We start from the raw sequence: 72089 nt of genomic DNA on the forward strand, positions 1-72089 counted from the left end.
GGAAAAGGGCTCATATAGAAACGCCAGTGCTATCTTAGCGTGTGATCTCAACACCAGCATCACAGCCTGCAGCTCGTGCCCTGGTGCTCCGGGTGCACACGTACAACCTACGCTTGACCTGCACCAGCCAACACTCGAGTTTCTAACACAGGGTGTCAGGTGTGGGTGCAGCTGAACACTGAAAAAATCCTGCCGAGAAACAATTACAGCAAAGGCCTTGGAATCAGGAAATGACAGTACCTTGCTATTCCATGAGGCATCCTGGGGCCAGAACAGGAGGGACATCAAGCATTCTTTTTTGGTCCCTAACAGAGCACCCAGCATAAAACCAGCTGTTCCATCACATTATCAATGGACATTATCAAATAACAATAATGACAAGGCTTTCCCAGAGACCAGAGCAGCGGGGATGGGGAAGTCCCAGACAGAGGGGTATGTGGGATAGAACAGTCTACCACTGACATTTAATGTCAAACTTTATTCCCATGCAAGAACCTTTCAAATGAATGAAACTTGCAAACCCCAGTACCTGGATATTACCTCCAACACAACCAGAAGAGCAAGAGTTCTCAATGGGGCCACCTCAGCTGCCAGAAGGAGGGTTTCACAGTGAATACCCCATTGAGATGAATGGGCCAGTTTTCACATCTCTGCTAGAAACTGATCCAAAGCCCTTTGAAGTCCATAATGGCTCCTTTTGACATCAGTGGACTCAAGCCTCTCCTTTGTCTGCAAAGTCAGTTAGGTTTGTCCATTGCCCTGCATTGGGTCACAGACTGAAGGCTCTGTTTACAGCCAATTGGGCTAGAAAATTAATATAAAATGTGTTTCAGTTGCACATAAAAACGTAAGAACGGCCATACTGGGTCAGATCAAAGGTACATCTAGCCCAGTATCCTGTCTTCTGACAGTAGCTGATGCCAGGTGCCCCAGAAAGAATGATCAGAACAGGTGATCATCAAATAATCCATCCCATCAACCATTCCCAGCTTTGGCAAACAGAGGCTAGGGACACCATCCTTGCCCATCCTGGCTAATAGCCATTAGTGGACCTATCCTCCACAAACTTATGTAATTCTTTTTTGAACCCTCTACCTTCTGTAGAGAACACCAGGGAGACCAGGAAATACAATCGCATTTCCCCCCTAAAAGATGTTTTTCTCCCTCTCAGAACAACAGGGGAACAGGTTGCTGCTGTCCACAGAGTCCTGTCCAGTAAAGAAGTAACTCACAGTTCAGAGGAAATAGTGAAAATGATGGACAAAGTGTCAGCCAATGAACACAGCAAAGAGTCCTGTGGAACCTTATAGACTAACAGACGTATTGGAGCATGAGCTTTCCAATACGTCTGTTAGTCTATAAGGTGCCGCAGGACTCTTTGCTGCTTTTACAGATCCAGACTAACACGGCTACCCCTCTGATAATGAACACAGTAAACAACTGAGCAAGCAGAGGTTTCATCGGGATATCTTGCCATCCTGGTGACCTTAGTTGTGACTGGGAGTAGTAAGAAAAGTGGGTTTTCAGACACAAGTGTTTTTTTAGTGTGGAAAACCCCAACAAATCTGAAACCTCTGACTATATCAGCCTAAAGCAGCCTTTATTCCTTAAAGCCATTTTGTCTCCCCTCCTGAGAGAGCCCAGGGGAGAGGGGAAAATCAGTTGGACACTTATCAGCGTCTATTTGTTTAGCACCAGCAATGTGCACAGAGCTGTGCAAGGCACGAAAGTAAAAACTAACCCTGTCCAAAGGGCTTGCAGCCCAAGGGCCCGGCTTGCCGCCAAAGGGCCCATCTTGCAGCTAGCTATCCTGGTGGTGTGGAGTCCTGTCAATAAGATTCTCCACGTGTGCAGTCCTGCAGGAAGAGCAGCTAGTACATACCCCTGAAGACTAAAGACTAAAAGCTTGAAGAGGTTGATATCCAGGGGTGGGTGTGGGCGATGGCCTTGTGGGGCAAGGTTTAAGCCCAGGGACGGCTCTAGGGATTTTGCCACCCCAAGCATGGCAGGCAGGCAGCCTCCGGCAGTTTGCCTGTGGAGGGTCCGCTGGTCCTGCTGCTTCGGCGGACCTCCCGCAGGCAAACCGCCGGAGGCTGCCTGCCTGCCGCCCTCGCGGTGCCGGCAGAGTGCCCCCCGCGGCTTGCTGCCCCAAGCATGCGCTTGGCGTGCTGGGGCCTGGAGCCACCCCTGCTTAAGCCTTAGGGTTTAGGAATTGTCATTTCTGGTTGGCATCATGGAGGGCAGTGTTTATTTTGTTTCTTGGCCTTGGAGCACAGAGATGGGAAGGACATTGCACACACACGGGCCGTGGTAGTGGGGATGTCACAGGGCCAATGAAATATGGAGAGACGGAGACCAACTTGTAATCTGGCCACCTGTCCCTGAGGCTGTGGAATCAGGAGAGACTCCGTCCTCCGCTATGGAAATGTTCCTGCTCAATAGCCTTCCCACAGGCTGTAGCCTTTGTAATGAGGCCCTGTGAGGCTGAAAAGATCAAATGTAAGTAGAGGAGAGGGTAAAGGGTTAACTCCTTGACCCTGCTACAGCTCCTAGAAAGCTGACCACTGACAGCTTCTCTGCAAAAATCTTGGCCTGTTCCCAACAGCTTCCTGCTTGTGTGTTTGCATCTCAGGCCCACCACTGATCCCGCTGCCCTGTCATGGACAAGGACACAGCTGGGGTTCCTGGGTAAGCCCTCTCCAGTCACTGAGGGATGGCAGCTGAGGGATGCCTGCAGCACAAAAGGGCCGTGGAGACCCTTGCCAGTTAGTTTTACGCCAAAATATTCTCATAGGGACATTGCAGTCTCTGTTAAACCTCAGACATTAAATAAATCCAGCCTTGACCCATTACTGATAGGGACTGAGTAAAATATGAATAGTTTTAAGGTCCTAATATAAACAATCTGAGTAACAAAGATGTTTGTATTTTCCTCAGCTGGAACAATAGAAGTAGACTGGTCAGTTTCAGTATTTTTTAGATCAACTAGGTCTGTATGATATTGATGTGAAATTAACTTCTTGATTCTAACAATAATAGGGGGTACCTCTTTAAAATTTAATTTAAAAATAACAGGACAGTTAATCTCATTCAGTTATATTAATTGAAAACATTTCTATTTATGGCAAGGGTTTCTAAACTAAAAGTTGATGTAGGCTTTCTTTTTAAAAAATTGTATGTACAGGCAGGGTTTAACTAAAGATAAGCCTATAATGTTTGTTGAGGAGGGGTGGGGTTCTTCCCAGATGATTTAAATAGTCATTCCCTTGCAGTGTTTACAACTCAAACATTGCAGCATTTTGCTAGTGCATGAGACCCAGGAAAGAAACTGTCGACTGGGTTTTCACTGGCCAAACTGAAAGGCAAAAAGGAAACCCTGACCTAGTTCTTAAATCAATTTAAATGCTCTGTACTTTAGGGTTTGGCTACACTTGCAGCTTTACAGCACTGTGAGTTAAACCTGCCTTCGTACAGCTGAGTTGGAAAAGCGCTGCAGTCTGTCCACACTGACAGCTGCCAGTGCACTGTCATGGCCGCATTTGCAGCTGCAATGGGAATGGTGCATTATGGGCAGCTATCTCAGCATTCATGTGGCTGCAGCGTGCTTTTCAAAAGGGGTGGGGTGGAGTGTGACAGGGAATGTGTGTGTGGTGGAGGAGAGTGTGTCAGCCGGCTGCCTTGTAAGTTCAGACGCCCCTGTTTCTCTCTCTCTCTCTCTCTCACTCAAAGCAAACAGCAAAATGTTTTGCTTTTTCTCTTTGAAACGGCACTTCTGCATTCCTGCAACAGATCACAACAATGAGAAGAGTGGCCACTTGATACGGGGATTATCACAGCGCAGTAAGTTACCCGGGTAGCCAAGGCGCAGCAAATGTTATTCCTCTCAGGGAGGTGGAGTACCAGCACCGCTGTAGCCATGGGGACACAGTGCTGTACATGCCTTGCCAGTGTGGATGGGGAGTGAGATACAGCATTCTGGGAGGCTTTATTGCACTGTAACTCACAAGTGTAGCCAAGGCCTTAGCAACACAGGTTAAGATGAATGGGTAACATTTGCTGCAGTATGTCTATGTAAAAGAAAAGTGCATGTTGAAAATACTGATAATATTGGAGTAATAAAACTGTGTGGGAGTCACCCCCAGGATTCAAATCCAGCCAGTGCTGACTTGATTGCATCAGGATGGGCTCTTCGAGAAAACAAAGCCTGGTCCTGTATAAAGCTCAGCTACCTTGGTCAGTTCCTCTACGGCCTCCAAAGACTTTATTTCTGTTGCTGCCTTCTTTGCTGGTGCTGTCCCTCCTGTTCTGGCTGCAGGATGCCTGGTAAGAATAAGGTACAGTCATTTCCTGATTCCAAGGCCCTTGCTGGTGTATGTCTTTCTGCAGGATTGTTTACCCCAAAGTGAGTTTGGTTTGGGGAGAGGGAGAACTGGTCTCCTTCCTGACATGAATGGCTGAGGTGAAGCACAAATCTTCTGTTCTGTTTTTAATCAGTTTAACTTTGTTTCCTAATGGTGCAGGGTTGGGGTTGTCATAGCAACTGATTTCACTGGCATTTTGAAATCAAGCAGGGCAAATCTGACATGTCCTTTTTAAAAAGCAAATTATAGATGAATTCTAAACTAAATCAGAATCAGCTCTGTAATTTAACACTCGAGGGACTGAGAAAACTCAGTTTCCTAATGCTCTGGGGGAAAAGACTGTTCTTTATTATGGAATTGTACAGCCCTGAGCACAATGGGGCCCAAATTGGTTATGGCCTTTGGTCAATACTGCAGTAATAGTGATCTGCTGTGGTCTTTGCTGCACATTAAAATGTTTCCTTTTCAAAACCTTCGACTGCATTGCTTTCTTCTTAACTGAACGGGCCCTGGGAAGCGGCTAGTTCATTGAGCCACCCCCAACAAGATCTTCTGCTTGATAATGCAAAGATGGGATTAGAAATTACAGTGCCTCTTTGAATGCATAGAAATGCAGGAGGTCTGTGGTTAGAAAGCAGGACTTTGAACTGTTGTAAGAGCAAGGTGTGTTTTTGTTATTGTTTTTGTTTTTAAAAAAAGCTTTGAAAAGTGTCTGTCTCTCTCTCTCTTTTTGTTTAATGCTTTCAAAGAGGAACTGCATTTCCCTACAAATGAGTGCATTTGTTATTGCAGACACTGTCAGTGATTCAGTGATTAGTCAAGGCTGCTTCTTGCTTGCATATATATACCTGCCCCTGGAAATTTCCACTACATGCATCTGACGAAATGGATACTCACCCACTAAAGCTCATGCTCCAAAACATCTGTTAGTCTATAAGGTGCCGCAAGTCTCTTTGCTCTTTCAGTGATTAATGGTGTTGTATAAATATTTTCGCTGTGCACTTTTAAATAGACAATGTTTGTAGTACATGTTACACACTAATCTTATGTTGGGAATAATAGAGTATTTGAACAAAATTTAAAAATGAGTTGACTCTTCTGCTATTTTCTTTTTTGTTTTTCTCTCTGCTTGCCCAGTAGCTTGTTTCTCCCCTGGTTGTCATGTACTTAAAACTTTGCATTATTTGGCCCTATTGTTGGAATCAACAAGTGAACTTGGTGTATATGATGTTGATATGAAATTGGCTTTAGCACCCTGCTCCCTAAAACTGACCCCTCTACTTTCGTTATTCAAGCTGAGTTATATGCAGACATATATAATTTTTTACCCTGATCATTTACATCTAAATCTTTAAACTATTGAATTCCGACCACGGCTGGAGACAACTTATCTGCAAGTGCAGACAAGGACAGTGTTCAGCTGCATCCATAGCTGACAACCATAGCAGGCTAGGCTAGGCCAGGCCAAGCTTAGGTTGTTCTTGGTGTATCTGGAGTGCCAGAGAGTGAGCTGTAGGCAGCGATGCTGGTATTGAAATTATAAGGTAAGACTTCCTTGCCTCATCCGTATGGTCCTTGTTCAAACAAGTAATGCAGGGGCAGCCTGCCTCCTATGACCTGGGGCCCAATCCTGAATAGTGCTTACAATGGGACTGCTCACATGTGTTAAGCGAAGCATGAGTGTTAGTGGATTAATAGGTGCTGTGTGTTCCCATTGTCCACCCCACCTGTATTAGGAATCTGTGCTCAGTGAACAGAGTGGAAGGTCGACAGTACTTCACACAGACTGCACGCTATTCTGACACTTTACTCTGTGCGTTTCAGGTGCAAGTGCAAAGCTTCCCAGCTGAGCGGAGAACTGAGAATAAGAATCTACAGAGTAACCCATCCCTACCGGAGCAAACATCCCTTCCAAGTGTCATCTTGAAAACAACACTACACTCCTGGGATGCAGCTATCTGGACACTGTGCCAGAAGCTGCAGCAAGCGGGGAGAGAGAATCAGAGTCTCAGGGAGTGTGTTGAGGACTTGACAAAGAGAGTGTCTGCTATGGAGTCCAGACTGGCTGCTCTCAAGCAAGCCCCAGCTGTTCCTGGCCACCCCACAGGCACTCTCTTGATTCCCAAGGTAAAGGAGATCCAGATACCCCTGGCAGAGATGGATGAAATTAGGGCAGTGGATTGTGGGAGAACTGGAACTGACTTGTCAGCTGGACACCCTGAGGCTGTGGAATCAGGAGAGGTTCCATCCACTCCTGAGGGACAGTCCCTGCCCCATAACCCTCCTGCAGCAGCCAGCATCCCTGACAGCTCCCTCCTGCACATCCCCCCCGAGGAGGAGAGGAGACTGTTTGAGGAGGCCAAAGGCGACATTGCCAAGTATGCCCTGGCAGTGTTCAGACACACGATGCCGCAGGATTATTACCAGCAGTGGCGGGGAAAGGCCAGTGTGGCTGGCACACACCAGAAAGCCTCCCTGTCACCCAATCTGGTGAACGCAGTGTTCAAAGAGGCAAAGAGATGGAAACCAAAGCCGGCAGGCAAAGACTATAGTAACATCAAAATCCAGATCAACAACTTCATGCGATCCCGGAAGAGCAGAAGCCTGGTTGAATCTACAGGGTAGATGTAACAGCACAGCTCCTCCTAGTACCTGGACTTTGGATCCTTCCTATAGAAGAGTTAAGAAAACCCTGGAAAACCAATCACCTCTGGGAATCTCTCCAAGGGGAACTGTGCCTGAGGTACCAGTCACTCAGAGTTGTGCAGCTCTCATGGGTTTGCTCTTGGGCAGGCCACAATTTTATCCCACTTACAACATGGACGGGACAAGCAGTGCTGCCAAAAGACATTTACCACATGTTAGTGAGACCTTCACTCTGCATGGTGATGAGCACAGTATGGGTGCCTTAAATAGATTAGATAGCTGAAGGGGTTTTTGCACATTTTAATAGGATGTAAGAACGATTTTTAAAAAAAGTCTCCTATTATTGTTACTGATGTGTGTGGAGAAATGGAATCATAGCATGGCAATAAGCACACAGAAGAACAGGCCTTAAAGACATCAAAATTAGTAAAGTGAATGTGTGCAGAGCAACTGCAGTTCAGCTCACTGTGTCACTGTCTTATTCCTGCTGGTTTGCTGCTTTATGATAAACGTCTCATCAGAGGCACTGGAACAACTTGTATACTGGGGGTGGTGCTGAGAGCCATTGAAGTACACTGTAAAGCCTGTATATAATGGAATCCACTTCAAGTCAGAGGTGGGGCAGCACCCCTAGTTCCAGTATCTAGGCATCTTATCAAAACTGTTCTTGTTCAATGAAGTTCTGTCAAACTGCTCTCCAGCATTCAGAAATGCTTTAAGATTTGTTATTTGGCACACCTCTAGCTCCAATGATCCTAACTTACATGTGTACAGGGTGGTTTTTTTGTCTTTTATCAGTATGGTGTTTTTTTTTTTAAGAAAAGTAATGTTAGGAGCAAAGTACTATTTTGTCATTGGTGCATCACTGAAATGAATTCCCTTGAATTGTATAAAAGCTTGTCATTGTGGTGCATAGCTCTAATAAAATACCTTCTCAATTTTTTGTGGGGAAATTTTGGGAACCCGTGTTAATCCTGAGACATTTATCCCACCCCCTCCCCTAACCTCCTGCCCAGATGTCAATATCATCCCCACTTCACACTGCAAAAACCTTTCAAATTAATGAAACCCCAGTGGAAAAAATTCAGCAGCAGCCTGGATATTGCCACCAAAGCAAACAGCAGTGAAAAAGTTATCAATGAGGCCACCTCAGCTGCTTGGAGATTTGACAGTTAACACTCCATTGAGATGAATTGGGCAGTTGACACCTCTGCTAGAAGTTGATCCAACACCCTCTGAAGTCCATAACAAGATTCCTTTTAACTTCAGTACGGACTCAGACCCCTCAGCTGTTTAAGGCTGATTGTCTTGTAGAGGCAGTTAGTTATTTTTGCCCTGCTTTGGGTCACAGATGAAGGATTTATTTATGAACAGATGGGCTAGAAAATTTATTATAAAATGTGTCCCCAGCAGTCCCTGGGGAAAGCAGGAAATAAGAACTCTTCACATCCACAGCAGGGCCAGGGGCATTAATTGATTCAACAGAAACTTGGATGAGGTGGATTTCAGAAGATATTTTTCAATACAACAGCCAACACTAGGATTCTATCAGTTAACATGACACTTCCAAAGTGAAATTGACCAAAGTAAAATAAGTATTTAAAAGGAATTGCAGGGACTCATCTTGCTCCTCACCCTCCCTGATAATTTTTGTGGTTTTATAAAAAATAAAGTTTTTCTCCCCTTTTTCTGTGACAGACTCACAGGAACAACAGGTTTCAAAGTAGCAGCCATGTTAGTCTGTATCTGCAAAAAGAACAGGAGTACTTGTGGCACCTTAGAGACTAACAAATGTATTTGAGCATAAGCTTTCATGGGCTACAGTCCACTTCACAACAGGGAAACTGTTCGTTGATATCCTTCCTAACAATGGAGAGAGACTGAGTGAAAGTAACTACAGACAAAGTGCCATTGTATTGATGGAGTAAAGACACCAACCAAGCAGAGATTTCATTTTGATTTCTTATCCTAGTGAGCTGAGGTGTGACTGGGAGTAGTAAGGAAAGTGTGTTTTCAGACAGAAGTGTATTTCTTGTGAAAATCGCGCCATCCCTGAGATTCAAAACCTCTGCCTGAATTGGCAGATGACAGCCATCATTCCTCAGAGCCATGTTGTCTCCACTCCTGAGAGAGCCCAGGGGAGAGGGAAAAGTCAGCTGGAAACTTTGCAGCATCTATTATTTGTTTAGCACCAGCAGTGTGCACAGAGCTGTATGAGGCAGGGAAGTAAAAGCCAAGCCTGCCCAAAGAGCTTACAGCCCATGGGCCCATCTTGCAACTAGATTTAGTGGTGTGGAGCCATGTTAATGAGATTCTTCACAGGCTCCAAATCTGCACTAGAGCTCCTCATGCATGACTGAAGCCTAATAGGCAGACCTAGGTGGATTAGGAAGCAGAGACGGGGGATGGTTTTGCTGGCAGATGGGTAGGGGACTGTTTGTGCCATTCTCGCTGCTGGTCAGCCTCATGGGAGAAGTGTGTTTTTTGTTAAGACTGGCCTTGATGGCAGACAGGGCCTAGGTCCCAGGACTGGGGAGGGCTTTGAAGATGGTAATGGTGAAGGGGACTAACAGGGACTGGCATTCTGCATTTCAGGGAAGAGGTCAGAGGGGACACTTCTGGGCATGGGGCAGGGTTTCTCCACTGATCCCTCTGCAGTAGTAGGGCCTGTAGCCTGGAAACCTCGCGGTACCACTGAGATCTTGACACATCTCTGCAAAGAGCCAATCCCTCCAGGATTTTCCCCAGCTTCTATCCTGCCCCACTTCTACAGCTGCCCATTTCTGGACTCCTCATCATTCCCCTCTCCTCAAAGCAGGCCAGCAGGCCTGGAGAGGAGTCACTGCTGCTCCTAGCAGTCTTATCTCCAGAATAGCTTTGCACTGAGATGCCCAATGTCTTAGGAGGGGAGAAAGCCATGGAAACTGCCTTCTCCCAGCCTGCCCCCACCTGGCCTGAAAAGCCCCAACCTGTCCCTCACCCACATCCATGCCTCCCATCCCAACTCTGGCTCCCCTGCCATCCCATAAAGAGAAGTGAGCCCCAGGCTCTTCATCCACAACTTCCAATTCACTGACTCAGCAAGACAGCCTGGTTCAAGCCAGGCCGCAGTACCAGGGCCTGCCAATCACTGTCAGATTGAACTACCATCCCCAGATAGCAACCTCCACTCTCAGATTTGGGCTGCTTCTCTCACTCCCTTGGGTCACCAACAGTTCATTCACTCCCATAAGAAAATATTGGACTCTGGGGCTTGTTCCCATGTCAACTGTGTTCTCAGAATGCAAAATTTCAGGCTCAGCAAAACCAGCCCTTGTTTAATGTTCCTCAAAGGAGCCCTGACAAAGCAATATCCTGGCTGCCAAAACTCTTGCTCCATATCCTTGCTCCAAGGACTTAACAAAGCTCAGACAAAGGATCTCCACTGCTTGTTTATCTTCGGGGCTGAATACAGTTTGGGAATGTCCAGGTCTCTTGCAGGGGTAACAGATACAGTGATTAACAAATTCTGTGGCTAATGGGACGGTCACTTTGTGCAAGGATTGCAAAGCAGAGAGAACATGATCTTGCTGGAGGTTTGTAAATAGAGTGGCACATTGAGGAAACAAGGATGGGTTGAAGGAGTCACAAAGTGTCCAAGTAAAAATAACTGTCTTGAGCTCTTACATTAGAGACATAAGTGCAAGTGGCTTTTCCAAGCCACTCAGGCCGCAAACTTATTGTCCAAGAAAGCCAAATCTACTGTCAATGGCAGTTTGTCTTAGTAAGCACCTCAGAACTGAGATCAAAGGGTAAAAGCTCTAGCTTCCGGCATGTTGGTTACTTTCTGGAAGCCCTGCCCCCAGGATTCAGATCCAGCCAATGGTGACATGATTGCATCAGAATGGGAGCATAGAATGCCTGGTCCTGTATAAAGCACAACTACCTCGGTCATTTCCTCTGTGGCTCAGAGCACTTGAGTCCTGTTGCTAGTCTTGCTGCTGTGGCTGTCCCTCCTGTTCTGGGTTAGCAAGGTATGAGCTATTTCTTTATTCCAATATCTGTACTGTAATCGTCTCTCTGCAGTATTGTTTACCCCACTGGGAGTTTGGTTTGGGCAAGGGACGGGGGGAAACTGGCTGCCTTCGCAGTTTAGCTGTCTGAGATGAAAGAAGTGCAAAGGCCTCTCACTTCTGTTTCTATTTAGTTTAACTTTGTTTCCCAATGGTACAGGTTTGGGGTTGTCATAGCAATACATTTCACTGGCGTTTTGAAACCAAGCAGGACAAATTTGAAGTGTCCTCTGTTTAAAAATGAAAATGGCAGATGAATCCTAAACTAAATTGGAATATACAGCATAACTTAAGCAGCCACTAGGGCACTAAGAAAAGTCTGTTTCTTATTGCCTTTGGGGCAGAGACTGCTCTTTTGTATGAATTTATACAGCCCCTTGCACAATGAGGTTATGGCCTTTGGGCAGTATTGCAGTATAAATGATCTTAGGTAGGTTTCACTGCATGTTAAAATGATTCCTTCTCAAAACGCTTTACTGTGTTACCTTCTCCATAACTGAATGGTCTCAGAGACACAAGGTGGGTGAGGTAATAAATATCTTTTATTGGACCAACTTCTGTTGGTGAAAGAAACAAGCTTTCAAGCTACACAGAGCTCTCCTTCAGGTCTTTCAGAAGCAGCCGATTTATTGATTCCTCCCTAACAGGACCTTTTTCCTGATAATGTAGAGCAGGAGTAGGCAACTTATGGCACGCATGCCAAAGGTGGCACACCAACTGATTTTCAGTGGCACTCACACTGCCCGGGTCCTGGCCACTGGTCCGGGGGGCTCTGCATTTTAATTTAATTTTAAATGAAGCTTTAACATTTTAAACATCTAATTTACTTTACATACAACAATAGTTTAGTTATATATTATAGACTTATAGAAAGAGACCTTCTAAAAACATTAAAATGTATTACTGGCACATGAAACTTTAAATTAGAGTGAATAAATGAAGACTCGGCACACCACTGCTGAAAGGTTTCTGACCCCTGATGTAGAGTAAGGGATCAGAAATTGCTGTGTCTATTTGATTGCAAAGAAATGCAGGAGATATTTGCAGCTAACAGGACTTTCAGAGTTGTAAACTAAATTATTTTAAAACAGTTGTGAAAGTTCTGTTTTCTAACGCATTCAGTTTGGAGCTTCATTTCCTTAAGTCCTACTCTACCAGACTATCTGCTTCCTATGTGATATTGCAGGCATTCTGTCAACGACTCCCTCCTGTCTGTAATCAGATGTATCTATTGGTGTATTTATAAATATTTTCTTAATGCACTTTTCTTTGAAGTAAACGTTATACATGAATCTTATGCTGTTCATTACAGAGCAGTTAAACAACTTAAAAACTAGTTTCCTTTTAGCTGTTTATGCTGTTTCCTGTATGCCTTTCTCTTAGCTTGCCCAGAGAAAAAACAGTAGTGAGTTTTCCTCCTGGTTCTCTCACACCAGCTAAATGTTGCAATGTTGTAAACACTGCAGAGGAATGATTCTTTAAATCATCATGGAATATTTTCACTTTTAGGGGGAGATAGACGTGCCTCACTCTACCTTCCTTTTTTTAGGGTTATCTTTAATTTGGCCCCACATGTGGTAGGTTTTTTAATTTTTTTAAAGAAGCTTGTATCAATTTCTGGGTAAAAATCCCTGATATAAATAGAAATGTTTTCATGACATTAAGTGAATGAATGCAGTTTATTTTCTTTTCTTTTTTTAAATTTAAATATTCTTCTTATTTGAAAGGATCATTGTTAGAATGGAGAAGTTAATTGGGGCTGTATGCTATTGATATGAAATTGACTTAAAAATACTGAAATTGACTAGCCTACCGTCACTGTTCAGATAAGCGAAAATTCAACCATGTTAATTTACCCAGATTGTTTAAATTAGGGTCATAAAAAGATTTAATTCTAGCCCTATCATTTTTGTTTGGTTTTTTTGTTTATTTTTACATCTGATGTGTAATTCGGGGTGACTGAAACGTTCCTTTGAGGAAATTATGTTCCAAAACTAAAACCCAAACCAACCAGCGGGGATTCCCACTGGACTTTTTGTGCTGCAGACACCCCTGAGCAACCCTCCACAACAGGAGAGTGGAGGCGGTGGAGTGCACATACACAGGACTCCCTGCACTCCTGGCCGTGCCATGATGGTGGATCTGTGCTGGTGCACACACGTGTTGGGGATGGGCCAGGATTTCTGCAGAGAGGCTGTGGTTGCTATTCTTAGAACTATAAAGAGGCAGAGCACCTGTCCCTTTACCCTCCCACCTACTTATACTTGATCTCTCCACTTTACAGGGCTGCTCTACTCCACAAATTATACCTGTGTCTGCAGCCAGACCAGTGCTGGATGCAGGTTAACTGCAAGCATAGCCGTAGACAGACAGCGTTCAGCTGTTCCCTCTATTGCACCCCCCCTCCCCATGCTAGAAACTGGGGCTTTGGCTAGTACAGGCAAAGCTTAAGTAGTACTTGTGCTACCAGGGAGTGAGCGGTAGCCAGTGATGCTGGTGTTGAAATCACAGACTAAGACAGCACTGGCTCCTCGTGTGGCCCTTTGCAAACCAATTAATGCAATGGGAGCCTGTCCTCTATCAGCTTGTGGCCCAATCCTACAAGCATATACAATGGAACTGCACGTGTGCATCAGGTGAAGAACAGGTGTAACTGCTTGCAGGACGCTGGCCTGGGTGAATAGATGTTGTGTGTTCCTGTCACCCACCCCACCCCTATTAGGACCCTAAACACACCAAACACAGGGTGTATGGACTATAGCGCTTCACGCGGGCTGCACGCTAATCTGATACATTATTTATGTGCATTTCAGTTGCAAAGAATTATTGCTGAGAGTGGAGCCCCCAAGAAGGATTTGCCCATGATGGAGGAATCACCACCTGCAGGTATCTTTTTCAAACTGTCGCTGCCACGTGGGAACACAACCATCTGCTTACTGACCCAGGCGCTGCAGGAAGTGATAAGAGAGAATCAGAGTCTAGGTGAGCGTGTCCAGGATTTGACAAAGAAAGTGTCCACAATGGAGTCCAGACTGGTTGGTCTCGTGCAAGCCTCATTCCTAGATGTGACTGGCCACTCCGCAGGCACTCTCCTGCTTCCCAAAGTGGGAGAGATCCAGATATCCTTGGCAGAGATGGATGAAATGAGTGTAATGGATTGTGGGAGAACTGGAACTGACTTGTCAGCTGGACACTCTGAGGCTGTGGAATCAGGAGAGGTTCCATCTACCCCTGAGGGACAGTCCCTGCCCCATAACCCTCCTGCAGGAACCAGCATACCTGACAGCTCCCTCCTGAGCATTTCCCCCAAGGAGGACAGGAGACTGTTTGAAGAGGCCGAAGGTGACATTGCCAAGTATGCCCTGGCAGTGTTCAGACACATGATGCCGCAGGATTATTACCAGCAGTGGCGGGGAAAGGCCAATGTGTCCGGCACACACCAGAAAGCTGCCCTGTCGCCCAATCTGGTGAATGCAGCCTTCAAAGCGGCAAAGAGGTGGAAGCCAAAGCTGGCAGGCAAAGACTATAGTAACATCAAAATCCAGATCAATAACTTCATGCGATCCCAGGAGAGCAGAAGCCTAGCTGTGTCTACAGGGCAGAGGTAACAGCACAGCTCCCCTCAGTACCCAGGCTTTGGATTCTTCCTATAGAAGAGTAAAGGAAATCCCAGGAAACCAGTCAGCACTGGGAATCTCCCCATGGCTTCAATGGGAACAGTGCCTGAGTTATGACATCAGAAACAGGCAGTCAGTGTGGTACAAATCCCATGTGTTTGGTCTTCGGGAGGCCACAGATTTATCCCAGTTACAACATGGAGGGGTCAATTGTAAGAGTGCTGCCAAAAGATATTTTCCAAATATTGGTAAGAACTTCATGCCAGCGGTGGTGAGCATTACATACATGTCTCAATAGATTAGATGGTTGAAGGGTTTTTTTGCATGTTAATGTCGGATACCTTCTTGGTGCAGGTAAAAATTACTAGGAATCAGGTCTACAGAGCTCATAGTACTGTTATTGGTGTGCTGAGAGAAATATAATCGTACTTTTGGTAATAAGAGCACGAAACAAAAAACAATGTTCCTAACAAAAGGCCGGAGAGACCTCAAAATGAGTCCAATGAATGTGACTAGAGCAAGTTCTGCAGGTGAGATCACTGTGCCACTGTCTCATTCCTTCTGGCTTTATGATAAAGTCCTTATTGAAACTATTCTTGTTCAATGAAAGTGCAAACTGCTCTCAGGCATTCAGACTAGTTTTATTACCAGTGAAATGTGTTCACCTGAATTGTATAAAAGCTTGTCATTGTAAATGCCCATATGTGTAGTGTTTAATAACATTAGTTCTCAGATTTTTGTGCAAATTCATTTTGATTGGATTTGACCTAAACTTTTGGGAACCATTGTTAGGCCTCAGACTCTTTCTTCTTGCAAATCTCATCCTCAAAGCATCCAAAATCAGTCCCATTTTTTATTGATGAGTCACATAATCTGTTTTGCTAGTGCATTAAATAGATCTTACACTGGCCCTCTGTACAGTCTGATGCCAGATAGTTTGCTGATCTTATGGGGTGAATTTGTCACTTGCCAAAGTGTGTGCCATGTATGCACACAACCCTCCATCAGACTTGCTAAAGCCCCATGTACTGATCCAGGGGCTTATTAGACCTGGGGAGTTTGTGCAGTACCTCTGAAGGACCATAGCCTACATGGCAGAGAAATGGGAAATGCAAAGATGCTGGAGCGATTGGAAGTGCTTAAGGAGATTTTTATAAAATTTGCTTCTGCTTCCTTAGGTTGTAAATTACACCCATTTACAGCCACATTCCATTTTCTGACCTGTCACCTTCACCAGTGCTTTTATTGCCTCTGATTTTGGCTGTGTCCATCCACACTAGACATTTCCCACCATAGCTAGCACTTAGGTAGACTGGGCACTCCTCACTTTTTAACCAGCATGCACCTAACCCTACTCAAGGGAGGATCTAGAGAGATGACATAGTGCTTAGAATGGCAGCACTTTGTCTCTACTAGGGCTCCCAATAGGGTTACTAGTGGAGCTGCTCCAGAGAGGAATTTGAAGAGGAAAAGCCTACGTTAGGCCAGGGCTGTGTCTATTCAAGGGAGGGTTTTAGTGGAGCAGGTATTTCTGTACCAGTGATACAGAACATACCAAAAGCCTGGTCTTACCAGCATCAGCCTACACATGCATCAGCCTACACATGCATGTAGTTTGGGATATTACTCTTGCTCTGAGAGCAGATTTTACAGACTGCTTAGCTGTGTCTTTTATATGACCTGGCTTAGCTACAGTAACTGTTTCCTCTTGCAGTAATACAGAGTATCTGGGGCTGTTCTAGCATTCAGGGCCAGCACCCAAGGATTTGGCCTTTTCTATACAGGAGTAGCCCTTTAGCAGCCAGCAGGAGCCAGCAATCCATGGTGCTTAATCAGTGCTGACCCTTCTGTGAAGATAAAGGCATGCAAGGGTTGCACCAACTGAGCTCATCAGGGTTGGGTGTGATCAAGGCAGACCATGTTTGCTCTTGTCTAGATGCTGTAGGACTGGGGCAAGTAGCCCAATTGCTGGCAACTGATAGCTAGCCAGGGCTGTTCCTGAGCACACAGTCTTTTCTCACTGTGCAGCCTGCATCTGGGCTGTGCATGTGCCAGGTAACCAGGGGCTTCTTAGGCTGGAGAACTGAAGTCATAGCATTGCCCGCTCTCATCATTTTACTGTGAGTTTTGCAATATTTTATGTTATACTTGAATCCCCAGTTCCTGGAATCAAGTGATCATGTTACAGTCTCAGCTTCCATTAAAAAAAAAGCTTTTCCAGCCCTCATGGTAGCCTAGTAATGCATGAAAATGTGATCCAATGCTCCCAAAAAACAAAGAACTGAACCCTACACATAATTATTGTTATTTATCTAATTAGTTTATAAATCTCATGGCATTTTGGGGACTGAACTCATTATTTTTTCAATATTTGAGCTTGGCGATACTGGAATTTTGCTTAACATTTTAAGGTTGGTTCCTCTGGGGCTTCCTGGACATCCAACCACAGCGGAAGTCTCTACTGTGATGAGCTGTGACAGTTAACAGTACTGGCATTTGAATTTGTTACAATTCAGTCTCAAGTTCCAGAGATGAATGCATTGGTTGGCACCTTTCAGCAGTATTGTCTGAGTGTATTTGTTTGAAGCTCAGGAGCAGCTGTCTCAGCTCAAACAACCTCACGTTCACAAAGAGGAGGGCTGGAAATTTAATTTTGGCTTTAAATGAAAGACCCCTCCCTCCCTCCCTTTCTCCTCCCCACCCCCCAAAAAAATCCATGACAGATACTAAACCCTCAGCAGCCATGGAAATTCCACGTATGACCCTGGTCATTAGATAGCGGAAATTGGTGAATTTTGTATTTTTGCATAATTACATTCATGGTATTAGTCAAATTTTCTGTTCAACTGAAACCTAGACAAGGGGAATATATTAGTGACACAGGGTAGGGTAAAAATATCAGATGTTGGAAAGGATCAATGTGTAATTTTAGCGCACATATGTGAAACAGGCTCTAATAAGATGTCATAGGCATTACCCCATTGGCTTTGCTAACACACCCAACGTCACAGTAATTAGTGCAGTTGCATATTGCAAAGTAAATTGCAGCACATAAGCTAAAAATAGAAACTCCACACCACTATTAAACAATTATTCTTAGCTTTAACTTGCCACTATCTGACGGTTTCAGAAAGCATATTAAGATTGCAGCACTAATGTAGAGCATTTGCTAGATTTATGTTCTATTTATTCTTCTGTGTGTAGTGATTATAATAATGATACATGGTATTGTGGCAGGTTTGTCAGTAATGTATTAGAAAAATGCAGCTGCACTAATGCACTTCTTCTTTTCACGTAATCAGATTTAAAGCTTTTGTAAAATACTGCAATTTAACTGAAAGTTGAGTGGGCAGTCTTCAATGGCAGGAATTTTTCATTTCCAGAACAGACATTTTTGTTTCTTCCATTATTTAATGTAATTTCAGTTTCTGATATAAGGGAGTTACTTTTATGGTGTGTGTTTTTTAGAACGGATTTGTTTAATATAAGCTTGAAGTTGGGGACATTTTTCATTACATTAAAAGAGGCTGCTTAATTGATAGCTAAATCGCTAAATTAAACAAAATTTGGTAGAAGCTACTTTACAACAATTTTGATCTGTATACATTGAGTGGGAGCTTTATTCCCTGAGTTCTAATGGATAATTATGCTATATTAAATTAAATATATATAGAGACACACACATCAAATTCTAAAGAAGAACACGATATATATCCTTTGTTTTTATATATCTCTATCTATAACTACATAATAAATATAATACCTTTTTAGTATTATATGTAGACATTAGAATGTCTAATGTTTCCTTTGTTGGTAAACACCCTTGAATTGTTTGAGGTGGTTAGTCCTGGGTAGAGCACTCTCACTAGCAGACCTGCTTTGCAATTATAAATTGCAGACCATTCAAAGCAGTATTATGTCTACAGCCTCCATTGCTGCTGATTGTCCTTCAGTGGAAAGTCCCAGTAATGCAACTGCCAGAAGAACTGTAGCCAAAGTTGTCTCCAAAGTTTCTGTGGTCCTCTCTATGTTCGCGGTGGGAAATTAATGGTCAGAAGAACTGGCCACAAGACAGTTGAAAATCTAGCAGGTTTCCACATACAACGTTGTACCAGTTTAAGTAAAGCTGTGGTTTCAGATTGATTTAGTTGACCCAATACAAAATCCTGCGATGATGCTTTTCTTTTGACTGATTCCCTCTGTTATCAATTTAACTGAAGCACGAACTATGCTACAGCCCCAAACCCTGATAAGGACAAGGGTGTATTATTATTATCATTATGTATTTGTTACCGTAGCACATAGGAGCCTTAGTTATGGACCAGTACCCCAGTGGGTGTTTGCCTCTACCCTGGAGACCTGAATCACTGGTAATGCAACAAGTACAGCCTGGGAAGGAGAACAGGGTTGTGCTCTGGCAGTCCAGATGTCATTCCTTTAGTCAAACTATCTTCCACAGCCCCAAGCCTTTGCCTGTGTCCACCCTTTCATGGGAAGTGTGGAGAACAACCCCAGTTCCAGTGACATCTAGGACTAAGGATGGTGTGGGGCTTACAGAACTGGAGTCTGTGCATCCCTTTCCCCATGGGCAAGCTCAGACACAATTATCGCAGGAAGTGCAGTACCCGTGGCCTGGCTTTTGATGGTCTCTGTGCCCGCTGCTCTTTTGGTTGACACTACCTCTCCTGTCCTACCATGGGTTTTGCAAGCATCCCCTGATGGGCAGATTGCTGGTAGAAGGTGGTTCAGCTGTACACTAAGCAGGTGCAGGATGGAGGTAGAGCATGGGCTGAAGGCAAGGTGCAGATGTCTACAAGCCCACTTGGACTGCCCAATGGGAAACATGGGTGTATACATTTTAGGGGTGTGCAGTGTCATGAACTATATTTGTGAGGATAACAGGGAATGTTTCAGGCTTGAGTGGGTCCGTGTTTCCAGAATGTTCAGACCATTTACATATACACCTCTACCCCGATATAACGCTGTCCTTGGGAGCCAAAAAATCTTACCGTGTTATGAGTGAAACCGTGTTATATCGAACTTGCTTTGATCCCTTGGAGCACACAGCCCCTGCCCCCGAGCACTGCTTTACCGCGTTATATCCAAATTTGTGTTATATCGAGTTGCGTTATATCGGGGTTGAGGGGTGTGTGTGTGTGTGTGTGTGTGTGTGTGTGTATACACACTCACACTCATTACTGGCTGCCCTCTGATGGCAGAAATCCACAGCATAGATGCCAGTAGTTTCATGGTCACTTTTTTCTTAGATGTGTAGCGGGATTGTGATCCTAGAGTAATCTGAATTGCTGCATCCAGCCTGGTGCTGCACTTGCTACTGTGAAGCGCTAAGACTTCTGGGGGCGTACCCTATGGTTCGTAGCCCGCATGATGCTGTGCTGCTCTACGAATTATGTTGCAGTACCTTGTGGGAGAACCTGTATATTCCTTTTGGGCTTCTGGATGGAAGTGGTCTTAGCCCACCCACTCAGTAAAGTAAACCATTTCCGGCTTGGTACGCTCTATATTTCTGTCCACAGCCTCCCTTCCAACCCATAACAAGGCATGGATCCAGCTCAGGGCTAGATCCTGTTCCAGCTGTTAGCTGTAATGCAACTCTCATGTCAGAACCAGGAGGCTGACACTGGGCATGAGACACAATGGAGGGAATTTTGGCAGCAACTTGTTGCCCTGAAAAGACAGTGGTGGCCCAAAATGAGGTCATGCAGGCTGCCTGCAGACATGAGACAAGAGCATGAGACCGCTAATGCAGGTTTGAATAGCTCTGGTATCTCCCAATAGTGATCAGCAGTTCTGGAGCAGGACCACAAACACAGAGTGGTGAGACCAAGGCTTGGTTTACGCTTAAAAGTTAGGCCAACATAGCTACGTTGGTCAGAGATGTGAAACACACACTCCTGACCCACACAGTTACGTTCACCTAACTCTCAGAGTAGACGCAGCTATGTTGCTTCCATCAACGTACTACCATCATTTGGGGAGGTGGTTTTCCAACACCAATGGAAAAACCACTTCCGTCGGTGTGGGCTGCGTCAACACCATGGGGTTATGCTGGCATAGCTATGGCGATGTCTCTGTAGCGTAGGCATAGTCTAACTCATTGTGCAGACCTGGGATGATCAGCAGTGGCTCCAGAACTTCCTATGATCCTTGTCCTACCTTGCTTGCTAACTAGACACCTGTGTTGTGACTGGATGGCGCTGGTGGTTTCAGTGTTGTTACATCTGTAGACAGGTGTTCCCTGCAATGGCTCCTTTCTCTCCTGCAATCTTCTAGAACCTGTTAGATGAAAAAAAATCTATTTGTACAAAATCTGACTCATTATTAATGGTAACATCAGCAACCAGGAAGCAACTGAAAAGCTTCCATTGTGTTCTCTGCATTTATGCCATTGTTATTACTTTACTTTCACTCAGGCTAAGAGTGAAACCAGATTGTTCAGTGTCACTCTCTTAATTGTGTCTTTTCACTTCGTTCTGTCTTTCAATAAAGGGTCGTCCCAGGGGAATGTTTATTTAAAAATAACAGAATAAACTCTATCCACCTTAAGAAGCTAGGTAAAAAGATTTCCCTTTAGATAGGTGTTGCTTAAAAAAACAAAACTTCCTCCACATTTTTTAAATACAATTTTAAATTGGAACCTGTCAGAAAATAGTGAAGATCCTGCATTCTGGTTTTCTTTAAGAGGACAGGAAACATTTTTACAAAACTAAATAGAAAGGTGTGAATGAACTCAAAGTACAAAATGAAACTGTTTTCTTTTGATTTAGGAAAACATTCTCCAAACATTGCAGCATTCTGCTTGTGCATGACATCCAGGAAAAACAAACAGACACCTAAACCGTGACAAATCAATAAGATTTTGGCAATGATTTGTATCTAACCACTTTGCGTTACTATTATTTATGATGTGTATTGCTTAAGAGTAACATGCTAGCTTATTGCATATTTCATGTTATGCATTAGTAACATATGTAAGATTTTGTTAATTTGATCTTTTCATCAAGCATGACCCTTTGAAAGAAATGTGTACTGGAATAATAATCTCACACACTAACTAGGAGCCCTAATTATAAAGAGGAGTGAACCACTGCAAAATCTCCTAGCCCTCGTCCAGACTAACCCGCGGCATCGGCGGGTTAAAATCGATTGCTCGGGGATCGATATATCGCGTCTAGTCTGGACGCGGTGTATCGATCCCCGAGCGCGCTTACATCGATTCCGGAACTCCATCAATCCGAACGGAGTTCCGGAATCGACACGGAGAGCCGCGGACATCGATGCCGCGCCGTCCAGACTGGTGAGTACCTCGATTTTAGAAATTCGACTTCAGCTACGTTATTCACGTAGCTGAAGTTGCGTATCTAAAATCGATTTTAATTCCTAGTCTGGACGTGGCCTTAGATAACGAAAAAGCCTGAATCTTATAGACAGCTGACAGAGTGATGCAGAGTAGCACTGAGGGAATGCAGCTCCCATTTGAAAACATGACTTTACAAAGATGATCATTGGTCTATGTCGTTGGTCTCCACACTGTCAGCTGATCTATACCATGAGTGAGATCGTGGCTCCTTTTAAGTCAATGGTAAAACTCCCACCGACTTTAATGAAGTCAGAGTTTCAACCCCTACATTTAGCAAGTTCCTGCTGGGAGGCATCACTACAATGATCCATTCTGAAAGGACATTCACAGTTCTGGAGAAAGTGAAACTGTTTGGCAACATCCATTTTTTCATGTTCTCTGTGTGTATATATCCTTCTACTACATCAGATGCATGCAGTGGAAAATAAAGTGGGTTTTAGCCCACGAAAGCTTATGCTCAAATAAATGTGTTAGTCTCTAAGGTTCCACAAGTACTCCTGTTCTTTTTTCTTTTTCCTTATACAGATTAACAGGGCTACCACTCTGAAACCTGTTTGGGAGTCTTTCTGGTAACTTCAACTGGCTTTGCCTCAGGAGCTAAGGAAGTGTGAACTGCCCCACTCATCTCAGTGGGGTATTAAGGGAGATGTCTCCTTATGGCGATTGAAATTGATAACTATTACATTGTTCTTTGGCTTGGCAGATCCAGCCAGCTACGGGGGGTAGATGTTCCATTCATTTGAAATAAAGCTGCACATTAGAAAATGTACCCAATTGAATGATCTCTTGTGTATGCGGTATGCTTCCCACAGCCTGGGATCTCCCACTCCTATGCAGGTGGGGTGACCAGATGCCTTGGGTGGCTGCGGACAGCTTGGTCATGCTACTATATTCTGTAAATATGATGTATAGAAATGCTGATGTTTGTGCAGGGGAGCTTACACTGGCTTCAAACCCAGATAAACTGCACTGGCCCAAATCCTGGCTTATTGAGGTTTTGCCTGCCTATTCCAGTGGTGCATGGGTGCAAGGTTACCATTGGCTGGCCTCTTATGGCTGAAATCCATAGTGTGGACTCCAGCAGTTTCATAGTAACATTTTTTTGAATAGAGATATGCAGAGGGACTGCGAGCCTCGGATAACCTGGCGCTTTACAAAGGAGAAAAGTGTCCACTAACAGATGCCATAGAAAACTCTGTGAGAAATACCAGGGTATTGTGGTTTTGCTGGCTCAGGATGCTGGTTATGGAATATGAATAATTCGATTTCTCAAGCCTGACATCCAAGTTTATCCATTTTAAGGCTTGGTCTGATCAATACTTTAGCTTGGTTGTAAAAAACAAGGGTATATTTACACTGCAATCAGGGGTGTGACTGCAGCACATGTAGCCTCTTCTCCCCCTGGCCCCCTGCTAATTTGATCTAGCCAGCTTCAGGAACAAAGCAGTGATGCTGTGGGAACATGGCCTGGCCACTGGGGTATCTATCCAGAGTCCAGGATGGGGCTGGATTTTAACAGTCCATGCTGCAGCTAGCTCAAAGCTAGTTCATAAGGCTACATGCATTGCAGTAATTACATACCTCTGACTGCAATGTAGACATACCCATAGCTAAGGTCCAGTCTATGGTACAAATCATAATCATATTGGTGTCCAGATTAGGGGATAGCTGAGCTGTAACCATGTTGCATTTGAAGAGCAGACAGCAGGGCCTTCCTTTAATGTTTTGCACTTGTACCCTATCCACTGGAGGATCTCAGTGTATCCTTTAAACCAAACGTTTATTTAACTTCATAACCTTCCTAACAGTCTGGGAAAGCATTAGCTTCATCTGATAGATGAGGAAACTGAGGCGCAGCACGGCCATGACTTGCACTTATGCCCTGTGAGTCTGTGGCGGAGTTAGGACCAGTGACTCTCCATCACGGGCATTAGCCACAAAACTATTCTTCCTTTATTAGAAGGCAGCTGTATGGGCCTCAGCTAAGAATGGCCTCCAAGGGCCTCAGGGCTTTTGGCAGTGGAAAGGCAGAGGGACTGCAGTTACCACATCCCCAGGTGTCCCAAACTGCAAAAGTAACACTGAGTATACCAGAGAAGGGCTATGTGAGACAGCTGCTCTCAAGAATGATTTGGGACTGGCTCTGTTCAATATCTTCATCAACAACTTAGATATTGGCATAGAAAGTATGCTTATTAAGTTTGCAGATGATACCAAACTGGGAGGGATTGCAACTGCTTTGGAAGATAAGGTCAAAATTCAAAATGATCTGGACAAATTGGAGAAATGGTCTGAGGTAAACTGGATGAAGTTTAATAAAGACAAATGCAAAGTGCTCCACTTACGAAGGAACAATCAGTTTCACACATACAGAATGGGAAGAGACTGTCTAGGAAGGAGTACGGCAGAAAGGGATCTAGGGGTTATAGTGGACCACAAGCTAAATATGAGTCACCAATGTGATGCTGTTGCAAAAAAAGCAAATGTGATTATGGGATGCATTAACAAGTGTGTTGTGAGCAAGACACAAGAAGTCATTCTTCTGCTCTACTCTGCGCTGGTCAGGCCTCAGCTGGAGTATTGTGTCCAGTTCTGGGCACCGCATTTCAAGAAAGATGTGGAGAAATTGGAGAAGGTCCAGAGAAGAGCCACAAGAATGATTAAAGGCCTTGAGAACAAGACCTATGAAGGAAGGCTGAAAGAATTGGGGTTGTTTAGTTGGAAAAGAGAAGATTGAGAGGGGACATGATAGCAGTTGTCAGATATCTAAAAGGGTGTCATCAGGAGGTGGGAGAAAACTTGTTCACCTTAGCCTCTAAGGATAGAACAAGAAGCAATGGGCTTAAACTGCAGCAAGGGAGGTTTAGGTTGGACATTAGGAAAAATTTCCTAACTGTCAGGGTGGTTAAACATGGGAATAAACTGCCTAGGGAAGTTGTGGAATCTCCATCTCTGGAGATATTTGAGAGTAGGTTAGATAAATGTCTATCAGGGATGGTCTAGACAGTATTTGGTCCTGCCATGAGGGCAGGGGATTGGACTCGATGACCTTTCGAGGTCCCTTCCAGTCCTAGAGTCTATGAATCTATGAATGAAGAGAGTCATGTAAATCAGATATTAGGAATGGCAATACACAAAAACCTGTAGGAAAACACTTCAATCTCCCTGGACACACAATAGCAGATTTAAAGGTAGCCATCCTGCAGCAAAAAAACTTCAGGACCAGACTTCAGAGAGAAACTGTTGAGCTTCAGCTTATCTGCAAATTTAACGCCATCAGCTCAGGATTAAACAAAGACTGTGAATGGCTAGCCAACTATGAAAGCAGTTTCTCCTCTCTTGGTGTTCACACCTCAACTGCTAGAAGAGGGCCTCTTCCTCCCTGATTGAACTAACCTTGTTATCTCTAGCCTGACTCACTCTTGCTTGCATATTTATACCTGCCTCTAGAAATTTCCACTAGATGCATCCCATGAAGTGGGTATTCACCCACGAAAGCTCATGCTTCAATATGGCTTAGTCTGTGAGGTGCCACAGGATTTTTTGTTGCATGTAAAGTAGGAGATTACTTTTCTTGTCTTTTCAAGTGGCAGAAGGAGTGTGTGTGTGAGTGTGTGTGTGTGTATTAGATGCAGAGGTTCTTGGGTTGTGTGGGGCATTGTGTGTGAGACACTCGGGTTGTGTGCAGGGCTCAGAACAGCAAGGCAGGTATCAGACACCAGGGGGTGCTGTCAGAAGAATCTGTCTTGTGAGCTATGCTCTGAGTTATTTCAGTTCCAAATATATGTAACCCTTCTGCCAGTCAAAGGTGTCAGCAACAAGGGCTGGGTTCAATATCTAGGGGTTCCTTTTCAACAATACAACACAAAACTGGCTCGAGCTCCCACCCAGTGACCTGGGACAATTACATACCACCCCCGGGCGCCTCTAAGTGTATCTCTTCACTACCTGCCGGATCAGCGGGTAGCAATCAATCCAGTAGGGCTTGTGTCAGATTAGTCTAGATGCGAAAAATCAACCCCCGAGCGCTCTCCTGTCGACTCCTGTACTCCAGGACTGCGAGAGGCACAAACAGTGTCGATGGGGGAGCGGCAGCAGTCAACTCACCATGGTGAAGACACTACGGTAAGTCGATCTAAGAATGTCAACTTAGCCACATTATTCATGTAGCTGAAGTTGCATAACTTAGATCGATTCCCCCCTTCCCTCCCCGCAGTGTAGACCAAGGCTAAGAGGCAATATGTCTCCTCTAGCAAGCACACAGTCTGAGTGTAGCAAGACATTTTTAATAAAAGCAGGGAAGTAACTCAGCATTCATTTGAGAAAACTCTGCAAACAGAATTCATAAACACAAACCATGAGCAAAAGACCCACCCCCAAGTAAGTTGGATAATGTCCTTTTCCCCTCAGGTTTTTAAATCCAGCAAACCTAAAAGTCACTTTAACGTGCCCGACCCTTCTCTACACCCAACTCACAGTTGCTGTCTTTGTTAGGGCAGCCTCAGAGTTCAGTGGTTTATCTGCAGAGTTCATCTCCTACCCTGGGTAGAAGGTGGGTAAGGAGGCAACTTACACACTCTGCTGCTGGGGCACTCACTCTCCACCCCTCCCTGCCAGCCAGTCACCAGGCCTCTCTACCAGGGATCCAACACCAGCCAAAAGTGATCATTTGGGCAAGCAATCCCATCCTGCTGAGCACCTACGCAGGGTGGGTGTGCCTATGCAATGAGATCAGCTCCTGCAGTCCTCTTCCACAATTCATCACTAGATGTCAGGAGAGAGTTCATTCAGACTCTGTTTACATCTACTATTAGTATTAAAAGTCTGATATCACATTAGAAGCTACAGCCCAGTAAGAATAAATCCTGTTATCTGTAATTTAATTGTGCAGCAGGTAGTGGATGCCAAAATCCGTGTCAGATCTGCCCAAAAGGAGCAGATAAGGAAATATATTAATTTTAGATTCAATTCCACTGATGCACTTGTTTATTTCTAGCCATGGCGTACATTGGTTTTTTGAACTAAGCCATAACTGCAGCAGTTAACTTCTAAATCTGTCATAACTCAGGCCTCATAGAAACAGCTGAACACAAAATCAATGAATTTTGTTGTTGCTGTAAAATTTGTATTGTGGACTAATTTCTGCCTAATACTCCCCTCAGCAACAGGTCTCTGGATGCCTCTTACTGCACAGAAGTAACCTGCACCAATTTGGGAGTAGCAGCGGGCTCCATTACACGGTTCTTCCTTGAGCATTGTGGTTTTTATTTCCCAGGAGTGACTGTTCTTATCAATTGTGGGTGAAGACCACTGCAGCTCCAAGATCCAGACACTTGTGAAAGGATTCATGGAGCCAGAGCCTGGTAAGAGATTCTCAGAACAAAGGGATTCAGTGTGAGGGTAGATAATTGACCAGTCACAGCCACTGATAGTCAGTGAGTGTAGGGAACTTGGGTGTAACATGGGTGTGGCTGCACAAAAGCTATAGTGGTCCATCAGCCAGCCAGCATAAAGGAATCCTGAACATTGCTTTTATCCCAGCATCTGATTCACCTCTGAGTGATGGCATGTGACTGGTTAGGCTTTTTGGTTCAGTGTAGCTGTTATGCCAGCATTGCAGGTCACCCTCAAACAGCGACCCGCCAAGAAACCAGCAGAGAACAGACATATATTTGAGAGGGACTTGATGGGGGAGAGGGATGGCTCAGTGGTTTGAGCATTGGCCTGTTAAACCCAGGGTTGTGAGTTCAATCCTGGGGGGGGGGGCTTTTAGAGATCTGGGGCAAAAATCAGTACTTGGTCCTGCTGGTGAAGGCAGGGGGCTGGACTCAATGATCTTTCAAGGTCCCTTCCAGCTCTAAGAGATAGGATATTTCCATTAAAAAAAATAGGACAAAATATTATCCTTGAGGGGGCCATTTAGGGATTGACTGTGCTTTGAGCAGGGGGTTGGACCAGATGACCTCCTGAGGTCCCTTCCAACCCTAATAAACTATGATTCTGATTACTGTTTGGTTAGGTTGTTTCAGGGGAGGGATAGCTCAGTGGTTTGAGCATTAGCCTGCTAACCTAGGGTTGTGAGCTCAATCCTTGAGGGGGTCATTTAGAGAACTGGGGTAAAAATCTGTCTGGGGATTGGTCCTACTTTGAGCAGGGGGTTAGACTAGATGACCTCCATGAGGTCCCTTCCAACCCTGATATTCTATGCAGCATTTACATCTGGACACAGATCACAAGCTGAACTCTCCCACAGTTCAGGGGTGTGTGGCTTGGGGGATTCCTGCATCAGAACCATTAGCTCCATTCCACTGCCTGCACAGTAGCATCACTTATTAACCTTCTTCCAAGAAAACACTCAAACATCAAGGAAGTAATGCCCCTCCTCTCCTCAAAGTATAAAAATGGCTTTTATTCCCTTGATCTTCAAATCTTTCTTTAAAAGGCTGGGCTGAGTGGAGATACAGCCAGATTAATACACCCATTTACAAACTGGTCCTGTGTTAGACTGGAGATTATTTTTCTCCGCTGATTAGTATTATCTCACTTGTGCACACTCCTTCTCGGCTCTCACCACTGAGTGGGGGTGTTGTCACAGCAAGCGCACAGAATGTGCTTCTCGAGAAATAGGCTAACATGGAAAAGGACTGGAAAGAAAAGGGCATGTGCCCTTTTCTGCAGCTTTATGATACAGAAGGAAGCTTAGAAGTTTTGGAAATTTTTTTAAAAGTTCTTTTTCCTTTCTGCTTGTTGTTTACCTGAGAAATCTCAGGCCTGGTGTGTTCTGGTTTTGCTAGTCAGTTTGTGTGCTCAGAGCATATCTATTGTGAGCCTCTGAACCTTGACTGGAAGATCATGGGTCAGTGAGTTTAATTTTTACTTCAGACAAACTTTCTCCAAAATGCTCATTAGTCATTGAAGTTCACAGTGTTAACAAACACAGTTAGGGCTTACTAATACAGCCAAGTTAGGGGACCCCTAGCTGGGCAGGGACTGAATTGTCTGTTTTGCAGGAAACTGCATGGTTTTGATTTTTTTCCCCCATTCTGAAATGGAATGAAAACAAAAAATATCATTATTTCCCCCCCCCGGAACTGGTTTTGGGTCAATTGCAAAATTTCAGGTCAGTTCAATCAGAATATTTTGTTCCATTTTAAAATGTTCATAAATATTTTTTATAGATATAGAAATTATTTCTGGAAGATTTCAAAATGAAACATTGAACCATTCCTTTAGGGAAATGTCAAAGTAAGATATTTCATTCTTATGCTTAATTTTAATTTTTTTGAAAGCAAATTGTGTTGAAATGGACACGTTTTCAGAACATGTTGATTTTGACAAAAGCATCATTTTATGCCAAAAACCATTTAGATGAAAAAATTCTGCTCAGCTCTTCTTGTCACATGGCTTGTACTTGTCTGTAAGTGATGCTTGCTCAACCGTCACTTTCCTAACTAAAGTGCAGCTACTGTGTGGGAGCCATATGCTATTCTCAACTTTGGTGCAGGTGTCCCCTATCAGTGGGAGATCTGCTTTGATTTAAGGGGACTTGGTGACCTTGCTACGGCCGTAACTAAACATGTAATTCACTCCTCTCCACAAAATGAGTTTGACACTTTGCACCTAGATAGACAGATTTGCCCAGTACAGGACTTTGAGACCTAAGGCTGAAAAGTGCTAATGAAGGGCACAGTATTGTCAGAATAAGGAGACAAGGTGAGTGAGATAATGTCTTTTATTGGGCCATGTTCTATGGGTGGGAGAGACGAGCATTCGAGCTTACACAGAACCCTCCCTCATAATCACAATGGTCCCTTCTGGCTTTGAAATCTATGACTCTACTCTGAGCCTTTGACATTATTTCAAACAGCAATACAACAAAACCAGCACAAATCTCCCCTGAAACTTCACACCTAACACAACCCAATAAGCAGGTTTTCCCCCAACAAACTTCCATCCCCTATACAAAATAAAGGACTTGTCTTGACTAGCAGGAGCATAAGTGATAACTCAAGATGGTAAAACTGAATTAAGGATATTCCCATGCATCTACTTTAGGCAGTGCTTAATTTGTGATGAGAGGGACCAGGGCTCAAGCAATTAGATGCTAGGACTTAAGCAATTTTTTTATCTTTTATAACTGACTCAGCAAGTGCCGGGGCTATGAACTGCCAAGCCCAGCTGGGGCTATGAACTGCCAAGCCCAGAGGTGCTGGGGCACTTCCATTAGGTAAATGGTTGAGTTTAGGCTGGGGTATTTAACTCACGTTAACTAATGCTGAGCTAAATCTGACCTTTATATCCCTGTTTCCTCATCTGTGAAATGGAGATAACAATGTTTACCTGTCTTTTATAAAAGGCTTTAAGCTCTACAGATGCTAAGTGCTGTTATTATTTATGGAGCTTACTTTTGTTAGGGCCCAAACTAACCATCCAATATCAGTAACAAAAAAAAGAGGAGGTGGAGCTGTGATGTGTCTTTAAAAATACGTTCCTTTTTCCATTTCAAATATCAGCATGGACTCTTTCTTCAAGGGATTTTATTCAGAGAATCAGAAGGAGCGGCAGAGCATAATGCGATCACCCAAGAGAATCTTGAAAGAATTGCTTGGGCTCTAAGAAATGAGATTAAAAATAAAAGCAGGTGGGTGAACAGTAGAATCCAGCACATGCATCTATTAATGACGACTCATCTGTGGAACTCACAGGACTCTGCCAACGTTAATTAAGCCTCACAGTTGGGAGGCAGGGGAAGTGTTACTGCCCCTCTTACAAGTGGGTAAATAGGGGTACAGGCCTTGTCTGGGCTGGTAAAACACATCACGTTAGGCCTGATTTACACTAAAACATTGTCATTCAAGGTTGTGAAAAATCCACACCCTGAGAGCTGTAGTTAAGACTAAGCCTGCAAGTCTGTCATGGAGGTCGCAGAAGTCACAGATTCCATGACTTTCCAGGACCTCCATGACTTCCGCAGCTGCAGGGCCGGTGCAGCTGGCCCCGGGGACCACCTGAGCAGCATTGGTGCCTTCACATTGGTGCGGGATGTTGCTGCTATCTCTGATGTCACTGCCTCCTGCTGCCTGCCTGCCTCCAACTCCAGATCTCCTGTTAGATCTCAGCCCTCAGTTCCAAGTCGCCTAAGTTCAGACCCCTTCCGAGGGATCCTGAACAAATCCAAAGGGAATGGAACAATTCTGCTGCTGTCTGGGGCTACGGAAGTCTTGTCTTTTCTTACAAACCCTATCTCAGGGCTTCCCTTGCAGGAGCCTAACCTGCCCCTCCAGTGTGCTGGCTCCATTATCTGTCTTTTACCATAACCCTGGGCTTCTCTCAGCCAGATATACCTGCCTCCTCTACAGTCTTCCCCACAACTGACCTCCTTCAGTCTACTTATTATGGCTTATCTCTGTCCCCCTCCCTCCTGGATGGGAGCCAATTAGCTGCTTTCCTCCCCAGGAGCAAATCCTGAGTACTTGTGTGCATTCCCTAGGCTTGCAGGTGAAGGTGGTTAAACCCCATCACAGGCACACAGGGCAAGATGTAATTTTACATGGGTTAGCTGCTTGAGGTGAACTCTGGTTGGAAACACTGGATTCACCCACACCGGCCAACACGACTTGAAAATACAATGTGGTTTATCTATGCTTGGACTTTAACTTGTGTTAGCTAACTCGTGTTTAGAAAACACACCTTTTAGCCTAGTAGAGACAAGGCTTTAGTGTGGACAAAGACAGTGTCGTTTACCACGTTAGCCAGTCATAGTTAATGCTAGAGCTAACACTTTTCTAAACACAGCTTGTCCCATTCTGCACCAGGCTGGGTTTAATATCATGTTAGTTAAAACCTGTTATTGATTTCCCCCATGCAGACATGGCCACAGGAGATTAAGGGAGTTGTCCAAGGTCATTGGGGTAGGCAGGTTGTCAGTGGTTCAAGAACTGCGCTCAGAGCAGGTCTGCATGATGCAGTGGTTAAAATGCCAGCAGCTGCCTTGGGGTCTCATTACGCTGGCCCTTGTGCCTTTGGTGGAACTGCAGAGGTGGTAGCAGCTGTCGAAAACTGGAAGAGAAAAAAGCATGGGTAGAAAAAGCCATACAGGGCTGGGTCCAGCACGGGGTTGGAGAGGGTCAAATTAGGACAGGCACTGCAGCACTAGACTCCACATGAGGTCCCCTTTTCAGAGGCTTATCTTGGGTATTCTTTGGCTTTGTAAATCATTGGGCCAGCACCTGTCCCAGACAGCAAACATAGCCTGGCTCCAAGTATGTCTGTTGGTTCTTATGCTGATCGAGTTAGCCAGAGGCACATAGTACTCAGTGGCCTGCCAGAGAGATTAGGGCTTACTACCCGCTTCCTGCCAAGAATCTGTTTATCACCTTCTGGTGACTCATCTTAACTTACATACTTTAAGAATGTAGTTTTGAGACTACACTGTAATAACCTTAGTCCCAGATTTGGACCTTAGCGTCCAAAATATGGGGGTTAGCATGAAAACCTCCAAGCTTAGTTACCTGCTTGGACCTGGTACCTGCTGCCACCACCCAAAAAATTAGAGTGTTTTGGGGCACTCTGGTCCCCCTGAAAAACCTTTCCTGGGGACCCCAAGACCCAAATCCCTTGAGTCTCACAACAAAGGGAAATAATCCTTTTTCCCTTCCCCCCTCCAGGTGCTCCTGGAGAGATACACAGACACAAGTTCTGTGAATCCAAACAGAGTGAATCTCCCTCTCTGTTCCCAATCCTGGAAACAAAAAGTACTTTCCTATTCCCCCAGAGGGAATGCAAAGTCAGGCTAGCAATCCAACACACAAATCTCCCCTTGATTTCTTCCTCCCACCAATTCCCTGGTGAGTACAGACTCAATTTCCCTGAAGTAAAGAAAAACTCCAACAGGTCTTAAAAGAAAGCTTTATATAAAAAGAAAGAAAAATAAGTACAAATGTTCTCTCTGTATATAGATGATACAACACAGGGTCAATTGCTTAAAAGAATATTGAATAAACAGCCTTATTCAAAAAGAATACAAATCAAAGCACTCCAGCACTTATATTCATGCAAATACCAAAGAAAAGAAAACCATAGAACTTACTATCTGATCTCTTTGTCCTTACACTTAGAAACAGAAAACTAGAAAGTAGAGCTACTTCTCCAAAGCTCAGAGAAGGCAGGCAGCCAGAAAACAAAGACAAAGACACTCAATTCCCTCCACCCAAAGTTGAAAAAATCCGGTTTCCTGATTGGTCCTCTGGTCAGGTGCTTCAGGTGAAAGAGACATTAACCCTTAGCTATCTGTTTATGACACGCCCCCCAAATTGCAGACAGTGGGGAAGCTCACTGGCGGCGATTTCCTTCTAGAACTTGAAAATAAACAGATTAATACAACACATACACCTTTACATATACTCCTAAGTATATAACTAACAGACTTCTACATTTTAAGAACACTTTTTAACTACTGAATTCTGGGAAACTCTCACGGGAGAGTGCATCAGCTACTTTGTTAGAAGCTCCTGTGATGTGTTGAATTTCAAAATGAAAATCTTGGAGAGCTAAACTCCAACGAAGAAGTTTCTTGTTGTTCCCCTTGGCAGTATGAAGCCACTTTAGTGCAGCATGGTCAGTTTGTAGTTGGAACCGCCGTCCCCAAACATATGGGCGTAGCTTTTCCAGGGCGTACACAATGGCATAGCATTCCTTTTCACTGACTGACCAGTGACTTTCCCTCTCAGACAGTTTCTTGCTGAGAAACACGACAGGATGGAAGTTGTGATCTGTTGCTTCCTGCATGAGCACTGCTCCTATACCACGCTGAGATGCATTCGTGGTTACTAGGAATGGCTTGTCAAAGTCCGGGGCCCTGAGCACAGGGTCAGACATGAGCGTTGCCTTAAGTTGGGTAAAGGCCTTTTGACACTCATCAGTCCACTTAACTGCATTTGGCTGGGTCTTTTTGGTCAGGTCGGTCAGTGGGGCAGCGATTTGGCTGTAGTGTGGTACAAATCGCCTGTAGTATCCGGCCAAGCCTAAGAAGGATTGGACCTGTTTCTTTGACCTTGGGACAGGCCACTTTTGGATAGCATCCACCTTGGCCTGTAGGGGGTTTATGGTTCCTCGACCCACCTGGTGCCCCAGGTAAGTTACTCTGTTTTGGCCTATTTGACACTTTTTGGCCTTAACAGTTAGTCCTGCCTGCCTGATGCGCTCAAAGACCTTTTCCAGGTGTAGTAGGTGTTCGGGCCAGGAGTCAGAAAAAATGGCCACATCATCGAGGTAGGCAACTGCAAATTCTCCCAGTCCAGCTAGTAGACCATCTACCAGCCTTTGGAAGGTGGCGGGTGCATTACGAAGGCCGAAAGGAAGGACATTGAATTCATACACCCCCGCATGGGTGACGAATGCTGACCTCTCCTTGGCAGGTTCATCTAGCGGTACTTGCCAGTACCCCTTGGTTAAGTCTATTGTAGAGATGAACTGGGCACGTCCCAACTTTTCCAATAGCTCATCGGTACGTGGCATTGGATAGTTGTCCGGACGAGTTACAGCATTTAGCTTACGGTAGTCCACGCAAAAGCGTATTTCCCCATCTGGTTTGGGTACCAGAACCACTGGAGATGCCCATGCACTGGTAGATGAGCGGATTATACCCATCTGTAGCATGTTCTGGATCTCCCGTTCTATAGCAGCTTGGGCATGAGGAGACACTCGGTAGGGTGGGGTTCTGATTGGGTGAGCATTACCTGTATCAATGGAGTGGTATGCCCGTTCAGTCCGTCCTGGGGTGGCTGAGAACAATGGGGCGAAGCTAGTGCACAGCTCCTTGATTTGTTGCCGCTGCAGACGTTCCAGGGTGGTTGAGAGGTTGACCTCTTCCACGCCACCGTCTTTTTTCTCGTCGTAGTAGACACCGTCAGGCCACTCAGCATCATCTCCCTGGACTGTAAACTGACAAACCTGTAAGTCTCTGGAATAGAAAGGCTTGAGAGAATTAACATGGTACACTTTTGGCTTTAGTGAGGAATTGGGAAATGCTATGAGGTAGTTTACAGCTCCCAGGCGCTCTTGGACCGTGAATGGCCCTTCCCATGATGCTTCCATCTTATGGGCCTGTTGCGCCTTCAAGACCATAACCTGGTCTCCTACCTTGAAGGAACGTTCTCTGGCATGTCTGTCATACCAGGCCTTTTGCTCTTTTTGAGCATCCTTTAGGTTCTCTCTAGCAAGGGCTAAAGAGTGTCGGAGGGTGCTTTGTAGGTTGCTTACAAAGTCCAGAATGTTAGTTCCTGGAGAAGGCGTAAACCCCTCCCATTGCTGCTTCACCAACTGTAATGGCCCCTTAACCTTGTGACCATACACAAGTTCAAATGGTGAAAACCCTAAACTGGGATGTGGTACAGCCCTGTAGGCAAACAGCAACTGCTGCAACACCAGGTCCCAATTATTGGAGAATTCGTTGATGAATTTTCGTATCATGGCCCCCAAAGTTCCATTGAACCTTTCCACCAGGCCATTGGTTTGATGGTGGTATGGGGTGGCAACCAAGTGATTCACCCCATGAGTTTCCCACAGTTTTTCCATGGTCCCTGCCAGGAAATTAGACCCTGAATCTGTAAGGATGTCGCAGGGCCAACCTACCCTGGCAAAGATGTCTGTTAGGGCCAGGCACACAGTGTTAGCCCTGGTGTTGCCTAGAGCTACTGCTTCTGGCCATCGGGTAGCAAAGTCCACTAAAGTCAGTACGTACTGCTTTCCTCTGGGCGTCTTTTGTGGGAAAGGGCCCAGAATATCCACAGCTACTCGCTGAAATGGGACCTCAATTATGGGGAGTGGCTGGAGAGGGGCCTTGACCTGGTCTTGAGGCTTTCCCACTCTTTGGCATACCTCACAAGACCGGACGTACTTGGCAACGTCCTTGCCCATCCCCTCCCAGTGGAAGGACTTCCCCAACCGGTCCTTGGTTCTGTTCACCCCAGCATGGCCACTGGGATGATCATGGGCTAAGCTTAATAGCTTCTCCCGGTACTTAGTTGGAACCACCAACTGTTTTTGCGGCTGCCATTCTTCCCGGTGTCCACCAGAAAGAATTTCCTTGTATAAAAGTCCTTGGTCTATAACAAACCGGGATCAATTAGAAGAGCTGAGAGACGGTGGGGTGCTCCGTGCCGCCGCCCAAGCTTTCTGAAGGCTGTCATCCGCTTCCTGCTCAGTCTGGAACTGTTCCCTTGAGGCTGGGGTCACCAGTTCTTCCTCAGACTGTGGACTTGGGCTTGGTCCCTCTGGAAGCGATGTAGGTGATGGGGTTGTTTCCGTTGCTGGTGTACCGCTCTCCGCTGGTGCACCTGAGGGCATTTCAGGCTCTGGCTGAGCCTTTTGGGTATGGCTGTCTTTTGCTTCTGCCAGTTCTGGCTCGCTGGTGCCCTCTGGCGTTGAGTTTGAAGATGTGGTTGCACTTGCTGGTGCTGGTTGCTGTTCCAGTTCCGGGCCTGGGACTGGAGATGCTGTGGCTGTTTCAGTGGTAGGCATGGAATCCGGGTCCACTACCTCTGTCTGGGTCTCTGGTAACACAGACGGGGCCTCTGTGGACGGCTCAGGAACAGGAATGGGTCTGGAAGCTTGCCTGGTTTGGCTACGTGTAACCATTCCCACTCTCTTGGCCCGCCTCACCTGGTTGGCCAAGTCTTCCCCCAGTAGCATGGGGATAGGATAATTGTCATAGACTGCAAAAGTCCACATTCCTGACCAGCCTTTGTACTGGACAGGCAGTTGAGCTGTAGGCAAGTCTACAGCTTGTGACATGAAGGGGTAAATTGTAACTTTGGCCTTTGGGTTGATGAATTTGGGGTCAACGAAGGATTGGTGGATAGCTGACACTTGTGCCCCCGTGTCTCTCCACGCAGTAACCTTCTTTCCGCCCACTCTCAAATTTTCCCTTCGCTCCAAGGGTATTTGAGAGGCATCCGGGCCTGGGGATCTTTGGTGTGATGGTGGTGTAATGAATTGCACTCGCATGGTGTTCTTTGGACAGTTGGCCTTGATATGTCCCAGTTCATTACACTTAAAGCATCTTCCATCTGATGGGTCAGTGGGCCGAGGTGAGTTACTGGAGACTGGTGAGGTTGAAGGGTAGGGTATGTGTGGCTTTACTTGGGTGGTATGTGGGGTCTTTGGCTGTCCTCGGTTGTAGGGTTTATGGTCTGTGTGCCCCCTGGGGTAATCGTTCCCCTTGACAGTAGCTTTCTTGCTTTCTGCCAGTTCCATCCATTTGGCTCCAATCTCCCCCGCCTCAGTGATATTCTTGGGGTTTCCATCTTGTATGTACCGTGTGATGTCTTCAGGAACACCATCCAAGAACTGCTCCATTTGTATGAGGAGGTTCAGTTCTTCCAAGGTTTGAATGTTGTTTCCTGTTAGCCAGGCCTCATAGTTTTTTGCAATGCAGTAGGCGTGTTTGGGAAATGACACCTCGGGTTTCCACTTTTGGGTTCTGAAGCGCCGACGGGCATGATCTGGGGTTATCCCCATCCTGTATCTGGCCTTGGTTAGGAAAAGTTTATAGTCATTCATTTGGTGTTTAGGCATTTCAGCTGCCACCTCTGCTAAAGGTCCACTGAGCTGTGACCTCAATTCTACCATATACTGGTCTTCGGGAAGGCTGTACCCAAGACAGGCTCTCTCAAAATTTTCCAAGAAGGCCTCGGTGTCATCACCTGCCTTGTAGGTGGGAAATTTCCTGTGCTGTGGAGCAATATTTGGCGCCGGGTTGCTAGGGTTGGCTGGCACATGCAGCCCAGCTTTTGCCAACTCCAGTTCATGTTTTCTCTGTTTTTCCTTCTCTTCATTTTCTTTTTGTTGTTTTTCCATTTCTCGGCGGTGGGCCGCCTCTCTTTCTCTTTCTCTTATTTCCATCTCTGTTTGTTTTATTTCCAGTTGTCGCCTGTGTTCAGCTTCTCTGACTTGCTCTTGGACCTCAATTTTTGCCTTAGAAGTCATGATTCCTGTTTTCTTGTGTTGGGGTGCCCTCCGGTGTTTATCTTCTGAACTGCAGGTTCTCTGTTGCCTCCTGAAGTCTGCCTAGCAACAGTGCCTTTAGCTAATCTTCAATGTCAAGTAAACCTGAAAAACCACTTTATTTGCATTCATATAGTGCTGGTATGACTCTCAATGGGAGTGCTATTGTGTGACAAAAGACTGTTAATAGTCCTTAACGACTTCTGCTTAACATGCAAGCCACAAACTGCCAGAGAGAGCAGAAAAAAAAAATTTCTCTCTGGTTCCCTTTTAAAACCAACTGCTTCTCTCTGCTAAAAAGCCCTTAGCAGAGAAAAGAAAAATATAATATTTCTACTGGCTTCTGGGTTCTGTCTATCTCCCACCAGCTGCCACTCATGTAATAACCTTAGTCCCAGATTTGGACCTTAGCGTCCAAAATATGGGGGTTAGCATGAAAACCTCCAAGCTTAGTTACCTGCTTGGACCTGGTACCTGCTGCCACCACCCAAAAAATTAGAGTGTTTTGGGGCACTCTGGTCCCCCTGAAAAACCTTTCCTGGGGACCCCAAGACTCAAATCCCTTGAGTCTCACAACAAAGGGAAATAATCCTTTTTCCCTTCCCCCCTCCAGGTGCTCCTGGAGAGATACACAGACACAAGTTCTGTGAATCCAAACAGAGTGAATCTCCCTCTCTGTTCCCAATCCTGGAAACAAAAAGTACTTTCCTATTCCCCCAGAGGGAATGCAAAGTCAGGCTAGCAATCCAACACACAAATCTCCCCTTGATTTCTTCCTCCCACCAATTCCCTGGTGAGTACAGACTCAATTTCCCTGAAGTAAAGAAAAACTCCAACAGGTCTTAAAAGAAAGCTTTATATAAAAAGAAAGAAAAATAAGTACAAATGTTCTCTCTGTATATAGATGATACAACACAGGGTCAATTGCTTAAAAGAATATTGAATAAACAGCCTTATTCAAAAAGAATACAAATCAAAGCACTCCAGCACTTATATTCATGCAAATACCAAAGAAAAGAAAACCATAGAACTTACTATCTGATCTCTTTGTCCTTACACTTAGAAACAGAAAACTAGAAAGTAGAGCTACTTCTCCAAAGCTCAGAGAAGGCAGGCAGCCAGAAAACAAAGACAAAGACACTCAATTCCCTCCACCCAAAGTTGAAAAAATCCGGTTTCCTGATTGGTCCTCTGGTCAGGTGCTTCAGGTGAAAGAGACATTAACCCTTAGCTATCTGTTTATGACATACACTCATAACCCCTTCCACATTCTCTGCACGTACATTTCACGATGATTATGATGACCAATGTGAAACACCCTTTCAGTAGAGACACTACATGAACCCCCTTGGTGCAAGGGGATCTCTTTAACTCTCTAACTGAAGAGCATCTATTCTGGGGAGAGGCAAAGGCAGAGCAGGATGTGGAAGGGGTGAGGCAGAGGGAGAGAGAAATCCAAATACCACCGCAGTGATTCCCTAAGAGCGCAGCCCTGGATTCTACAGGAAGGTTTGAGAGGGGACTAGGAGATCTCTGTGGTACATTTCTATGGGAGCAGCATTAGCAATGCCACGTATATACGGGGATCTAAGGCAGGGATAATGATGGATCATTATTAGTTGCACAGACAAATGGAACTAAGACTGCAAAGCAAAGCCCCAGAGACCAGTTACATGCAAGCAGCTCATTTGCGCTCTAAAGCTAACAATAAGATAAGCACGAACTTCTGATTTCCTAGGGAGGTGGAGGCCTTGATGGGAGACTTAGCCCTTTCATGCCCTGAGTCACAATCTTCTGACTCTTTAAACGTGGGTGTAAAATGCACGGACTGTAATAATTAAGCCTATGATTTAGTCAAGGGTATTTTTAGTAAAAGTCATGGACAAGTCATAGGCAATAAACAAAAAGTCGTGGCCTATGACCTGTCTATGACCTTTAGTAAAAATACTCCTAACTAAATCTTAGGTGCTGGGGGAGTAGGGGTGCTCCAGTGGACACTGCAGCTCTGGGCGAGGGGAAGGGGAATGCTCCAGTGGTCACCACTGCTGCTGGTGGCCTGGGGTCCTGCCACCCCTCTCCCCCCCCCCCCGCTGCTGTGGGGGGAGAATGGGCTGGGGCTCTGCCGCTGCTGCTCCCGAACTGCTGCTCTGGGGCAGGACCTGAGACCAGCTGCTTGGGGCTGCCGGTGCGACTGGCCCCGGGGCTGCCCCAGCTGCTTGAGTGACCCTGGGATTGGCCACACCAGCCTCTGCAGCTGTGGAAGTCACGGAGGTTCTGGAAAGTCATGAAATCCGTGGCTGCCATGAATGACTCACAGCCTTCGTAATAGTTAGTGTTGTGTCAGGTTAACAGGAGGCGTATGCAGTATTTCGGGTGCAGCTCCGCCCTTCTAGTTGGTTTGCATAAGAGACACCTTCTGCTTATGCAGCAAAGATCCAGACTAACACGGCTTTTACAGATCCAGACTAACACGGCTACCCTCTGATACCTTCTGCTTATAGATCACGCTTTGGTATGAACCTATCTCATCTGCTCTCGTTCCAAGTAACACCAGAGATTCCTGCAGCTGTGAGAGAGGGAAGGCAAAGATCTTCCAGAATTGTTTTTCTGTTTGTGACTCAGCCCATTTGACAGCACTCCGGGCCTGATTCTGATCTCACTTACATCCACTTCACACTCTTACAATGCCATTGACTTCAGCAAAGTTACTCTTGATCTGCACTGCTGGAACTTAGGGTACGTCCACACAGCAACTGGGAGGTGTGAGTGCATCATGTGGAGACCTCTTTAAGCTAGCATTGATAGATCAGGTTGCTAAAAATAGCAGTGAAGCTGCAGCAATTTGGGGGCAGCATAGTCCAGCTGCTTGTCTACATAGTCAGGGTCCTGAATGGGATTTCACTTGGGTGGCTGGCTTGTTCTGCCATCTGTGCTGCCATGGCTTCACTGCTATTTTTCGTGAACAAGCGAGATCCAAGCTCACTCAGGCACCTCTACGGGTGCTGCACTCCTACCCTTCTACTGTGTAAACATACCTGTAGAGCAGAATCAAGCCTCCTGAGGATAGCCAGTTTCACAGCTTGTCCTAGATTAGGCTGAGGTCTATTCTTCCAGTTCCCCAACCTTTGCACTTACAATAATATTGTCACCTGGTGCAGAATGGTGACAATAATATTCTTCCAACAAAAAACAAACAAACAACAAACAAAAAAAACAACAACCCAGGATGACTAAAACTTGATATTCCTGATACTTTCGAGACCAACGCCCAGCACAACCCACTCACCCCCATTTTTTTTTTAACCTGCAAACTATCCCTTACTTGGTGAAGTTAGTTACCGGAGCTATACGTGACCAGGAACTACGTCTCTTTCCCCTGGCTCTATTTAGAGAAACTGTTTCTCTCCAGCCCAGAGCCGGATTTAAACACAAGACAAAGTGCAGCCTGCAAGATTGGTGTTTGCCCTGGATAATCTCACCAGTTTGTGACCCAGTGCTAATTCCTGCAGCACAACAGGCAAAAGAGGCTCAGGGCCCAGTCTAACCGTGGGCTGTTACTCGAGGCTTGAGTTACTGCAAGCCTTTTAGCTTCTTGGAGCCCTTCAAATAATCAAGCCAGCCCTGGTCTGGACCTCTCCAGTCTCCTCACCAGCTAGTTTCCTCTTTTCTCCAGAGCTGAGGTAACAACTGCCCTAGTTTTATTTTGAAAACATTGTTAGACTAATGTATTCCATATCAAAGCAAGATAAACAATTCCCTGCCCACATAGAACTGCAGGGCCTGCAGTCCAGAACAGATGTTTAAAAGCAGTTTCATTTGGGGATTCAGAGGAATGTGACTGGTTTGCTTGAGTGGGAGGATAGGAGTATGGCAGCCGCCCCTGTATACATTTGCCATGTCTAGGTAGGAGAAGCGCTGTGAGTAATTTCTGCTTCAAGCTCGTAATTAGCCATGTTAAAATGCATACTGTTTGCTAGCGCCAAGCTTATCAAGCAATCTAGATTGCTCTGTAGCAGTGACCTGTCCTCTTCCATTATTTACCGCTCCCCCAATTTTTGTGTCTTCTGCAAACTTTATCAGTGATGATTTTATGTTTTGTTCCAGTCACTGATAAAAACGTTAAATAGCCTAGGGCCAAGAACCAGTCCTTGAGGGACCCCACTAGAAACACACCCGCTTGATGATGATTCCCCATTTACAACGCCAGTGTGAGACCTATCAGTTAGCCAACTTTTAATCCATTTAATGCGTGCCATGTTAACATTATATCTTTCTAGCTTTTTAATCAAAATGTCATATGGTACCAAGTCAAATGCCTTACAGAAGTCTAAGTATATTACAACAACACTATTACCTTTATCAACCAAACTTGTACTCTCATTTAAAAAAATCAAGATAGTTTGACAGGATCTATTTTCCATAAACCAATGTTGACTGGCATTAATTGTATTACTTCTATTAATCGAGTTCCATATCAGCTGCTCCATTATCTTGCCCAGGCTTGATGTTAGACTGACAGGCCTATAATTACTCGGGTCATCTCAGCTGTCTAATACAACTCTGTTATTGTCTTTGATCTGCACTTCAAGTTCTTATCATTGGCAGTTCCATGCAGGAGTCAAGAGCCTGATGCAGCACCCACTGAAATCAATGACAAGATTTCTACTGACTTCCATGGGCACTGGATCAGGCCTCAAGTGAGGATTATACAGCAGAGATGGGAAAGAACCACTAGCTCAGCAGGTTAACCCCATCCTCCTCAAGCCCCCATGGCAAGGGCATGATTAAATACCTTTCCAGAGCGATTATTAACTGGGTACTATGACTTATTTTAATACCTTGGAGAACCACACTCCAGATAAGAGAACCACAGTGCTGGTATATCCAGCAAGATCATTTAGGTTTGATTTTCCTCTCATACCTGGATCTCCAGTTTACCTGCTGTTGTCCCATTAGAGCCTGATTCTGAAAAGTGCCAAATGCCCTCAACTCCTGTTGACTTTAATGGGACTTGAGGGTGCTCAATACCTGGAAGGATTCTCTCTTGAAGCTCTGTAGATATCAGTGCATCTGGTATGCTCAGCAATTCCAGTTGGGGCAGCAGGCAAGGATGTTAAAGTGACCTGGAAGCAGCAATCTGTTACAAAGGGCTGATGGGTTGGAAAGGCAATCCATTATGCTACATATGATTTAGTGCTGCACAGATGAGGCTGATCACCAATCACTTTTAGGTTCCTTTTTTGTGGGATATGTGAGATATACAGTGAGACCACGGCTGTGCTGAGCACAGTATAGCCTGCCCAGGATAGCTTGGGATATCTAGCTATTGATCCTTTTTGCAGGCAAAGAACAGCAGAATTCCTGTGAAAACAACCTGATGCTAACCTGCACCCCCGCTTGGCCTGACAAAGTAAGTGAATACTTGTTAGGGATAGTGTTGATTTGAAATGTTTTCAAAAGCTAACATTTTCAACATTTTTTTAAATGATGTTTTTGGCAATTTTTACACAATAAACATCCATCAACTTTAATCATGACTGAGGTGTTTTAAAGAGTCATCTTCTATCTAAGTCCTTTTGGGGCTGTATCTGAGCCCTTCACCAACTATAGCCAACTCATCCCCACAACTCTCCTGTGAGCAAGGGAAATATCATTCTCCTTTTACAGAAGTGGTAGATTGTAAGCTCTTTGAGGCAGGGACTGTCCCTTTGTTCTGTGTTTATCACAGGGCTAATGATCAGTATCTGTTGGATCCTTTAGCAATGTCTCTCTCTGTTCCTCTGATAAAATAAGGGGAATGGGGAACCCTTTGAAAACCCTTTGCTGCAATTTCTGAACTAGGGTTTATTTCTGCTCACACCCATGCTTGCGAATAGTCATAAGTAGTTTCCATAATGATGTTGTTTATATACTCACTAGGGAGAAACAATTGCCTCTCCTATAGTTAAGATTGCTGTTAAGGTTGACTCTCACACCCAAACCCAAGGGAGTTGAACTGGGGGGAAAAGTAGTTCCCAAGTTATTCTCCCAAACTCCACCCACAAACCAAGCTCCACCTACTTGAGAAACCAAACTGAAACGCCACTACAGTAAATTGTACAGATCTTCATAATATGATCACACCTTTTCTTTCTTCCGTGCTTTGATCAGCAGAGAAATATTTCAGTCTTGTTAGTTAGATAATTGCTAGGTTTCAGAGTTAACATCACATTTCGATGAAGAGGGGCATTCGACTCCGCTTTCAGAGATATTCTTTCAGACTATCTGCAGACTCAGGCAGAAATCACTCCATTGGTTTGCATCTGGTTTATCTCCTGAAAGTTTCTTTTCACAGGTATAAGCACCAGAGACTTAAATCCCCCGCCTCCAACTTGACTCCTCTATCTTACAAGATGACAAAGATGTTTGCTTCAGCACATTAGTGATTTCTCCTTGATGAAGTCAACTTTTTTCCTTACATGCCAAGCTCTTTTATTAAACAATCTTGTAATAACAGACTGTTAAAATTAGCTCCTTTGTGCATTTGAATAAATTGTCATATGTTTTTCAGCTTGCAATCCCTCGACTTCAAACTGAGAGGGCTCACATGCCGAGGCTCTGTTGAAATCAGTGGGATTTGTTAGGGGCATAGGTGTCTGAGCAGAGTTCTTTGCAAAATCAGGGCCCTAAACATGTTAGAACAGAGCATTTTGTTGTAAAAATAGCATTCAGGCAGCTTAGAAAAATATATCACTGTCTTGATCCCCATTAAGGAAGTTCATCTTGGATGTTTTCAATGTCAGTGCATTGCCACACAAAGCTTTTCCTGATGACATGTACTGATGCAGAAATAAGGCTGTGCTTTAAAAATCTGGTGAGTAAAACTTCCCTTGACAGGATGCTGGTGCAGAGAGCATTTTCTATAGGAACTAACCCCAAAGACATTTCACTTCCCCACAGAATAGGGTGATCAGATCAGAGGAAGAAAATATCAGGACACATGGGGGATGGGGGTCACCAGCGGAGTGCCAAAAATAAAAAAAAAAAGTTCATAATTCCCTCGGTTTCAATGGGAAAGATAGTAGTCAGGGTGAGTAAGGGCCCAGGACTGGCCCTCTGCTGTTGTCTTTTCTGAAAAAAGTTAATTGGGCTAGTGCATTCAGAGGAGGGGGCTGAATTCCCTGTTTAATTATGGGGCTGCAGTCTATGCCGCCCAGGGCACAGTGGAATGCCCACTGCAGTCACTAGGGCTTGGTAGAAAGATTGAGGGGAGGATGCAGCCTTTATACAGCTTTGTTCATTCACCCTGGTCACTGTGTATAAATCCTGCTGGGCCACAGCCACTCAGGATTTAAGAGACAGAGGCAATATTGCCTCAGTTGGCTAATTGGCAGACCATTAACAGCTGGGGTAAGAGCCTGTAGGCCAGGAAGAAGGGGGCTGTGTGAGGGAACCTGAGGAGGACTCTTTAACTACAAACTGGGCAGAAAGCAGCTCAAGCAGCCAACTTCTCCAGGGACAAAGCATTGGGATGAGGAAATGTGAAAAAGGGGCCAGAGGCAGATGAAGGTGGGAAGTGGCCCGAGGAAGCCGCCAGGAGTCTGAGAAAATATGTGTGAGCTGCTTAATACCAAGTCCCTAGGCTGCAATGCAGAGGGCCTGGGCTGTCCTCTATCTGCTACCAGGAAAAGGGCCCTCCTGAGGCAAGGACTACTGAGCCCAGAGTAGGGCTGGAGACCTGTCATAAGGTTGCTGGACTTTTTTGTTTATTGGCTTCTCTGGGATACTATAAGTGACCTCCTTGGAGGGCCGAATTGTGAGAAGAGGCAAACCAATGCACCTTCAGAGGGGCTGTCAACAGGAGGCACCAGAGTCGGAGAAGCTGCTGCAGCATAGCTGGCCATGTGGAGGTACTGAGTGGTGAGTGATCCCTCTGCAGTTGCTCAGTGAGGAAATCTGCTTCCCTTTAGTCTGCCCCTATTCCTGCCCTTTGTTTGTCTTCCATCCCTCCCTGTCCTGTGAAGTTTCCTCTGCCCTTCTTTCTGAATTTCCTTCACTGCAGCAGCATTTCTTTCCCAGCCCCTACAGGCTTGCCCCCAGCTGCCCTCCCCGTTCCATGCATGACTACGATCAGTGGTGAAAGTGTCAGTGTTAGGTTTTAGAGTTGATGCTCCTGACTTAGTGCTGACATCACTGCATCAATTAGCCTTACACTCAGTTATGATTTGAATCTTGGTGATGGCCATGGGGACTCGAAATGTACATTTTCTTTTTAAAAGTTCAGATTCTTAAGCATCTGTGTCACACAGGCCACATAAATACATCACATGGGGCAGTTCTGGCTTGTGGACCTTGTGTCTCATGGTGAGGGTGCTAGGCTAGGAACCACATGACTTGGGTTCTAGTCCAGTCTCTGCCACTGGCCTGCTGGGTGACCTTGGACAAGCCACTTCCCCTCTCTGTCTCAGTTTCCCCATCCATGTAATGGGGATAATGATACTGATTTCTGTAAAGCACTCTGAGATTGCCTGCTGAAAAGTGCTGGGTATTATTAGTCTGACTCTGCTACTGATCAACTGTGAGACCTGGGTCGTCATACTGTAGTTCTTCAGGGTAGGGCAGGGGTGGCCAACCTGTGGCTACGGAGCCACATGTGGCTCTTCAAAGTTAATGTGTCTCCTTGTATAGGCACTGACTTGGGCTGGAGCTACAGGCACCAATTTTCCAATGGGCCGCGAGGTGCACACTGTTCAACCCTGGACTCTTCCACAGGCCCTGCCCCCACTCCAACCCTTCCTGACCCTTCCCCTGAGCCTGCCATGCCCTTGCTCCTCCCCCTCACCCCCCAGAGCCTCCTACTCCTACAAAACAGCTGAATTGGAGGTGTGGGGAGGGAGAGTGAGATGCAGATTGGCGGGGCTACCAGTGGGAGGGAGGCGCTGGAAGCGGGAGAGGGAGGAGCTGGGGGTGGTGCTGCTGACATGTTACTGTGGCTCTTTGACAATGACCATTGGTAAATTCTGGCTCCGTCTCAGACTCAGGTTGGCCACCTGTGGGGTAGGGCCTGTCTCCCACTGCGTGTGTGTACAACAACTAGCACAATGAGCCTCTGATCTCTGCTGGAGCCTCTGTATGCTGCTGCAGTGCATATAATGATGCAAACAAACAGAGCAGAGTGTACATTTAAAAAACATCCCCATAACAAAACACTCCACAGCTCACGTCTTTCCCCCTGGGGAGAGAATGAGAGAGAGAACAAACCAGATGGGACAGGTGTTAGTCGTGTCACTTAATGCACAGCCAGAAGGCACTGAGATATTACAGTGATGAGGGCTGGATAAGCACCTGTATGTAATAAAATATACACAGAGTGAGGAGTCAGATTTTAAAAGACTTTTATTTCAGCACCCTAAAGATGCAGACAAGTGCCTAAAGGCATTTTCTAAAGAGCTAGTTGAATCTGGTTGAATCTTAAGCTACCTAAATACCTTGAAAAATCTGGCCTTTGGAGCCCTAACACATCCTTACTGTTATAATGTAACCCCAGCAGCATTAAAATAATCACTGAGACAGACTTGGTCAACCAGCTGCCTCCCATAAAGCTCCTTTCCACCCCTTCAGCATTCTGGGAAGCAAGGCTTCAGCCCTCTTCACAAGCCCTATCAAATACTGCAATTTGTCTTTCCACTTCCTATTCCTGTCTGCTTTCAAGGAGAAAAGCCAGGGCCATGAAAGCAGTAAGTGCTCAGGTCCCACTGAAAGTCAATGGGAGTTGGCTATCTATAATACCTAGGCCCCGTGTCCCCTTGGAACCTCAGCTTACTGTAGAGAGCTTCACCTAGTTTCATAGCTGTAGATACAGAGCAGGGTAATCTCTGTATGATATGCTAATAAAGATGTAAAGATTCTGCTGTTAAAAGCCGAGCATGCAGTAAACCCTGAAAGACACTGTTTATATAGCTGATGCGAGACAGTTGTAGTTATGGTAGAAATGTTAGTGCTTTATGCATTAAAATGACTCTTTTCAGTTTTCTTAGCTGCCTGTCCATAATTTGTTATCTGAAGTCTCATAGACTCATAGACTCATAGGTCAGAAGGGACCAATCTGATCATCTAGTCTGACCTCCTGCACAAGGCAGGCCACAGAACCCCACCCATCCAATTTTATACAACCCCTATCCCAGGACCGAGTTATTGAAATCCTCAAAAATGGTTTGAAGACCTCAAGCTGCAGAGACACCACCAGCAAGCGACCCGTGCCCCACGCTGCAGGGGAAGGCGAAAAACCTCCAGGGCACCTGCCAATCCGCCCTGGAGGAAAATTCCTTCCCGACCCCAAATATGGCGATCAGCTAAACCCTGAGCATGTGGGCAAGAGTCACCAGCCAGCACCCAAGAAGGAGTTCTCCGCAGCAACTCAGTACCCATCGCATGCAACATCTCCCCGCAGACCATTGAGCAGACCTTGGTGTCCGTGCAGCTTTGCCTAGGAGGGTAGAGTTAGAGTTGGTAAGAGAATGTCGAATGCTAACTTTCACATTTTCAGATTTGTGTTAGAACTGTCTGAACTGCAGACCGGAACTGATCGCTGTTCACTGTACTGTGCCTTATCATTTCGAAGAGACTGAAGCCAGATGGTAAGAGAGAGGTAGGCACTTAACTCCCGTTGAAATCAATCAGAGTTGGGAGCCTAAATACTTTTAAACAACTGGGCCTTGATGGCTAGAGAATTGTTTAATATACAGAGTCCCAGAGATTAGTGTTTGGTAAAAGCTTATTTGCTGCAAATTTTAATTAATGTCAGGGTTTGTTTTGATCTGGGGATACAGCCTGTGGATGGAGTGTGGTCTAGTGTGGGGAGCAGGTGACTGGGAGTCAGAACATCAGAGTTGTATTAAGCTCTGACACTGACTTGCTGTGTGACCTTAGGCAAATCACTGGACCTTCATGTAGCTTCTTTACCTAGCTGCAAAGTGTTATACTATTATAATACCTTTGTGGAACCCAGGTAGGATTGTGAGACTTCTGTCAGTCCATGTTTGGCAAAGTACTTTGAAATGCTTGGATGAAAGGGGCAGCCTCAAAGTGCAAAGTGTTCTTCCTATAATGAACAAGGATCAAGTTTGCTCGGCTCCCATTCTAGCATGTCAGCAAGGTCTGCTTGGAGCTGATTCAACATTTACTCAGGTGGCAAAGTCAAACATGGTCAATACACCTGTTAAATATACTTGCACACAAATTAAGGCTGAACTGCATACGATAATTCCCTTCTTGTAATGTGTAGAAAATTAAATAGAGAGGGCGTGAACTGGCTGACTCTCTTCCAGGGCCTATTGCTAAGGAAACATCTTCTCTCCCAGTAGATGAGGTAGCTGGTTAGCAAATCATGACTGTTGCTTTGACACCAGAATGTTTCCAAACTCCAGGTGAATTCAAGCCATAAAGCTGCAGCAAACTCAGCTATACAAGGAATATTTATACTGAGAGCCAAGTTCCCGGCAAGCCATTTTCTGTTTTTCCTTGGAGTAATTGCAGGTGATTGTGATGGCTGAAAGAAAGCTCATGGCCACCCAGTCCAGCTTCTTCTCCTGCTTTGATCCCAGAATCCTACATGATGTTATTACGTTGCCATGGAAATGAACTTGACATCACACATTCACCATTAAGACTTCACTCCAGGTTCAAGGAGGTTGAGGAGACAGAATGGGAAGAAGTCTTGGGAGGAAATGAGATGGGGCAGAACCAAATCCTCAGACTTTAGGGAGATGTGGATTCTGTCTATTTTAGGTACTTACAGGTCTCCCAACTCCTAAACTAGTACCCTAACTACTGAACCATCCTTCCTGTCTCTCTTCAAATGTTGTACCTGGCCTTATCCCTATAATGGGCCAGAACAAAACATTGGGTCCAAACATTCTTGATTGTCTGATCTAGCTCTGAACTTTGAAGCTTGGGGCCCTCTTTAATTTAACCACATTTCATATAGGTTAAGGCTAGATCATCTGTCTGACCTCCTGTATACCACAGGCCATTTAATTTCACTCAGAAACCCCTATAATGAGCCCAATAACTTTAGTTGGACCAAAGCATCTCAGTTCTCAGGAAACTAACTTGTGTGCCACAGGCAGAGAGCAGGAGAGTCTGAGGTGCCACCAGTGGCCAAGGTCTCTGCAATGATAGGGAATTAGGTGAAAGATACCCAGATAATTCTGGCAGGTGATCCAGGCCCTATGCTGTCAAGGAAGGCAACCCCCACAACATTCCTGACCTGTGGTGGGGGGTATCTTTGATAATTAGCAGAGCCCTCCAGTGCCACATGCACAAGTACTGACTTCCAATTTTCCGGGAGGGTGCTCTGCCCCGAGGCCCGGCCCTGCCCTGCCCCGCCCCTTCCCCCTGCCTCTTCCTGCCTCTGCTTCACCCCTCCCCTGAGCACACCCTGCCCTCGCTCTGCCTCTGTCCCCGCTCTTCCCCCTCCCCCAGTGTCTCTTGTGTGCCGCTGAACAACTGATTGATGGGTGGCTGGTGGGTGATGAGAGCCCACTATTTTTTTTTCTGTAGGTGCTCCAGCCTCGGAGCACCCCCAGAGTTGGTGCCTGTGGCTATATGAGATCACGGCAGCCTCCCCATTTAGATAGGAGCAGGGAGCGATCAACTGCCTGGGTGCAGCTAAAATGATGTTGCACTGCAGCAATGCAGTTTCATTGCTGTTTGTCAGTTCCCTAGCTTTGATGCAGGGACCAGAGGTCAGTTTATTAGGGGGGACTTGGCATTTAATGGCCAGGCTTTCTGACAAAGGCTTTGCTGACACTACTGGAAAAGAGACTTCAGCGTTGTTTCTATTTGCCAAATCAACGACTACTGGCCATTGAGTATCTGATGGCTTCTTGAAGTCATTCATTAACCTGACAAATCAACTAGCAGTCCCCAGGGCAGTATCTTTAGCCACTTGCCAGTACATCTGTTTTTGTCCCAATAAACTTTCCCATCCTTTACAACTCAGCTGAGGAATTTACCCTTTCTTGAGTTTAAGGGCATCTCCAGAACAGCCAATTCATGTCAAAGGATTTGTGAGTCACCAGCTAATCAATTCCAGCCACAGAAAGACACAGGGAGGACTATTGTTCCTGAAAATACTGCATTATTGATTAAACATTTGTGAGCCATAAAATATAGTAATAATACAGGACTGGCTGCAGAGTGAAGTCTGCCAAGAAAGCTTCTCTCACCTCTGGCCTTCAAGGACAAGGGTAAAACAAGTCCAACACCGAGATTCATTTGTGTAATAATGGCTCTTGATGATTAGCAAAGGTTATTTTATGGTTAGCTGTCTAATTATAAAATGACCAGCAGTATCATCTTATTCACATCTGCATCAGCTAAATTATGACATTCCCCTTGCTTTATGCAGATTCTAGTAATATTGGCTCTATAACCTTCCAACCCCCTTGTCTGCCAATAAGGCTCATGTGGAAAGTAAATCATAGGGCAGTGCTGGAGTTTGATTCAACTGAAAATAAAATGGGATGAATTAATTTGGCAGCTAAACTCAGCGGGCAGCGAACAATGAAAAGGCGAGAGTGAGTCAGCTGCTGGGACACGCGCATGCCAGCAGGTGAAATCTTGGTGTAAATATTGCAGAGAATCTTTACAGAGCATCGGACAGTAACAGGGGATGAGGGATTAGTATAAAATGAGACTGAAGTACAACACTGAGAGCTACTCAAATGCACTGTATGGTGTATACAAAACAGAAGTATCTGCCAAAGATGGTCCAAAGACATTTAGCCCTTCAGAGCCCAGGACTGGCTTAGGAGGACAGTCCACATGTTGCACAGAGAAGCACGACTAGACGCCTTGTGTAGCTGGGCAGAAGGAATGCTCCGTTCTTGAGGGGTCCCGGGCCCCTCGAGTCATAATTTGCTTCAGCAGTTGGATTTTGTGTGTGTGTGGTAGAGCAGAGTGTTACCACCCATGCAAGTTATTAGACAGATGGGTAGGAGCAAAGATGCTCTCTTTTGGTCATGGGGCTGAGCCGTGGATTCAGTTTCCTGCTCTGCCATAGCCTCTCCAGATATGTCTACACTGCAGTTATAAATCCGCAGCTGGCCCCTGCCAGTTGACCCAGGCTTGCGGGGCTTGGGCTGCAGGGCTATTACATTGCTGTGTAGACATTTGGAGCCTGGGCTTTAAGACACTACAAGGCAGGAGGGTCCCAGGTCTTGGGCTGAGCCTGAGCTCGAATGTCTACACTGCAATTAAACAGCCCCTTAGCCCGAGTCCTGCACACCCAAGTCACTTGGTATGGGCCAGCCGTGGGTGCCTAATGGTGGTGTTGACATGCCCTCTGCATGACCATGGCAAGTCAGGGCTGCCTGGGGGAGGGCAAGCGGGGTAATTTGCCCCAGGCCCTGGGCCCTGCAGGGGCCCCCACGAGAGTTTTTCGGGGCCCCTGGAGTGGGGTTCTTCACTTGCTCTGGGGGCCCTGGAAAACTCTCGCGGGTCCCAGGCCCCCGGAGCTTCTTCCGCTCCGGGTCTTCGGTGGCAATTCTGCTGTGGGGGGTCCTTCTGCTCTGGGACCAGCCGCCGAAGTGCCCTGAAGACCCATGGCGGCGGGTCCTTCTGCCCCAGGACCCACCACCGAAGTGCTGGGTCTTCAGTGGCAATTCGGCGCCAGGGGCTCCTGTTTGGTGGCTGGCCAGCTATCTTCCCTGGCTAGTGGCTTGCTCTGGGGCTTAGGCAGGGAGATAGATGTGACGCATGGAGGGCGGCTGCAGTGTGCATGCCCAGAGGCAGAAACATAGGTACCTAGGGAACCTTTACCCTGAAAATGTAGGCGCATACAGGGTTCAGTATGAGTCTTGTGGATTGCAGTGGAGCCAATCCTGAGATTTAAATGTCTGAATCTGAGACCTAGGCACCTACGTCTGGGTTTCATCACTTATCCACCTTTGTGGATCTGGGCCTTCATCTCTTTGTGCCCATTTGTAAAGCTGGGTTAATAATAGCTCCTTTCTCCCACCCTGTGTCCATCTTGTCTCTTTAGAGTGTGAGTTCTTCAGGGCTATCTGTTTCTTGTACTTCTGTGGCCCCTATTCCCCATAGTGCCTCATCTTCTTCAATGTATCTTCACAATGCCTCTGGAGACCAGGAAGTGCTGTACTTCCCATTGTATAAATGGGGAACTGAGGCACCGAGAGGCTAAGTGGGGCCTTGTCTATGCTTGAAAGGGTTTGCTGGTATAGCTGTACAAACAGTGATATTGCCACCCTCTGATTACTAGCTTAGAGTGGAAGCAGAATGGTGAGGCATTGTGAGGGAAGCTTGCATTGCTTCAGTGTATGTGCAAAAGACGCAGTCTCCATGTTTTAAGAAGAAGAGAAAAGGTGGAGGAGTTGCACTGTATGTAAGAGAGCAGTATGCTTGCTCAGAGCTCTGGTATGAAACTAGAGAAAAACCTGTTGAGAATCTTTGGGTTAAGTTTAGAGATAAGAGCAACCAGGTGATGTCATGGTGGGTGTCTGCTATAGACCACCAGACCAGGAGGATGAGGTAGATGAGGTTTTCTTCAGACAGAAGTTTTCAGATTGCAGGTCCTGGTTCTCATGAGGGACTAATGTGAGGGGGAAAGGAGTCCAGGAGAGCTGGCTATATTTTAAAGAAGCCTTATTGAGGGCGCATGAAGAAATCATCCCGCTGTGCAGAAAGAATAGTAAATATGGCAGGCGACCAGCTTGGCTTAACAGAGAAATCTTTGGTGAGCTTAAACACAAAAAGGAAGCTTACAAGAAGTGGAAACTTGGACAGATGACTAGGGACGAGTATAAACATATTGCTTGAGCATGCAGGGGTGTAATCAGGAAGGCCAAAGGACAATTGGCGCCGCGGCTAATAAGGCATGTGAAGGGTAACAAAAAGGGTTTCTAAAGATATGTTAGCAACAAAAAGGTCAGGGAAAGTGTGGGACCCTTACTGAATGGGGGAGGCAACCTAGTGACAGATGATGTGGAAAAATGCTGAAGTACTCACCTCAGTCCCTGGAAAAATCATGGAGCCAGGTCTCATGGAATCCATTTTGAAGCACTTGGAGGAGAGGAAGGTGATCAGGAACAGTCAAGAAGCTGGATATGAGTTAACAGTATGCCCTTGTTGCCAAGAAGGCTAACGGCATATTGGGCTGCATTAGTAGAAGCATTGCCAGCCGATCAAAGGAAGTGATTATTCCCCTCTATTCAGCACTGGTAAGGCCACATCTCGAGTATTGTGTCCAGTTTGGGCCCCCCACTACAGAAAGGATGTGGACAAATTGGAGAGAGTCCAGTGGAGGGCGACAGGGAGGTTGAGGCACATGACTTATGAGGAGAGGCTGAGGGAACTGGGATTATTTAGTCTGCAGAAGAGAAAAGTGAGAGGGAATTTGATAGCAGCCTTCAACTACTGGAAGGAGGGTTCCAAAGAGGATGGAACTTGGCTGCTGTCAGTGGTGGCAGATGACAGAACAAGGAGTAATGGCCTCAAGTTGCAGTGGGCGAGGTCTAGGTTGGATATTAGGAAAAACTATTTCACTAGGAGGGTGGTGAAGCACTGGAATGGGTTACCAAGGAAGGTGGTGGAATCTCCATCCTTAGGTTTTTAAGGCCCTGCCTGACAAAAGCCCTGGCTGGGATAATTTAGTTGTGGTTGGTCCTGCTTTGAGCAGGGGGTTGGACTAGTTCAGAGGTTCTCAAAGTAGGGTCGCTGCTTGTTCAGGGAAGCCCCTGGTGGGCCGGGCCAGTTTGTTTACCTGCTGCGTCCGCAGGTTCGGCCAATCGCGGCTCCCACCAGCCGTGGATCGCTGCTCCAGACCAATGGGGGCTGCAGGAAGGGCGGCCAGCACGTCCCTCGGCCTGCGCCGCTTCCTGCAGCTCCCATTGGCCTTGAGCGGTGGTTCAAAAGAAATAAGCAGGTCATGACTGCTGCTTGCTGTAGCTAAGTGATAATAAGAACTTATAGCACCCACCTATACAACTGCTTTCCCTTCCTTCCCTCTGTCCATTGTGTCCAGAGTGATTTTATGACCAGGTTATATTAATCCTTTCATTCCTCCTGGAGCCTGCATGTGTCTTGGCAGCCATTTTCAGGTAAAAGTGCTTTCTTTGGACCATACTAGAAGCAATGGAAGGCCAAGTTCCAGACCTAGCTGGTATTTCATTCAGCATTTAAGGGGCTAAAGGCATCCATTATGTGCCCCAATGAGTATTTGGAGTGGGATTAGCACTATCTGCATTGACCCAAGGACATCGCGGGGGGTGGGGAGTGTCTAATTGTCTGGAGATGGAGGTTGACTCAGCTGAGCAGATGCATTTTTCAAAGCTGTCTGCTGGTTTCCAGCACTTTGGTTGCTGTGTGCCTGACTTGAGGAACCTATCCAGGGCCTGCTTTGCAGAGGAGCTGAACACTCACAACACCAGCTGGTGTCAGGGGGGAGCTGTGAGTGCTCAGCGCTTCTTCAAACTAGGCCATAAATGAAAACGACCCTGAACTTGTTCCCTGTCCCTGACTTCAGTGGGGCTCCATGTTGATGCCGGGATGGGAGTCCCCTCCTGGGAGAGGTTGCGGGATTGGGACCTCAGTGCTGATGTGTAACAGTGCTGGGGAAATAGGAGGAGCAGAACAAAGGAGAGAATGCTGGAAAGGGGGTGGAGAAGGATCGCAAAGATTAGACCCCATTAGACACAAGCACTTTAAACATCAGGTCCTATTAAATGTTCACAGTTTAAAACCAGGCCTTATTATATACTAGCAGTTTGCAGATGAAGTCCTACTAAATGGAACTGCTTTGAAATCCCAGGCCTCAGTCGCATTCATTATGAAGATCAGGCCCCATGAAATTTATTCAATTTGAAGATTAGGCTCTCTTAAACACAGGCAATTCAAAGTTGAAGTCCAATTAAGCACAGGCAGGCAGAGCATTGGTTGTGGGGAGAGAAGAAAACCTGTGGTGCCATTCAGCACATCTGTGGCTCCGTGCTGATTGAAATGAATTAAATAACCTTCCTTCATCTGACCATTCATAGAACCCCGGCTCACAGTTCTCATTGAAGGAATTGAATTACCGCAGCCGCGCGTTAGCAATTCTCCAAATTAATTCTTTATTGTGATGCAGCCCTGACTTGAGCTCCAGATGGCTGAGGAGAGAGGCAAGTAACTCCAGCAGAGAGATTTCTGTCTGATGTGGGGCTTGCTGCAGCAGTTAGATGGGTGAGGAAATGTCTCTGATTTAGCACAGCCAAGGCTGTGACCTGTTTGGGTTTGTGATTAATTATTAACAATCTTTTTAATGAGTGAGCATTGAATGCTTCCTGGACACAGGCATGGAGAAACCACTGGACTCCAATCTTCTCAGTTTCTCATAAGCCCATGGAATCCAATGACGCTTTATTTCCTACTAGCCTCTCCTTCTGTCCTGTATTGTATGCATGTAGTGTGACAGACCCAGGCCAGTGGGGTACAGGAGTCTGGTAGAGGGCAAATATACTGATCACTGGGTGAGTAGTTTTCTGTTCCCTGAATGACCAGAGCAGGGGCTGCACTAGAGTAATCAGGAACCTGCTAGAACCGATTAAGGCAGACAGGCTGATTAGAACACCTGCAGCCAATCAAGGCAGGCTAATCAGGGCACCCGGGTTTAAAAAGGAGCTCACTCCAGTCAGGGAGGGGGGAGCCAGAGGAGAGGAAGTGCATGTAAGGAACTGGGAGCAAGAGGCGCAAGGAGCTGAGAGTGAGAGGGTGTGCTGCTGGAGGACTAAGGAGTACAAGTGTTATCAGACACCAGGAGGGAGGTCCTGTGGTGAGGATAAAGAAGGTGTTTGGAGGAGGCCATGGGGAAGTAGCCCAGGGAGTTGTAGCTGTCATGCAGCTGTTACAGGGGGCACTATAGACAGCTGCGATCCACAGAGCCCTGGGCTAGAACCTGGAGGAGAGGGTGGGCCTGGGTTCCCCCCAAACCTCCCAACTCCTGATCAGACACAGGAGGAGTTGACCCAGACTGTGGGGAAGATCACTGAGGTGAGCAAATCTGCCAATAAGCGCAGGACCCACCAAGGTAGAGGAGGAACTTTGTCACAGTATCTTTCTTCTTCCTCACATTAATCCCATCAAATGGGGTCTACTCTGAGTCCTCTCCCTCCAAAGTGCTCTGAAGGTTCAGTGCCATATTCTTTATCAAAGTGTTTCTCAATGACCAGTCCATGGACTGGTGCTGGTCTTTGAGATCTTCCTGGCATGATTTAGGAAGGCAGCAAGGTGGTCCCTGGTATAAAAAAGGTTGAGAAACTCTGCCAGTCGATTGCACCACATGCTAACATGCCTTTCTTTATGACATCCCACTACTACTACTTCAGTTGAAGATTTCTATCTTTCCTTCAGTCATGCTCTGTTGGACTCTGTTTCCCACTGAGTTGTCAGGACTGCACTTTACATGACCAAACCATCTGAACTTGCACTTCTCACATTTCTGTGTATGGGTGTTACTTTTAGCATGTCTCTAACATACACTTTCCTAATGTGGTCTTCCTTGCTGATACCACTCATCCATCTCAACATTTGCATTTCTGTGGGACAGATCATTTGCTCATGTTTCTTCTCTGTAGCCCAATACGTAGCACCAGCGATTGTATGTCTCTCCCTCCGGTACTTATATGGCCCTCATTCCGGTAGTATCTAAGTGCTTCACCACTTTAATATATTTATCCTTGCAACACCCCTGCGAGGTCGGGCAGTGCTATTACTCTCATTGTACAAGATGGGGAACTGAGTCACAGACAAGGTAAGGGTTAGCTTCACAAGGGGGACTTTGATGCCTAACTACCACTTTAGGTGCCGAAGTCCAACATTTAGGCACCACTGTCATTCACAAAACCACTGCTCAGCTGCCACCTAATCCTGTAGGCACCAATAGTCCCTTGGCACCTGAGTTTCCACCATTAATGTCACTGAGGTGCCTAAATTAAGTGGGAATGTGCACAGAGGCCCAAGTCCTGATGCCTCCCATGCCTAGTGCATGACTGAGCCCCAGCAGGATTCTCGGACTAGGTGTCCCCTACTTATCTTGGCTTCGGGGCCCAAGCTGGTACGTGTGTGCTGAGCCCGTGTAAACCTGCACAACAGACACTGCTGCCAGAGGAAGTGGTGGTGGTACCCCCACCCCTGATAGCCTGGGGATTAGAGCACTCACCCAGGAGATAGCTAGACCTCAGTTCAAATCCCCACTCTGCCTGATTGGAAGCAGGGATCTGAACCTAGGTGTCTTCTCTCATAGGTGAGTGCCCTGACCAGCAGGTTACATATCTGGTGCCAAGGCCTACTCTTCAACAGGGTAGTTTCAGGAGGCCCCATGTGGCGGTAGGGCCTGGATCCTCATAAGCTGAAGATAAACCACCTTATTCCCACTGTCTGAACAATAGCAAGTCCTTAAAAACCAACAGAAAACAGATTACTCTGTTGGTCTGGAAGAGCCCTGAGCACCCGTAAAGAAAGGGAGGGAGAAGTTGATGGTTCCCCTGATCCTGTTTATGATGTCTCTGGGTTGAGAACTCATGCTCTGAGGACCAGCCACTAGAGGGAGCCACAACATGCACTCTACAAGCTGCTCACATCTATTTCCATTGCTTCCTGTTTTAACTGGCAAGAGGAAGATGTGAGTCAGGAAAACACAGCCCATTTTGATGTATTGCCTCAGTGCAATGCAAGCAAGTCTCTTAGGCAAACACTTTTTTAGTGTACACGATATTTCCTTTTTCTTTAATCTTTTTTTATCTATTTTTTTCTGAAGAAGCTGATGAAACGAACCGCCAATCACATCCAACTCTCATCAAGTGCATTAAAGGAAATATTGTTTTGTGCATGGCTCACTTTTGAAGGAAACAGTGGAGAGATGATTCAGGAAGGCACTAAAGGTACTCAAGTTAGTTTAGCAGCATTTATAGTGTCAGAAATTCGCTCTCCAAAGTAATTGACATAGGCAGTTGCACACAATTTACTAACGCTGAGTCACTACAGCAAGTTTTCATTCAGCTTCCTAGCCCCTGCTTCTCATCAGTGCCATAGAAATTGCTCCAGAAATACTGTTCCACTTAAACGGAGTCAAGGGCAGAAAGACTTGGGAGTGGAGGGACAGAAAGTTAATGTACTATGTACTTCAAAACTGGAGACCTGAGTTCAAATACATCCAGTTTTAGCATAAGTTTGGATGTCTTGGCTTAATTTTAAGTGTTTGTCTACATTTCAAAACTGCTGCAGAATAGGAGGCTGTGTTTAAGAGACTATTTACTGGACTACAGTGCTTGCAGCGAGTCACGAATGAAGGTAATTGGTAAGATAAATGCAGGGTTCCAGGACTGGAATAACAAGGGGTGTAAATGTGCTTTACACAATGCATAATTAACCTGTGGAACTCATTGCCACAGGATATTGAGACAGATTGCTTGGTAGGATTTAAAAAAAGATTAGACTTGCAGAGAGAGATTGAACACCCACATTTTCATGAAACAGACTGCTGGCATGAGCCAGACGTTAACCTGGGTTGGAAAAACTTACCCTATTGCAGTTATTCCATTATTGTCCACTAAAGGATTTCTTGCACCTTCTTCTGAAGCATCTAGTGCTGGCCACTGTCAGAGACAGGATGACTGTCTGTTTGATTGGGTATGTCAATTCCAGTGTTCCTGTGGGTGCTGCAGGTCAGGACTGAATTGCTTCAGCAGAGCCGGGTGGGGGCAGAGCAATGCAATAGCAAGGAGTGCTGCAGGTCAGGCTGGTGGTGCACTGGCAGAGCTGCTGAGATGTAACTGCTGATTCTAAGGACTTGTCTACGCATGGGGTTAATCAGGAATAGCTACTTCTGAATAACTCCATGTGTGGACAAGCCCTCTAGACAGAGCTTAGCCCTTCCATTTTCATAAGCATTAAATTTACTAACCCTAGTGAAATAAAGAAATGAAATGCAATATCGTTAGATCACTAAAGAGATTGTTGCTGCATGTATCTGGCTAAGAGCTGGAGAGCAAGATGATAACTAGCCTGCGGAACTGGCTTCTCGAGCAATTTACATTCCTCGAAGGAGATCTAGGTGGGGAGGGAGCGGAGGTGAGGAGGACTCTTAAAGCTCATAGGAAATTACTTGCTCTGTATCAGTGACTTTAGGTTCAGAATTTAATAATGGGTCAGATCATGCTTCAAGATTGCAAATATTGTAAACCATGAGATTTAGGGTTCGCTGTTTTGTTGCGCTTGAGTGATAGATCGCTGCCCTTTTGTCACAGGCATATCACAGCTGAGGTTAATAAAACCACAGTAAAAACTCATTCCAATCAGCAGAGACGAGTTCTAGACATGAGCTCAGCCATAAGGGCTCCCACTGGATCCTATCTGATGCTTATCAGACTCTTATGCCACAACAGTCCACAGTCTTCTCTTAGGGCTTGTCTACATGAACAATTAGACTGTGGCAAGTTGGGGAGTGACTCTACCCCATGCTAGCCAGCTGCAGACTAACTGTCCATGTGCACCCTGCAGACATGCGTTAACAGCTTGTTTGAGTGCTTTGAGCTATTTCCTTTTTGAAATGAGACTAGCTCTGAGCGCATTTGTTGTTCATGTAGACATGCCCTTAGATAATGAACGCCTCAGGCAAGGATGGCCTCTTCCTGTGTGTGTGTGTACGCCACTTTGCATACTGGGGTCCTGATCCACACTGGGGCCTTTGGGTACTACCACGAGAATAATAAATCACAGTAGCTGGATGTCTTGGCTTTAATTTTAAGTGTTTATCTACATTTCAAAACTGCTGCAGAATAGGAGGCTGTGTTTAAGAGAGACTACTGACTGGACTACAGTGCTGTGCAGCACTGTAGCTACTATGATTTATTATTCTCGTGGTAGTACCCAGAGGCCCCAGTGTGGATCAGGACCCCAGTGTGCAAAGCAGCATACACACACACAGGAAGAGGCCATCCTTGCCTGAGGCGTTCACTGTCTAAGGGCATGTCTACATGAACAATGAATGCGCTTTGAGCTAGTCTCATTTCAAAGAGGAAATAGCTCAAAGCACTTGAGCGAGCTGTTAACGCACGTCTGCAAGGTGCACACGGACACTCTTGCCTTGCGTCCCCCTGAGTTAGTAGCTTGCACTCAGTAAAGATCTCCATGCTTTTTGGTTCAAGCCCTCCTCTAGTGTGGTCATGCTCTCCCATGCTATGAGACAAGCCTGGAGTCACTTGATTAATTTAATGGCAGGTAACTTTAGAACAAATTCTTCCTTGCTGCAGAGCGTGATCACCATGGGCATCCCAGTCAGCGCCTCAGGCAAGTCGCAGAGCCAGACTTGGGAGATGGACTTTTCAACGTGCAGAGTAATTCTATGGCCGATACCATGCCTACTTCTATGGGTTAAGTCTCATCCTTTGGGGTGGAAACTGACTCCGCTCTGGGCCGGAAAGGTTTCCACCAGTCCATCTCCGTATACAGCAATATTCAACTGTCTCAGTCTATTATGGTTTGTTTCCCACCTTCCTTTGAAGCATCCGTTATTGGTCATTGCCGGAGGCAGGATCCCAGAGTCAATGAACCAACGAACTGATCCATGATGACAAGTCTTTTGTTCCTATGCAACAGAACAAATGTAAAACCATGCCTACCTTTTCCTTGGCAGAAGAGCCCCTTATTAAATGGAAGCCATGCACGTAAGCTAGTCCCATCTGTCACGGGAATAGACTGATGAAGGGAAGAACTTTTAAATGCTTCTAGCCCCTTAGAGTGCCGTGACAATGAGAAAATACATTGTGACTGATTTTCCACCCCTCAACCCCCAGCACGGCTTTGCCCTGTAAGTGCTATGGTAATAAATGGAAATGATGAAATCCATTCCTGGGCCTGATGCGTTTTTTATCACATCTGCAGCTCCCCCAAGCTCTTGAAACCAAAACATATCACGGGAGGCAGAAGGATGTCATTATGGTCTGCACGTCACTTTGCAGCTGCTGGAAATAGGCAATTGTGGCCTATATTTCACCACTTCTGAAAAGCAGAGGAATGTAAAATTGTAAATGATGATGCAAGTTTTATTTTTATGGGCAGAAGGGGAGCACTGGGCCTTTTACATGCCAGCCGCAGAGGGCATAAAGCTAAATTGAATGCAAAAGTTTAATCTGGATTTAAAAAAAACTGGGAAGAGTTAGCAAAGAATTTCGCAGCTAGTGGGCCAGTCAGAATTCCCAAAAGGGAACTTAGCCAGCAGGCTGGGTAGAGAAGAGACATTCAACCAACAGGTGCAGCAACCAGCAGTGATCAAACAGCACCAGAGTTATCACTTCATTGAGCGCTAGCATTCAGCTGCCACAAGTAGGGGTCACCATGAGATTTAGTCTGACCAATAATAAGAGGGAGCACTGAGAGTCTGTCTTGACTTACCTTTATTTTTGGGGTTAGGCCTTTGTTTATACAAAGAATCAACCAACTTTTACAAGGGTGTTTAAACTAGGTTCTGACCTACCCATTTTTATAAGGTGGCTTGGTCCAGCTTGTGTGGATGGGGAAAAGGCAAATTAAAATCAAAGCTATTGTTTAGGCCTCTGTATTGACTAAATTATGCTCTTTTAAACAGGCTGCTTATATAATAGGAGTTTCTGTTGCACAAACTGGACCAAACTGTTTTGCAAAAGAGAGATGGATTTTCAAAAGTGCTTGTTGCCTGGATTTTCAAAGGTTCTTAGCATGCAGGTCTCTTTGGAAAATCTAACCAATTATTAAGGTGCATAAATAGGGTCTGAGCTTGCCTGAAAACTTCACCTGTAGTGGAGCCAATAATTAAGTTTCAGAACTATTGTTAAGTGCGGTTGTGTTTGCAGCACAGTTAGTTTCATTCACTCTGGCCTTCTCTACACTGTACGAGTGCACTAGCAGCATGGGAGCACAGATGTAGCCAGGGCTTAGGTATCGTCACCACTCTATTGTCTAGACTTTCTCTGAGTAAAATGCCATGCTGGTAGAAACACCATTGGTCAGTCTACACTTCCCCCTTAGCAATTCTTGGAGTCAGGAGGGCCCTACCCATGACTAAGCTAATCATGAGAACCACCCCCTCATCTGGGAATCATAAGAATGGCTTGATGGGCAGGGGAGGGAGAGAGAAAGGTGAGATTAAAAGAATAATAAATTCCATTTCTTGGATCTGAATCTGATTTCAAAACAGCCAGCATCCTGCCTGCCCACTTCGTCTGAATGAGTGAAACAACCAGCCCTCCTGACATGCACTCTGCTGTCCACCATGGCAGCATCCTTCCCCTCTTACCCACTGCTCACCTTCCTCAAGCTCTCTCCATTAGCATCCACCAGTCCTTCCCTGGGGTAGAGTGAATATGGCATGCTGCAGCACCCTTAGATAGCCCTACTGCCGCCCGGTAGGATCTAAGGTATGGCTAAACTGCACCCTAAACCTGAGCTCTGACTCCAGTTTGAGCCCAGCCCCTGCCCCACCTTCCATCCACACACATCAGTCTGATTGGGGCCAGCAGCACTCTGGTCCTAGCACCTGGTAGAGGGGGTGGTCAGAGCCTGAGTTCTGGTGTGGCATGGGTCTAAGCCCTGTCATTATTGGAGGTTTTAAAGAACAGGTTGGACAAATACCTGTCAGGGATGACCTAGGTTTACTTGGTCTTGTCTCAGTATAGGGGGCTGGACTCAATGACACTTCTCAAGTTCCCTTCCAGCCCTACATTTCTATGATTCAATGTTTGTTTTCAAAACTCTTTTTAAAGGCCACTGTTGACAGGGTCTTAGCATGACCTCTCCCAGTAGAAGAGGCATTACAGGGACTGTGCCTTGAACTGCATATTTTCATCACTTCTGCTGTGTTAATGAATAATCATAGTTCATGACCAATCTACTGTCTTCCAGGTGACCTCTTGCCTCTGATTCAAGGGTAGGAATGCTGCCCAGAGAAGTGGGGAATACAGTATAATTTCAGTTATGTGAAATCCCTTGATCCAAAAAACCTAGTTCTCCAAATCCACAGTGTGCTTCCTATGCAGCCCTATGCTAGTTAATCCCTTCTGTTTATCTGAATGCCCAGTTATCCAAAAGTTTCACATCACCCAGATCATTTGGATAAATGGGAGTGTACTGTATATGGAACGTTCTAACTATTTGAATTTCCTCAGTCAGTCCTGATGTCTCAGAAATAGTACGATGTGTTTTCAAAAGCAAACTGATGGAGCCCTGAGATGAGAAACAGCTGGGATGCCAAGACACCAGAATGTTAATCATTGGGATATTGTGGAGATGCCAAACTCAGGGAGTGGGCCATTTGTGGTGGCCTACTTCACTTGTGGTTTAGTTCATGGGACTGTCTATAGATTAACGCAGGGATTGGCAAATCCGCTGGCAGGTCGGGACGGTTTGTTTATCTGCAGCATCCATAGGTGCAGCCAATCACATCTCTCACTGGCCACGGTTCACCATTCCAGGCCAATGGGGGCTGTGGGAAGCGGCATGGGCCGAGGGATGTGCAGGCCGCTGCTTCCTGCAGCCCCCATTGATCTGGAACGGTGAACCGTGGCCAATGGGAGCTGTGATTGGCTAAACCTGCAGATGCTGCAGGTAAACAAACAGTCCCAGCCTGCCAGTGGATTTCCCTGACAGGCCACATGCCAAAGGTTGCCGATCCCTGGATTAATGAGAAAAACACAGGAAATGCAAGGGGGGTGTGAGAAAGAGAGAGAGAGAGATGGGGAGTGGATCATGGTTCTTCTGTTTTTTGATTGATCATTAGTTAAAGATCTAAACAGGCCCACTGTCTGCAGGGGAAGAATGCTGTGTGTAGGTGGCAAAAAGATTCAAGTAAGTGAATTTGACACCCTTGCCCTTGTTCTCAAGCTCTTCTCCTGCTTTTCACCCCCAAAGGCTTCTGAAGCTGGCAAGTCTGATCTTCTGCTACAGTTGATATTCCATGTCCCACCCTCTGCCGGTGTGGGGCCGTTCGATACAAACCACTGCCTGCAGGAATGGCGGCTGGTGAACGGATGAGAAATCTGCCTTTAAATGGGAGGAATTTGTGAGCATCATTTGCCAGAATTGCAGGGCAACGCTGCTGAGCTGTTGTGCTATTGATTTAGACATTTTCTTGGGGTTTGCAATCTCACTCTTCTTCCTTTTGTTCAGTTTGGGGCTCTGCTGGAAGGTATTGACAGAATCTACTTAATTTATTTCTAAGCGAAAAAGAGAGGCGAAGAGAGGGCAGCCATTACAGAGAGATTCTGGTTGAGGCATGTCTTAGCTCTGTAGAATTACGGTTCATACATGGAACCCCAATAACACTCAACCCAAGTCACCCTGGAGACAGGCTTACATAGTTCCGTGGAAGCTTTACTCTCACTCTCCTCGGACACCATTTTCAGCCACAGCAATCAATAGGGGATGGAACATATTCACTGAGACCTTATCATAATATCGCCTTACAATCACACTAAGAGAAAGCAAGCACGGCAGAGGGAAATGTTAGGTGGTTTTCCTAGCTCAGTCTGTTCCCCTTTACATTAGAAAACAGCGTCTGGGATGAATCTCTTGGGGTATCCCTTTAGGAAGAACTTGTGAATGTTGAAGATCTAAAAAGGTAACCAGAATGTACTTGCTCCACTCAGATACTGCTTCAGAATCATTTGTCTGTCTCTGATTCCTGTGTATACCCTGAAAAAGGAACTCATGGGTGGGCAGGTCAGCCCAAGTTTAAGGAGAGTTAGTCAGAATGCATATATCTAATTCCAGTAGCTTGAAAATCTGATCCAAAGGGAGAGGAATTTTGTGACTGTCTTCAGTAGAAGAGAGAACTTTTTTTTTTATTCCCATGACTGCTCTCCAAAGTGAGTTTGGTATGTTATTGCCACTTCTCATTGCAAGTCTCATGATCTTTGTTCCTTTCCTTAAGCCCCAGCTCCTGGATTCAAATGAGTATGTGAGAATCTCAGCTTTCATTTTTTCCAAAAAATAAGTTCCTACCCTTCATGGCTGCTGAGAAGCTGGCAAATGTGACCCTTATGATTCAAAAACCAGCAGGCAGCTAAAAAGAACCCCAAACGTCCAGAAGTGGAGCTGTATCCACATATATTAGAGCTGGTCAAAACCAAAATTTTAAACGAAGTTTCATTTTCACTGAAAATGTTCAGGTTTTCATTGAAAACTATTTTCAATGACAAAGACTATTTTTTTTCTTTTCATTGAAATTGTTCATAGGAAAAACAAATAATTTTCAACCAGCTCTAATATATAGAGAGACAGCTTTGGCTGGGAGAGTAGCAATGTTGTGGTGGTAGCTGTGAAGGAGATTGTGCCAAGTCGTGTGTTCATATTTGCTCTCTTTATTCAATACCCCTTGCATGATGCTGTTCTCCTTTGTAATAACAATTCACTCAGGCATAGGGTGTTGCACCCAGCAGCTGAGATACAGGACCATTATTTACAATGTGCTGCTCCCACTGTAAAAGGTAGTGTCACACTAAAGTGGAGAGAGACTAGAGGCCCCATTTCAAAAGGCATTGTGGTGCCTAAAGACGCAGATAGGTACCTATGTAGATTTTCAAAAGCACAGAGGTGCCTAACTCCTATTGATTTCATTGGGACGTAGGCACCTCAGCAGTCTTGGAAAATCCCACTAGATAACTATCTGCATCCTTAGGTGCCTCAGGACCTTTAAAAATCTGGTCCTAAGTGACTTTACCCAATGTACACCGTAAATTGGGGACCTGGCCAGAAGTAGGGTCTAGGAGATCAGCTCTAAGCACGAGAAAATATTGCAAATTTGAAATAATGAAAGGGTATTGATTCAAAACCAACAAAGTTCAAAGTGACCAAACATTGCTTCCTCCCCAGCTCGGAAATGCTGCCTGAAACAGGTGATCCCCTATTTACAGTTTGTAAAAGCAGCAAAGAGTCCTGTGGCACCTTATAGACTAACAGAAGTTTTGGAGCATGAGCTTTAGTGGGTGAATACCCACTTCGTCGGATGCATGTAATAGAAATTTCCAGGGGCAGGTATATATATGCAAGCAAGAAGCAGGCTGGAGATAATGAGGTTAGTTCAATCAGGGAGGATGAGGCCCTCTTCGAGCAGTTGAGGTGTGAAAACCAAGGGAGGAGAAATTGGTTTTGTAGTTGGCAAGCCATTCATAGTCTGTTTAATCCTGAGTTGATGGTGTCAAATTTGCAGATGAACTGAAGCTCAGCAGTTTCTCTTTGAAGTTTAGTCCTGAAGTCTTTTTTTACTGCAGGATGGCCACCTTAAGATCTGCTATTGTGTGGCCAGGGAGGTTGAAGTATTCTCCTACAGGTTTTTGTATATTGCCATTCCTAATATCTGATTTGTGTCCATTTATCCTTTTCCATAGAGACTGTCCAGTTTGGCCAATGTACATAGCAGAGGGGCATTGCTGGCATATGATGGCATATATTACATTGGTGGACGTGCAGGTGAATGAACCGGTGATGGTGTGGCAGATCTGGTTAGGTCCTGTGATGGTGTCGCTGGTGTAGATATGTAGGCAGAGTTGGCATAGAGGTTTGTTGCATGGATTGGTTCCTGAGTTAGAGTTACTGTGGTGCAGTGTACAGTTACCAGTGAGAATATGCTTCAGGTTGGCAGGTTGTCTGTGGGCGAGGACTGGCCTGCTACCCAAGGCCTCTGAAAGTGTGGGATCATTGTCCAGGATGGGTTGTAGATCCCTGATGATGCGTTGGAGGGGTTTTAGCAAGGGACTGTATGTGATGGCTAGTGGAGTCCTGTAGGTTTCTTTCTTGAGTTTGTCTTACAGTAGGAGGCTTCAGGGTACATGTCTGGCTCTTTTGATCTGTTTCTTTATTTCCTCGTGTGGGTATTGTAGTTTTGTAGCAGGTCTTAAGGTGGCCATGCTGCAGCAAAAGAACTTCAGGACTAAACTTCAAAGAGAAACTGCTGAGTTTCAGTTCATCTGCAAATTTGACACCCTCACTCAGGATTAAACAAAGACTGTGAATGGCTTGCCAACTACAAAACCAGTTTCTCCTCCCTTGGTTTTCACACCTCAACTGCTAGAAGAGGGCCTCATCCTCCCTGACTGAACTAACCTCGTTATCTCCAGCCTGCTTCTTGCTTGCATATATATACCTGCCCCTGGAAATTTCCAGTACATGCATTCAACAAAGTGGGTATTCACTCACGAAAGCTCATGCTCCAAAACTTCTGTCAGTCTATAAGGTGCCACAGGACACTCTGCTGCTTTTACAGATCCAGACTAACATGGCTACCCCTCTGATATTTACAGTTTAACTCACTACACCCAGTTCAGACATGGTCTGGTTCTTTGAGCCATTCTCCCACCATGCACAGGCAGAAACATCTGACCTTTGGATAAGTTGGGAATCCAAGCACATTTGTGTCAGTGGCATTCTAATGCAGCAGCTGTCTTCTGCTCCCCAAACAGGCATATGGGCCTTTGGTACCTATCTGTCTCCTGTTATGCTGGATACTGTGTGGAATCTCCTTTAGGACATGTGGTTTGAACAGCATTTGGTATGAGACTGTTGAAATCAGGGAGAAGTATAATACAGCTCAAGTTTTAAGGGCAAGATGCCCATTTTCAGATAATGGAGCTATTTGGCCTGCTGCAGTTGTCTGTGAATCAAAATAGTATGTAGCACTGTTACTGCAAAACAAAGAATTTTCAGTGCTCCTTGCTGATGCTTGCAGACAGGGGCACCTGGGCTGTATTTCAGTAGGAAATCAAGGCTTTGTTGGTTTTCTGACAGACAGGGACACATGAGGTTTATTGCTCACATTCTAGGGGTATGGCTACACTTACATTTGTGCAGCGCTGGGAGTTACAGCTATGTTCTTACAGCTGTGTAAGGCCAGCGCTGCAGTGTGGCCACACTGACAGCTGCCAGCGCTGCAGTGTGGCCACATTTGCAGCATTTGCAGCGCTGTTGGGAGTGGTGCATTGTGGGCAGCTATCCCAGAGAGCACCTCGTCCCATTTTGGCGCTGTGGCTTGTGGGAAGGGGACGGAAGGGTGCGGGTCTTTCCGCTTCCTGTTCCAATGCCCCGTGGTGCTTTGCTACACATTCCAAGCAGTTTGGCGCCATTGTGAGTCTGCAGCGCGATTTCTGCTACAAATGGAGCCCGAGCTGCTGAGGACCTTGCTGATGAATGTTGCCAGCACGTCACGTTTGGCAGTGGAGCTATTCCTTCAGCTCCAAAGTGACAGTGAGACAATGATATTGATTCGCCTGACACGCAAGACACTAAATTGCTTGTGGCAGTAACGGATGTGCTCAGCACCGTGGAACGCTGCCTTTGGGCTCAGGTAACGAGCACTGAGTGGTGGGATCACGTTGTCCTGCAAGCCTGGGATGACGAGCAGTGGCTGCAGAACTTTCGGATGAGAAAAGCCACTTTCATGGGACTGTGTGCTGAGCTCGCCCCTACCCTGCGGCGCAGGGACACGAGATTGAGAGCTGCCCTGCCAGTGGAGAAGCAGGTGGCTATTGCAATCTGGAAGCTGGCAACTCCAAACAGCTACCGATTGGTGGCGAACCAGTTTGGAGTGGGAAAGTCGACCGTTGGAATAGTGTTGATGCAAGTTTGCACGGCCATTAATCACACCCTGCTAAGAAGAACCGTGACTCTGGGGAACGTGCAGGACATTGTGGATGGCTTTGCACAAATGGGTTTCCCTAACTGTGGAGGGGCAATAGATGGGACGCATATTCCTATTCTGGCACCACCCCACCTGGCATCCGAGTACATTAATCGAAAGGGGTATTTCTCTGTGGTTCTCCAAGCGCTTGTGGATCACCGTGGATGTTTCACTGACATTTGCTCAGGATGGCCTGGAAAGGTGCATGATGCACACATCTTTCGGAACAGTGCCCTGTTCAGGAAGCTGCTGGCCAGGACTTTTTTCCCAGACCGCAAGATCACAGTAGGGAACGTCGAAATGCCCATTGTGATCCTTGGAGACTCCGCTTACCCCTTAATGCCATGGCTCATGAAACTGTATACAGGGAAGCTTGACAGGAGCAAGGACCGGTTCAACTACAGGCTGAGCCGGTGAAGAATGACTGTGGAGTGTGCTTTTGGCCGTTTAAAGGGTCGCTGGAGGTATCTCTACGGGAAGCTAGATTTGGGGGAAAGCAGCATCTCCGCTGTTATATCCGCGTGCTGTACCCTCCATAATATTTGTGAAGGGAAGGGTGAAACATTCAGTGAGGAATGGACCTCCGAGGTTCGACGCCTAGAGGCTGAATTTGCACAGCCAGAGAGCAGGGCTACTAGAGAGGCCTAGCAAAGGGCTTCAAGGATTAGGGATGCCTTAAGGGAGCAATTTGAGGCTGAAAGCCAACAATAATGTTTGGTGCCTTTGCAGTGCCTGTTTTTCCCTTGGGGTACTGTATTTCATTTATTTCATTTATTCAAAATACAGTACATAAAAGGGCAGTGGGGTAGGGTGGTGGACTGTACATTCAGAGGTTTGAATATGTCCTGCTTGGATTGCTGTTCAATGCCTGCTGCACTTCAGGATTAATATGCTGCATCGTGATGGGGGTTGAGTGCATAGGATAAGGTTGTAGTTCTCAGAGCTGGTAGGTGAACATACAGGTGTTGGGGGCAGCTGGTGGTGGTAAGAAACAGGCTGCTGGAGAAAGGTGTTTTGTGCAAACACTGGGGAACAAGGGAGAGAGCTTTGGGAGGGGTGGGGGTTACCACGGTACTGATCTGCCTGCATGGCTACGAGAGACTGCATACAGTCCGTTTGGCGAGCCAGGAGGCTTATCAGCTGCTTCGTGCTTCTCTTGGTAGCCAATTCCTTTCTCCTGCTTTGTGTTTGCCTCCACTCATGCATTTTCTCTCTCCATTCCTGCATCTTCTTACTCTCTCTTTCATACTGATTCATAACTGCTTTGATCAAATCTTCTTTTGATTTTCTAGGATTTTTCCTCAAGTTCTGTAGTCTTTGCGCAGGCGGTGATAGGGCTGGAGTATTCAAGGTCACTTAAAATAACAGAAATAGAAGAATTTAATACAGAGGCTACATAGTTTTTTATCACAGCGAAGTAGTTTGTAGACTATTTGTAGCATCATTTACACATACCAAACATAGCACAGAGAGGCCACAGCAGTGAAGGCATGGCGAGCAATGGGGTGAGTGTTTCTGCCGCGACTTCACCTGGGAAGGGGAACTGCCTGAGGGCTCACTGGGGTTTCTGTGCACTGGGGAAGGCAGAGAGCAGGGACCTGCACTGGGGAAGGCAGAGAGCAGGGACCTGGGGACCTGCACTGGGGAAAGTAGAGAGCAGGGACTTGCACTGAACACTATCCCTACATTCTCAACAGGATTTTCTACTGCCAGATATATCACTGCTGCGTGTTACCTGGGAAGAGAGGGAGGGTCTTCTACAGCAATGTGGATTCCGCCCTGCTTGCCTGTGTGCAGCAATGGTCCCCCCACCCCTCGCGGCACAGTGGCGCGGACGAGTTAGCCTGACCGGGACAAGGACCACGGTGGCTCTCCCTATAAACTTGTGCAAGCACATTGCCCACGCTCTGGCTGCAACTTTTCAAGAGATTACCGAGGCCGATTACAGAGACGTGATAGACCAAATCAATGGGCTATTCCACGTTTAGGCATGCATGCAGGCAGCCATAACCCCCACCCTCCTCTCCCAAAACATTTCCATCCTAAAAATAAAATCTGCTTACCGGGAACACGCTCCTCTGCTTCTTCTTCACCAACAAGTTCCAGCTGCTGCGACTGGCTAGCCGCCTCCTGGCTTGAGAAGAGCTCCTGGCTGTATGCTTCCTGGGACTCCGGGGTGTCTCCCTCCATCCCAGTAGCCTCACTCTCAGCTTCCTCTACACCCTCCCCCATTTCTCCCTGCTCTGAACTCTCCATTGTGCTCCTCGGATTGGCAGTGGGGTCACACTCAAGTATGGCATCCAGCTCCTTGTAAAAACGGCAGGTCGTGGGGGTAGCTCCTGAGCGGCG

General features: G+C 45.9%; 1 protein-coding gene across 1 annotated transcript; it reads left to right on the top strand.

Moving 5' to 3' along the window:
* The first annotated feature begins 10993 nt into the window (after positions 1-10993).
* Positions 10994-14820, top strand: LOC127030733 (uncharacterized). The gene is made up of 2 exons (XM_050917469.1): positions 10994-11020; positions 13873-14820. Exon 2 carries the CDS (start codon positions 13921-13923, stop codon positions 14665-14667), a length of 747 nt encoding a protein of 248 aa, XP_050773426.1. The 5' UTR covers positions 10994-11020; positions 13873-13920; the 3' UTR covers positions 14668-14820.
* Positions 14821-72089: the final 57269 nt, after the last annotated feature.

This window comes from Gopherus flavomarginatus, chromosome 11 (genome assembly GCF_025201925.1).
Source record: "Gopherus flavomarginatus isolate rGopFla2 chromosome 11, rGopFla2.mat.asm, whole genome shotgun sequence".
NCBI lineage: Eukaryota > Metazoa > Chordata > Testudines > Testudinidae > Gopherus > Gopherus flavomarginatus.

Bases quoted from the DNA above. Each gene is read 5' to 3' on its own strand.
- LOC127030733 (XM_050917469.1), top strand. From the start codon at position 13,921: ATGATGGAGGAATCACCACCTGCAGGTATCTTTTTCAAACTGTCGCTG.